The sequence below is a fragment of the Mixophyes fleayi genome, chromosome 4 (assembly GCF_038048845.1).
Source record: "Mixophyes fleayi isolate aMixFle1 chromosome 4, aMixFle1.hap1, whole genome shotgun sequence".
Taxonomy (NCBI): Eukaryota; Metazoa; Chordata; class Amphibia; order Anura; family Limnodynastidae; genus Mixophyes; species Mixophyes fleayi.
The window spans coordinates 192,592,859-192,664,947 of NC_134405.1; the positions used below are offsets into that span (position 1 = coordinate 192,592,859).

Genomic DNA, 72,089 nt, shown 5'->3' on the forward strand with positions numbered 1-72,089 from the left:
TTCCAACATGACTATGCCCCAGTCCACAAAGCAAAGACTTCAAAGACATGGTTTAATGAGTTCAACATGGAGAACTTGACCGGCCCGCACAGATCCCTGACCTCAATATAATCGAACACCTTTGCGATGAACTGAAACAGAGATTGTGAGCCTGACTTCCTCGTCCAACATCAGTGCCTGATCTTATAGATGCTCTACAAAAGAAATGGGCACAAATTCCCACAAAAACACTCCAACATTTTGTGGAAAGCCTTCCAAGAAGAGTGGAAGCTGTTATCGCTGCAAAAGGGGGACTAACTCCATAATAAAGTATATGTATTTGAATACAATGTTAGTACAGTCCCTGTTGGTGCAATGGTCAAACGTGTGTACCTATATATATATATATATATATATATATATATATATATATATATATATATACACACATATATATATGTATATATATTGTATACTCGTGTGTGTATATATATATATATATATGCATACATACATGTATATATACATACAAACATATATATATATATATATATATATACACATATATACATACACATATATATATATATATGTATACACATATATACACACATATATATATGTAACATATTGATATAGATATATATACATATGTAGGTATATATGTATGTATATAAACACATATATATATATATATATATATATATATATATATTACAGATGTATATGACCCCCGTGTTTTGGATGAAGTTTTCCTAAGAAGTCTTGGTGTTTTGTTTTGTTTTTCTTAAAGGTTCTGCCCCAAATTCATGAAAGGTTTTGGTTTTAGGTTTGGTGTTAGATCTGGTTTTAATTAAAAATTCTGTAAAATAGGTAAAATTATATGAGCTTTTGCTCCTATATTACGATTTATAGCATTAACAGTCATTTATAGTCTATTTTCTAATGATTTCTAATGATACATTTTTCACCAATTTTGACCAAAGTATTGCTGCTGACCCTCTCCAATGTATTGTTGCTGACCCTCTGCAAAGTGCCACACATGCTGCCTAACACAGTGAGAAATGTGATTTTGCTAAGCTGATGCCATCTTGTTGCCTTATAGCCATTTTGTTCTGTTATAGCTTAATTACAATTAGATGCACCTGTTTTGTAGGAGTAATTCATTATCTGCAAGGCTAAGCTTATAACCTTGGACATACCAGACAGGAGATAAGCCAGCCCCCCCCCTTCCCGGGGAGTTCTAGTGTGGATAATGAGAGACTGTATTAACATCTGTATAAAGGGAGCATGAGTGGTTAAAACCTTTTGGGGCGTAGTTTTCTGCAATACGTGATTTTTGCTATATAGATAGGGACTTGTAACTAATAAAGCAGAGTTTATTTGTACACTCAAACCATGCAGTGTATTTAATTCTCTCCAGCTGATGAGCTCATAACTGATAATCTGACACTTACAGGTGAACAATCTGATATAGATTCGACAACAGTTACCTACTTGGCATATCTTCTTTTTTTTTTTAAAGAAAATGAAATATTGATGTAGACATTTTTGATGAAGATGATGATGATGAGGATTATAATATTGTCATTTGTCACAATTGAGGAAGATGACCAGTGACCACTGTCATCTAAATGCTATTTATTTATTTGTTAACACACCTATCTATTCTCCAGTACAACAGCCAAAATATTGGCTTTTATGGGTGCCCAAACAAATCAAGCACTTCAGCCCCAAAAGTGGCAGTCCCTGTCGCTGAAGTGCTTGGCTTGATAAATTATGTGCATATTCTTTTCTTCATATGGGTGGGTGATCCCAAGGACAATGGGGTAACTTTGCGGTGCTGATTCTAAATATGACATCAATTTTGCTAGATTGGCTCTAATTTTTCGATAATTGGTACTTACCAGTGTTCCCTCTAAGCTGAGCAATCTGGAAATGATAGAGTTAAACCTGTATCTTACTAGGAAACATCCTGCAGATTGTGAATACAAACCTTTTGGGTGGAGCCCTCATTAGAGTGACGGTTTAACTCTTTCCTTTCCAGATTGCTCAGCTTAGAGGGAACACTGGTACCTACCCACTGAAAAACATACAAATTCAAAAACTTTCATGTCAGACATGGCCAATTTAATTGGCATTGAAATTGTCTCAAATTATACAAAAATGGTGCATGAAATGCATAATGGCATTTTATTCGGTATAATAACAGATAAACATAGACTCTAGAGAGTTTCAGATCAATATTTTCACAGAAATGACATTTTGCCTTGTTTTGAGATCTGAAATTGACACATGAAACCGGATCATGACTCAGTTTCACTTAGAACCCCAAATCTTGGATCTGTTGGAACCGCTTATCTGTTGGAACCTTTTATCTCTAATATAGATAGAGTTACATATTTGTTTAACCAGGGAGAACTTTGGTAATCATTAGAGATACAAATAAATAGGTCTCCATCGCCAATTGGATCACCAGATATGACATTTCTAAATGTCATTATCTATAAAAAAAAGTTGGTGCTGTTTTAATTCATAAATTTGTCTAAACTGACTGACCTTTCTGCTTTGTGTGGGCTTTAAAGTAATTGCTATAAATAATGTAATCTGATACTATTGAATTGGACATGAGCAGATATTGTGAAAAGCCAAATCATTGTTGCATATATGGGGGCATTTTTAAATCTGGAAGAGAACACATTGCACATGGTTGTTCAGCCCAACCAACTGCATTTATGGCCAAATCCCTCAATAAACTAGTCATATGACAGTCATGCAAAATTGACAGATTACAATTCATGTGGGCAAATTCTGTTATTTTAATAAGTTAGTCTTATACTACCTAGACTAAAGACACTAAACAATCAATTAATTGTAGCTCTAGTGTGTATGAGCATTTATTCAAGCAATGCAAACAGCAAAAAATGATAATCTATCGTTAGCCAAACAAAATAATTATTGATCGGTGCCCCTGCACCGATCAATAATGCCGCTGAGCCCCCTGGATGCCCGAGGCCCCTGGGCTGTAGCCCAGTTAGACCTCAGGTTAATCCGGCCCTGGATAAAGAGTGCATATTAAGAAAGCAGCAAGAAAATATGGGGAGGTGGATGTCACTGGGGACAAACAACTTGGCTAATACTGAAGTCATGGCAGTAAAAGAAGAATTTAGAAAGTTAGGGACTGCTCTAAAACAGGTGGCAACCACTGTGACTTTTTAAGCAGTTTAGCCAGTACACAGAGGTGAGGACAGAACTCAGTCCATTAGAAACTTCAACGGGTAACTAAAGAAGTGGAGTTTTGAGGAGAGGTTTGGATTAATAGACCACAGTCATGCCATCTGGCAAGATAGGGCACTATAAAAAAGTGACGGCCTGCACCCATCTTCAAGGGGAACCAGAATACTAAGTGAGCAGTCTCAAAGTTTCATCAGGAACTATTTAAACTAGCAGAGGGGGCAGTGAACTAAACAGTAATAAAACAATCTGCTCCCCCAACCAAGAGGTAACATTTCTGCAGGCAAATAGTACAGGAAACATATCTACAGCAACAGAACGCAATGCAGATCAAAACAAATAAACATAGAGAGAGAGATAAACATAGAAGATATGTATAGAAGATGCACAAACAAAACTCTTAGAGCTATGAGTGCTAATGCTAGAAGCTTGTACTGTATATTTCATGTGAAAAACCAATATCAACAGTTAGAGATTTAGAAATTAATATTTTTACAGAAAAGTCATTTTAACTGAGTTTGCTTTAAAAATCGCCAGATACAACACGCTGCTTAATAGCAGAGTGGTTAGTAAACACATCACTGTTAGACTGTCTTGTCTATAGATCTGGAGGTCCGATATCTGTCAAAAGTTTAAAAATAGATATAAGGTTTTTTTTAAAAAAAGCATGGGGTCCCCCCACCCGACCACTATTAACCCTAGTGCTGCCAGCCTACTGTTGGTTTACATGAAAATTTGCATGGGTCCTCGCAATTTTCACATAACCAGCACTAGGAAAACCTGCCGGGGTGGGTGGCACTATAGCAGGGGGACACGCGGCAGGGGTCCCCCTGCTATAATGACAACCAACCCCAGGCTGTTCAACTTGCCTTTAATAGTAATATGCTCAGTATTCCTCGGTTGTACTGGGCTATTTGACGGACCAGTGTGACATCCCGCCGAGGCTCGACAAAAAAACTCTTACTGCTCCTGGTGGCTGTGGGCCGCAAAGCAATCCTCCAGAAATTGGTTCACGCTGCTCCGCCATTCTTAGACATGGCCATCTCCAGGATATCCTCTTATTTCAAATGTACTGGTTGAAAACTACACACAACAAAGAACTCCTGACGCCTGCCCTCTTTCAGTGTTGGAGGGAATATGTCCACACAACACACTCCCCACACCCACTAAACTTGTACTTGAGAAATGCTTTCATTTTACCTCCTGGTACTCCCTTCAACTTTTGGCAAACTGAGTTATCATTGCTATATGATGCCTGCCCTTTACTTTCTCCCCACATTTTGCCTCTATATGCCTATACACTGGCTTCATACACACCTACCACATACTCCATTAGACATCCAACCACCAGCTCCATGAATGGAAGCTGATCTCTGGACTTAGGTGAGCGTTAGTTAGTTTTTCAATTAGATTTTAATTCTTCGTTAGATTGTAAGTTTGTCTTTAGATTAGGCTTATCTTTCATTCTAGTTCAGTTTACCGACCCTGATGGTTGGCCTTTTCTACCTTTACTAGCCATACCAGCTATGCTGGCTGGTTTCTTTGTCTTGTATTTAATTGAAACTGTGGATGCCTGCTTATTTCCCAGGCATTTCGTTCTTCATGTATTTATCTTAACAAGAGTCATGCTTCGGGAATTCTTGATTTTTGAACATGTTTTTGAATACTACTGCATCTGTTTTTGGTATTGTACTTTGTTGACTTACATATAGTTACCTTCTTTGAAACTTTCAATGCCACAATAAAAATTTTGGGGAAAAATACTGTATGATGTAACAAAATGCACATACCATAAAGGTGACATTATAAATGTATTAGTTTTAATATGATCAATAAACAGAGAAATAAACAATATATCAATAATTATGCATGTTACATTTTGGTGCATTGTACAGTATGTATCCTTCACTTTATTAAATCCTGCTTTTTTTTACCTAGCATTTATAATTGTACTTTGATAAATTGTGGTTACCATATCCATAATAAAAAAGAAAAATATATTGGACAAATGTAAATAGGGTTTAGAACTTTATTGTATATCTATTAATATACAGTGCAATGGCAAATTCTACTTAAAAAAACAGGTCCATCTTTGGAATCTGATTCTTGTTCTCTGGTCATATCACAAGATACTGATACACCAATCTTTGGGTTTTGTTCTATTCATAACTTTCAAAATAATTATTGCTTAGTAACTTTCACGGATTCCATGAGTTGTTTAACAGATATGTACCGAAAGGAGCATAACCTATTATGGTTGACAACATTAAATGTAGGTCTATTTAAGCATATTTTCCAACTACACGTTTCCGATTCTGCCACATGTTAGAACTCTAATGATGTGATTCATTATAATGACCCCTCCACCTCTCCCTTAGTGTGCTCCATTTCACAATTAACTCACGTGAAATGCCAATTACCTCAGCATACAATGCTGGGTCTACATTTTTAGAACTTTTTTTATGAAAACTTTCAAAAACAATACAGCAAAAGAAAAAGAAGAGGGGAAAAAGTGTTAGAATTAAAGGCAGTATAAAAGCTCATACACATAATGTAGAGCAGTGATGGGCAACAGGCGGACCTGGGGCTGCATCCAATCCTCCAGTCTTTCACCTGCAGCCCAAGCTCCTTCCTGCTTTATTGTCAGATCTGTTTGTCATCTCGTTACACTTGTTTAAAAAATCTGCTGCCATGTTATTACAGATAGGTGTCTCTTTCTTGGATTAAGTGTATTGTGTTATTCTATTACTGAAATTAAGGGTAACGTACAGCTCTTTTGAAGGTTAGAGGGCCGCATCGTGCAGTCCCTGAAGTGTTTCAGGTTGCCCATCACAAAAATAATTAGTTTTTCATTTTATCACATTCACAAACCCCAGTCATGAAAGATTTATCTTTTCCTCCATTGATAAGTCCCAATATATTTTATCTGATTGTGGATTATATTAGATTTGTGAGACAGCTCATAAAAAAATAAAGGTTGTTTACCATTAAAATTTATAACCCATCTCATGATCCTAAAATTGCTCTACGTACTAATATAAACACAAAAGTATCAATATCTTCTTATAAGAGAAAATCTGGATTACATTTTACTTTAGATGACCATGTAATAGATGATCTTCAGATTTTACTTTCAATAATTACTTTTTATAATCATAATTTCAATTATTGAGTCCTATGTCCTTTGAAGAATAAGCTATCCTTTTATCCAACAGAGTCCAAGGAGAAATGCATAGAAACCTTTCATCATACCATTGAGAGATAAATTAAAAATGATTGCTCTGAACATTAGTTTAAAAGTAATATTGATATTAATAAATTGCAAGCCCGAGCAGTAAATCACCAAAACCAAAATAATCACAATATACAAATATAGCAAGCATTACAATGACTCCTGGCATGTAAGGATTTTATCACATTGCTTTCTTTATGAGGTAGGATTTCACCTTGTATTACTATTCAATATTTTTTTTTATTGTTTGCATTGTAGTACCAGTGCCGGACACTATCTGGGCACTTACCAGACATTGCGAAAATCTTTCATAAGATTCCATTCCACACTACTCTGTGAGTTCATTAGTTTATCCACTGTACTATGTCTTCACAGGAAATTTGACACATGCTCAAATGCCACAAAGGGTGGCTATTAGTGAATGTATATGAAAAAGGAACCTAAGTTTCATAAATAAAATAAGTATGTGAGTAGTGGGGTTACACACACACACACACACACACACACACACCTTTCGTAGTCGTTGCCATTTATATCATTGTGGCCATTCATTTCCTGTCTTGTTAACTATGCAAAACTGTAGGTTATTCCACAGTAATCTGCTATACTCTCTTTGTTTGTGCTGCACTTTCCCCCTAGTCATTTTCCAACTGTACAGGAAAAGCTGTTGTAATGTGCTACCATTCCACTTCTGCTTGACTGGCAGCATTAAAAAATATTTTACAAGATGCTGTAACAAAAGTATTTTCCGTCATCCCAAACATTTTTGCTGACTGAGGTTGACAAAGAGGTGTATGTTCAAACGAGCCCCTCCAATATGACCCACGTAGGGTGAGGAACTACCTCTGCACCAAACAGGCATCAAGGGCCCACCTATGCACCACAGTAATAACCCAGGAAGCAAGTCTCAGTGTGGAGCCCCCTTGTCATAGTGGAAACCAGCACCTCTCTCCCAGAGACTACTACCACTCAAACTGAAAAGCCCTGGAGCTCTTTCCAGCACCCCTGGATAGCACAAAAAGATATGGACTCCTAGAGTAGCAACTTTGCCATCTCAGTGCTCCCAGTATAAAAGTAGGCAGTGGATATGACCCTTCTCACTATACTAATATAGTACCGATAAGTATATAAACCCATAGGGGGGAATTTAAATGACCGCGTTACTCGTGAGAGTAATGCAGCCTGCTCACTATTACTGTTAGTAAGGTAATTCTAACGCAGATTTCTGCGCACAGCTCTCAGAGCAGTGAGCAAAAAAGAGGGGTGGAAATTACCAAACCAACGGTAATAATGCGCACTATTACCGTAGTAACAGCAATAGTGCGCGGGCCCCGTGACTCGGAGAATTGAAGATTGTAAAATAATGGTTAAATAAAACACTGAGGGGAAATTCAACTAGTATTAGAATTGGCGAAGTGTCTCACGGATATTCCAGAGACAATTTGTTGCGGAAAGATTTCTGTAAAATCTCTGCTAATTTTTCCTTGCACCGAATAGAGCAGAGAGGAAAAATGAGCAGAGAATTTTACTGCAATTACTGGAGATGTGCGCCCCATCGCCAGCTACTGAATTCCCCCCTGAAAGCCATTGTTAACCACTATATCATGAAATAAACACTTCATTCTTTTTTCTTATCCATCATGGTAAGACAACTGGAAATGAAAAAAACAAACCTTGTTGGATGGCATGAACTGCTTACATCATTACAACATGATCCAATTAATTGAAAAATTTACTAAATACAACATACAAGATGCAAAGCTACTCTAGAAATCATTGTATCCTGGCAACATATACCATATCACGCATGTGCATCACAAAGTATAAAAAGGAAAAGCCAAATTGATTTACACACCCAATGCTGTTACTTGTCAAACACTAAACAACCTAGATAAATCATGTAAGTGAAGGTAACAAGATTTAATATTTGAAAACAATGATCAATTTCTCCAGCAGGGCTAACATACAGTATTGTGTACAAAGATGAAAAATACCTTGTCTAATGCGAATTCATTTATTTAAATGAAAATGACAAACCATGACAATATTTGGTGTTTTGGTGGAATAGGCAGAGCTCCCAAATAACCCTAGCACCTCCATATAGAGTTCATGGAACAGAGTTTTCTGCAGACTGTGCATTGCTTTTGCACTCCTTTTGTAAAACATTATTGTAGCGTGATAACACACATTAGTGTGCATTGTCAGTTAATATAAAGTACACCACTAAGTGCACCCATCTTTTGAAGTTGCCATGTGCAACAATGTTCCGTAGCATAAGTAAAGATGCGATTGATACAGGGAGCATCTTTTCAAGTACAGTACAGCATGTCATGTGTGCAGTAAATTAATTTAGATCCTCACCAGTACAAGTAATCATACATACTCAGGGCCAGACTGGCCATCTGGCACTTCTGGCATTTGCCAGAAGGGCCGATGGCTGCATCGGCCGGTCCGGTCCCTGCACTTCCAGTCCCGCAATTCTTTCTCTCTCTTTTTTTTTTTTTTTTTTTCAAACTTCCGCGTGGCCGCGCGATGACGTGACATCGCGCCGACGCAGCCGCCCAGGAGCCTTTGGTAAGTTGGTGCGCTGTTTTTCTTTCTAATCCGTCCAGAGGATAGTGACAGGTACTGCGGAGGGGGGCTGGGGTGGCAATAACTAAAAATTACTGCACGGGAGAAGTGATGTCTGCAGGGGGAAGAAAATGTCTGCATGGGAATAGGGGTTGTGAGTGACAATGTATGCAGGGGAAAGGGGGGGTGAGTGACAATGTATGCATGGGAAAGGGGGGGTGAGTGACAATTATGCATGGGAAAGGGGGGGCTGAGTGACAATGTATGCAGGGGAAAGGGGGGGTGAGTGACAATGTATGCATGGGAAAGGGGGGGAGAGTGACAATGTATGCAGGGAAAGGGGGGGTAAGTGACAATGTATGCATGGGAAAGGGGGGGGTGAGTGACAATGTATGCATGGGAAAGGGGGGGTGAATGACAATGCATGCATGGGAAAGGGGGGTGAGTGACAATGTCTGCAGGGGGAAGGGGGGGTGAGTGACAATGTATGCATGGGAAAGGGGGGATGAGTGACAATGTATGCATGGGAAAGGGGGGGTGAGTGACAATGTATGCAGGGAAAGGGGGGTGAGTGACAATGCATGCATGGGAAAGGGGGGTGAGTGACAATGTCTGCATGGGAAAGGGGGGGTGAGTGACAATGTATGCATGGGAAAGGGGGGGTGAGTGACAATGTATGCAGGGGAAAGGGGGGGTGAGTGACAATGTCTGCAGGGGGAGGGGGGGTGAGTGAAAATGTCTGCAGGAGGAAGGGGGGGTGAAAATGTCTGCAGGGGGCAAAGACTGTAGGAGGGGGACAATAAAAATGGCCAATGTGTGTGGGGGGGACAGTATATGACTGTGTAATGTGTGTGGGGGGACAGTATATGACAGTAATGTGTGTGGGGGGACAGTATATCACTGTAATGTGTGGGGGGGACAGTATATGACTGTAATGTGTGTGGGGGGACAGTATATGACTGTAATGTGTGTGGGGGGACAGTATATGACTGTGTAATGTGTGTGGGGGGACAGTATATGACTGTAATGTGTGTGGGGGGGACAGTATATGACTATAATGTGTGCTATTAAGTGAATGTGGGGCTGCTTGGGGAAAATGAGGTATATTTATTGAATGTGATTATGAATTATTTAATGCCTGAGATGGTTGTGGGAAATGGTTATTTTTATTAAACATAAATTCTATTTAATTTCTTGCTGGGGTTGTTTGGAGGGAGGGAATTAGGTTAACTTATTAAATGGGAATACTATTAATTTAATGTTTGGGGCTGGTTGTAGGGAAATAGGTATATTTATTAAATGTATATACTATTTAGTGTCAGGGCTAGTTGGAGGGAAATAGATGTATTTATCAAATGTGAATATTATTATTTTAATGTTGGGGCTGGAGTGAGGCCTAAATTTAAAACGTGGGTGCTATATTGATTTAACACCGGTGCTGGTTGGAGTTTTCTAAATTTCATGTACACATTTTTTTTTTCCTAATAGGGCCTCCAACATTCCAGGATCCAGACAAGCAGCAACTGATCTAAAGACACCAGCAACCACAAGTGGTGACAATGACAAGACAGGTAGGAGAGACCAGGACAGTCTGCCAACTGTCCTGAATTTGGTGGGTGACTGTCCCGCTTAGTCAGGATTTGGTCTGACTGCAAGGACAGTTGGGAGGTATGTCCTACTTCACATTGTACTGCTTGTGAAGGCAGAACTGTGTGCACCTAACAGTAGTGCTCACAGTATTGCCTGTGTATTTGTTGAAAATGTCTAATAATCATATTACATCATAGGAGCTCCCCTGTCTTAAGTGCCTAGGGCCCCCGAGCCTTAATCCAGCTCTGGTTAGCAGGAGGGAGCGGATAGCTACTCCCAGTCCCTGGATAGGACACAGCCTGCAGAGGAAGCCGAGGAGCTCTAAGTCTCATGAATTTATTAATCTTGTGAGACTAAGTGTTTCCCTGCTCACTCTACAGGACGTTCCCACTCTGATGGATGTCAGCAGCATCAGAAGCATAAATAAGTACATTGGGCTGGGGGTGTTGTAATGTGTTTCTGGGGTGGGGGGGTGGTATGATAGGGAGGGCTGATAAATGTAATGTTTTATTATAATGTATGTATCAATGCCCCATGTTGACCACGCCCCCAACATAATGTGGCCACGCCCCTGACGGCGCCGCTGCAACACAGCGGCACACGATTTTGTCCTGCTCATCAACAGAGATGGGCCTGTATGCTTGAAATGCCAGGGCTGATTTTTACTCCCAGTCCGGCCCTGTACATACTGTATCATTTACTATCCACCCAATATTCTGTACATCTAGATTTTTTCAGCTTGGAAACTAGGGCCTGAGATGTATCATTCGAGGACTCACCTTACTTTTATGAATAGTTACAATTGTAGCTTAAACAGTATGAATAAATGCACAGTACATGGAGTACTATATTCATTATGGACCTTAATTTTTTTGTTCCATCTACAAGTAGTCAGGTGATGTGACAATACTGGACATATTTTTCTGTACACTAACAAAATAAGCAGTGTTTGACCTGTATATGAGGGCCCTAGGGGTAACTGATGTGCCTAGGCCACCAAACATTGCTTATGTTAACTGGAAAAATATTAAGTAGGGGGTGCTTTAGCGGGAGAGTTTGTTCTAGGGTAAGTGAACCATTTGGAGGGTAGATTTAAAAAAAAAACTTCTTAACTTTTTATACTGTTTATTGTTATTAAAAATAACATATAATGCATTAAATGTGATGCTTGTAGAGTATGCTCTACAAAGTACAGTACATCTCCATAAAGTGAGTGTTCTGTACTTTGTAATATTCCAAAAACAATTCCTGTGTTTTAAAAGTTGTTGACATATAGCATGTACATTAAGGGGCTTTGCAAAAGATAAATTAAGAGCAGACATTCTACATAAACAAAGTGTTGTGATCATGATGTGAATACAGAAGCTCTATACTATGAATTATGTTCAATACTTATAATACTGGTAGTATACAATTATAAACAAAATCTATCCTGGAATGTAATTAATTACAAAAACTAAAAATGATTCTTGTTTGTTAAGAAGCTGCAAGCAGTAGATCTTCTCAAGTGTGCATAAAGTCACCAAATAGATTGTGTGAATTTCATCTTTATTCAAGTATTCAAGATATAGTCCTGAATTCTTACTGAATAATAAAACATAATTTTTTAAAGGTACCATAGCAATTCTTTGTTGTGCATATGGTAGACTATATCCTGGTTACAGTTTTTTAATAAAGCAGCATCTTTAGTCTTTGTGATTAATTCCATTCCAGGGTAGATCGCATTTATAATTTTAGGTGTGTTCCCCTCATCACTGTATTTAAAACTCAATGACAACAAATGTTAAGATGCTGCATGCTGCATGGTGAGATATATAGTTTAGCCTGGACTGGTTCACACGATTAACAGGGAGACCATGTGCATAGAGTACCCCTGTAATAGTGAAAAATTAGGGCCAGGCTGGTCAGAGCATGGCTTCTGACTCAGAGTGAAGGGATGGCAATAGGGGAGTGCAAAAAAGTTTTTAAAACCCTGCCAGCCCTGCCCTGAAAAGTGCTGAGGTTCTTCACAGCTCCTATGCCCTGTGAAAGCCAGGGTAATGAAAAAATATGTAATAAAACACACACAATTGTTAAATGACATTTTATAAAATACAATTCTCCCCAAAATCTTGTTCACAAATGAGTATGTTAAAACAAAATTCTGCTTCTTTCTTTTCATCAGATGTAATCCACAACAAAAAATAAATATAAAGGAAAATTCAAGAACATAAAATGCAGCTATGACTGCTCACTACATTAAATGAATGGGCCATTCATTTCAATGGCACATTAATTTCAGGGATGCAACTACAAATAACAAGGCCCCATGACAAAATTGTGATGGGTTCGTTCCTCTATGCACCAATATAAAGTCATAACACCAACGATGTCTGCTTCATCTATAGCCAGTATTCAATAGTACAGAGTACTAATTGTATTAGTAGCAATTTGGGGCATTATCTCAATACAATCATTTTATCCTCATTATTTCCCAAATTATGTTTTAGTCTAAATAATTTCATTATATAACCATATTAATTTTGCACTTTAAAGGAAATGTTTCCCCTGTGACAGACACCTGTGCTCCTGCACCCCATACCCGTGGCTTGATTTCAATGGCCAGCACACAAGCAGATTGTTTGCGTCAATCTGACAACTGGCGGTAGAAACAGGGTAAAGAATTTTAAAAAAGTAATTAAGAGTTACAGGTCTTTTAATGAATACATGAGGATATCGTTGGCTAGAAAATCAGCTATCACCATGAAATTGTGTCAAGTCAGCCAAGCAATACTCTGTCTTGGTACTACTGGCCTGGAGCGGTAAAAGTTAACTTACTGCTTCACTAGTATCTGCACATTCATGACCCTGGTAGCTGTATTACGCATGTACAGTGGAACTGAAGGCCCAAACTTGGGCTTTCAGGTCCATTAAAAAAAAAAAAAATTAAATTGTAAAAAAAAAAAAATCTATAAAAATATTTAAAAATTAAAAAAAAAATACTTCACAATTGAATTTTTATATTGTTTAAATAAAAAGCATTTTTTTACTCATTATCTTCTGCTATAGCCATCATTAGATGGAGATAACAGAAGAAGGATTTTGGCCATGATCCTAGTTAAATAGACTTCCCTATGCTTTGCATGGGGAAGCTATAACTGGTGAGACTTAATATCGGCAAGGTCCCCTTAATACAATTATTAAATAAAAGATTAGAACTTCCCTTCACTTTTGAAAAATTGTTATGGCAAAACCCACTGTATAATGTCTTATTTTATGACTCATACTCTCTATGATTATCTTGGTGTTGTCTTGAAATAAGCACATCATTGCTTTCTAAATAGGTTCAGATTGGGGAAGTATATCTAAGTAGTTGACTTAGATGCTTCATTGTGGTAACTGCATTAGGAAATTATGTGGTAAAATCATGTTGCATAGTCGGCGAATTACAGCAATGAGCTTGTTCTATACAGAAAATGTGAGGAAACATCATGTTGATTATTATTTAATACACTCCTAAGACAGTAAATGCCAAACCCCAGTGTTATTAGAGCAATAATGCATTAAATAAGGAAGGAGGTGCAAGGTTGTGAAGTGCATAGAGCAGACAGGGAAACTGGGTTAAATGCAGAAACTATCTAAAAAGATACATTCCAACAAAGTGGATGCAGAGACCAGGCTGGTACTAGGAAAAAACACCAGAACTTAGGCTGGGAAAAGACAATGGGAGCAGACATTTTTGAATAGACAGAGCACTACGATCAGATGTTAGGCAAAGGTGAATATGGGAAGCGAATAATCAAAAGGCATATAAATTAGGAAGAGGTGCACAAAACAATCAGGGTGCCAGCAAAGCCAAAGACTTCTGCTGGAGGGATGCAGAGAGTAGAAGTCCTGAACCAGCACAATGCCACCAACTGCTGGTTGTAGGCTGCAAGACTCATGACCTGGGAAACTGCTGCCATCTGCTAACAAGAACACATTTGTTTGGAAATAAAAGTGGTAAATGTGGTGTCAGCACAAGAGCAGATCTATAATATTTATTAAGGGGGAGGGGGGCGATTTAGTCCCTGCCCCCTTTTTTAAAGTATGGGCTGCCAGGTGCCGGGCAATGCCCCCACCTAGCAGGGATGTTCTATCTGCAGCCACACACTATGTGAGGTCCGTGTCTGCAGAGACAAGCAGACACTCTGAGTGGCCGGGCAGCATAGCTTGCCTACTTGTCTCTGCAGACACGGACCTCACATAGTGTTCGGCTGCAGACAGAACATCCCTGCTAGGCGAGGGGGAGGGAATGCCCTGATCAACGCCCTCCCCTTCCCCCCCCCCCCCCCCGGATCCGCCAGTGGTCAGCAACAACAAAAGGACATAGCATGCTGTGGCAGCACAAGCCTATTGAACAAAAACATGAATTGTAAAATTGGACTTACTTATTTGTAATATTTATAAAGTGCCAGCAATTTATTTAGCACTGTATGTTTTAGAGGTACCCACACTAAACTAAAACAAGCCCATTCTAAAGGTTGAAGTGGGTACTGTTTGCATTAGCTTACAATCTAATTATTATTATTATTATTATTATTATTATTATTATTATTATTATCAAAGATGAAGAACAACAACCATGTCAAAAGGAACTGGGAACTGTGACTTGGAATGGAGGACTCAGGACTGTGAGACAGCTACAGACTTGCAACCGACACACAGATACACAGAACTGGAAATAAGCATATAAATTTAAAACCACAATTACAGAACCAGTTACAGAACTGGTGATACCAGCGAAACCACCAAGCACTGCAGAATAAGCACTAGATGATGCAAAGTTCATATGAGGTATGAGCACACTTGATGAAATGCAGATTTCTTGCTGTAAGATAAGCGGTTTGGAAAATGCAAGGTATTTTCAGAAAGTTGGGCACTTTGGGAAATGCAGGGTGCTTTATAGAAAGCGGTGCATTTGGAATGCAGAGTAATTGCAAAAAGATGTTTGCTTGGAAATGCAGGGTAATCAGAAATAGTGCTGGAAACAACTGGCACCTGGAGTGCCGCATTATTCTCAGGAGAGAAAGTGTGTTGTTCTGGCAGTGAGAAGATCTGTGCAGCAGGTTTATATAAGGTGGTCATAATAGCAATTGGTTGCACAGATCATGTGATAACAGCTGCTGAATCTGGTTGGGCTGGAAAGATCACCTGACAGATTCCAAGATGGTCCCTTTACAAGGCAGCGCCGCTTTAAATTTAAGCGCTGAAGACGCCGATCTCGCCGGAGTTGAAGAATCCGGACATTGATACATTTACCCCTATGTGTTTGTTTACAATCGAAGAAATGGTGCTCAGAAATGTCGCAGGTAACCAGGAGGGACCGGATAGCTGTGATATGACAGTGGTGAATATGGTAAGTGTGATTAAGACCCCGAATTGTGACACCAAGCTTACACTAATATAGTTTTTCTATTGCAAATCACATATAACATGGAGATTTAGTAAACTGTATCTCACCTATAATCATTACCCTTTTGTATACAGCATCAGCATATTACTCAGCACTGTGAAATGGGAAAATACAGATATGTAAATACAATAAAATAGTAACTAAAGTAATAAGGACAATATTAGATGCAGTGTATTAAGAAAATAATAATGTTAATCCAGCAAGAAAATAAATAAGAAAGAGATAGCTTATGATGTAGAGGGAGTATTATCTTATACAGCAGTTGTATTATGATGAATGATGTATAAGGTGTAATCTGTTGCACAGGTGCATCCAGTATAGAGCTCTCATAATTTTGAAATGAAAAACTGGGACTTCCAGGTTTGCTCAGAAAAAAAGGAAAACCATTATCTGAAAGTATGGCAATTTATCTTGATAATTTAGGGGCACCGAGAGTAAATACATATTTGGTGAGAACGATTTTGGGTGGAAAAAAAGTAGATGCAAATCAGTGTGGTATATTTTACTTTAACGTTTGGTGAAAAAAAAAGTTTAATAATAAAATTGTAGATTAATATTATACCGCAAATATAGTTTCAACATCCATACTTAAAATTCAGTCAAATATGTTCTTGAGTTTTCCCTATTTCATTCTTATTACAATAGGCATACTTAAATGCCCATTTCCATTTGGAATCTAAGTCATTTAGATTACACAGCACTTTAGAGAATATAAAGCTATTAAAAATTGCAATCATTGTTTTCCTTAACCCTGAAATTATTTGAATGCATAAAAAATTGAGGATATCTTAGCATATACACTCATGCTGGGCCCTAAGCGACATGCTTTTTGCAATTGATTTTGTATAGCTATTAAGGTAGACAAACAAGATTGAAAAATCTTCATAAAACAATTAATTTTCTATTATTAATTCAAGACATATCTCACATAGCTTAGGGATTTAAATCTTTATTTTCCCCATTTCCTGGTTGAAATTAGTGGACCAATTTTAATTTTGGATTTAAAACTCATTAATGCAAAGTACATTGAACTACTCTGTTTGAAGATTAAACTGACATTAAAAATAGCTAAATAGCTCTTTGAAGCAAAGGTAAACACTAATCAAAATGTTTTGAAATAATCTTAATAGTAATGGTGCATATTTATGAGATAAGTTATTTCATTTTTAGTCAGTACAGGAAATACCAGCAATGGCATACAGCATGCAGAGACTGAGTACAGTAGAAAAATTACAAATGTATAAAAAATAACACTAGGGAAACCCAGAACAAAGCATTGCCACAAAAGATCATATGCATTAGGATTGTATTGTGTATATAAGTCAAAGGCAATTTTTCTTATGACGTAATAATGTAACACATCGGGTGCATTTATGCCAAGATACATTATAAATTGTAAAAACACTAAGAACACAAACCCATGAATAATATTTAAAGAAAATAATCCTGCCACTACCTTGCATAATGCAAGTACAGGATGTAATTAAAGCTTAATGATCAGCAGAGGAAGCTGATGAGAAACTGTAAGACAATGGAGTCCCAGAACAGGAACCAATGTAAAGCACTGGATTGCTAGGTTGGGAGGTTATGCAGAGGGGGCTTATAACCTATAAAAGTAAATAGATTCAGGGCTAGATTGAGGGCTATATAGGCCTAGGGCTGAAAATTATAAAAGGCCTACTGCGAGAAGTGCCATGCCAGCGGAGGTGTGACCAGCGATGTGTGGGTGTGGCCAGCTGTGTGTGGGTGTGGCCAGCACCATGGAGGGCATAATGTGCTCTTCCCTCCAACCACCTACATCTCCCTTCCATCTTCCCTTATATAAAGTGTGCACCACTAACTGGTTCACACAGCATGTACATAAAGTGAAGAGTGGAAATATGTCCAGCTGTCCCTCATGCCGTGACAAGCTCCTGGCTGATCAGGATAGTCCACGAAAATAAGGACTATCCTGATGGAATCGGGACAGTTGAGAGGTGAAGTTATGTTATTTTATTGACCATTCAAGACAACAAATACAAACAATAGTTGATTATTTTTATTTATAAAGTGTTTTAACAGAAATATGCATGAAAAATGCTAATTTTTCGGTTTTTAACATTGACAAAGTACATGGTGCTGAAGACTTAAGAAAAATAAATAAAAAAATAAAACTTGAATTTATGTGGTACGAGCCGCGGCAGTGTCCATTGCCACCGTGGCTCGCTCTCCTCTGTGCCTGGTATCCCGGCCATCTCCTTGACGACTGGGACGTCACTTCTCCGGCCGACTGCTGCCAAGACAACGGCCAGACGCCGAGCTGTCAAAACGCTGCGTCCTGATGGGGAAATTAGCTGGGCGTGTGCGTATTGGGGAGGAATTTATAATCAGCCTCCTGTGGCTGATTAGTTTAGGCTGGGCTGCTTGGTTCTCATTGTCTGCTCTGGGTATTTAAGGCAGGGAAGACTGGACCTCCCTGCCGGTTATAGCGTTTCCAGTCTTGTGCTGTGCTGACCTGTTGTTGGATTCCTGTCTGCCTGATCTACTGTTGTGACTCTTGCTGCACCTTGGACCTTGCCTGTTTGCCTGTTTCCCTGACCTTTTTGGCTAGTATTCTGGACTTTGCTATTTCACCAGTGACCCTGACCTCTGCTTGGATATTGACTTGCCTGTTTGCTTGGGACCCCTGACCTTGGCCTGCCACTGACCACCTGCTCAAGTCTGGGCTAGCGCCCTCAGTTCCATCTGAGCTACGGCCATCTTCGATGAGCTTTTACTACTCTGAGCTTAAGACCTGGGGGCATCTGAGTATCTGTGAGCACATTAAGCTCTATGGAAAAGGTGGCTGCTAAAGGTGAAGAGCTCTACCCTAACTGTTCTAAAAGCTCATTTTGGTGGTCGTATATATATATATCTTGGTGGATATATTTATATATATATATATATATATATATATATATATATATATATATATATAAATAAATACATTGTCTATTTTATGTATCTATATTGATCCATATACATAACGATTCATCATTCACTTTGTTATGTACACCTGCTAGTTAATGCAGATGTCAGGCGCCATCCCGCGATCTCTCCGGGACGGCCGCCTGTGATTTCCCCCAGCGCGTCCGGTCCGGGCCACCCGAGGTTTACTAATGCGTCCCGTTGCTAGGCGACGGGACACTATGCACTGATCTTCCTGGCGCTATTATGACAGCGCTGCAGCAATGTCTCTCATTGGCCCTTTGCACTGTAAAACACTTCCTGGCCCTCCTACCAGTGTAAGAGTATCAGGTCTTCCTGCCTCCAGTGTTTTACCAGTTTCCTGCATTGTTCCTGACCTTCCTTGTTTTGCCTGTGACCTTTCTGACCCGGACCGTTTGACCACTTCTATTTGGATCTCCCCTTGTACTGCGCTTCCTGAATGATACCAACCCGGCTTGTCTCACCATCCTTCTGGATAGTCTTGTGTACTTCTTTCTTCCAGAACGTTACCGACCCGGCCTGTATGTCACCTCTTGTATCTCGCTATTTGACTCGTGGGAGGACCGCGAACTGCGTGTCCCTGCAGCAGAGTTCATACCTCCTTGAGGGGGTCCCTGGTGAATTTCAGGGGCACGTTAGACTCTGCACCTTCCTCTGAGTTGCGCCAACAATAGCAGGTAAGCAATATAGTTGTGACAGCAGATATCTAATTAGCCAATCATGTGGCAGAAACTCAATGCATAAAAGCATACATACATAGTCAAAAATTTAAATAATTGTTCAGACCAAACAGTATAATAGAAAAGAAATGTGATCTAAGTAACTTTTACTGTGCAATGATTGTTGGTGCCATACGGGTTGATTCAGTACTTCAGGAACTGCTGATCTCTTGGGATTTTAATACACAACAGACTCTAGAGTTTACAAAGAATGGTGCTCAAAACCAAAACCAAAAACGTCCAGTGAGCGACAAACCAGTCTGGTTCTAGCTGATATGGAGGCGACAGTAACTCAATTAACCATGGGTGGTATGCATAAGAGTATCTTTGAATGCACAGCACATCCAACCTTGAAGTGGATGTACTACAGCAGCAGAAGACAACACAGCACCCTTGTGATGCTACACAATACACAGCAACCTTGTGACCATCACACAATACACTGCACCCTTGAGATTGCCATACAATATCCTTGTGACCGACTCACATACACAGCACCCTTGTGACCGCAACACAATACACAGCACCCTTGGGACCGCCATACAATACATATCACCCCTTGTCGCTTTCATACAATACAGATGGCAGCCATAAGACCGCCAGCCGATTCAGAGGGCAAAATATGATTTTTTTCAAGTTTTCCCCTTAAAGACATTGCTGTTTTAAATGTAGCTTTCAAAGTTGCCGAATATCAGCGAGTTGCAGAGCTCACAGGTTAATACATTTACCCCTTAGAGTTATTTAGATCTAGAACAGTTGTCCTCAGCAACAGTAGACTGTAGTATCTGCTGGACTGGCTATGAATCAGGGTAGCTGTTATCTTCAGAGACAGACTCACTGTTTCCATAGGTTCCATGTCATCTCTCCTCTTTATTCACTATCCATTTCCACCCACTCATACAGTAGCTGAGTGTACTACATCAGTCAGTATTGGAATAGTAGTCAGTATGGATTTCGAGTGCAGAACATGACACTTTGTAGCTTGGCATCAGTTGACAAAGGTGATCAGTAGGTAGCACCATGAGAAGTGGCCTCAAAATGCAAAAAGTTTTTGAAAACAAAATCTGTCCATCAAGGGCCCTATAACAAGTGGAGGACAGAGAAAAAAAGTGCCATTGGCACCACCCAAAGAAATTCAACTATCTGTACTAGTAACATCACATGTCATGATGTCATGGATAACAATGAACTACAATCTTTCTACAGAAGTATATGTAAGCATTTCCATTTAATAGATTTTTTTCCAACAGCAGCAATGCCTAGGAAGGACTAGGTGCTTATAGTATATGGAAAACAATTAGGGGTGGGTTGGGCTGGGCAGGAGGAATTGACCACGGGCCAAACCCCTATTGAATGTTTTGGGCCAGCACCTGGCCACCAGATAGTTCTTGATACAACTGTGGGTCGTATTTGCACGGCCTGTGCTTGATGGAGGTGCACAGGAGGCCTATGGCCGCATCAAGCAATACGATCAACATGCATTACAAATATCAAACACTAAAAGCGCAGTATCACTTCCTGTCCTCTGGAGACAACACAAGGTGGGCAATATCCCAGATCGGGACAGGACCTAGGCATATAATGCCAACCTTATCAGGAGGAGTAGGATGAAGGGCCATCTCTTCCTACAGTTATTTATGTATGCTTCTCAAAAAAAAAAAAAAAATGCTTCTACAGAGCCTGCCAGATGGATTTATAGCATTTTGCATTATATGTAAATAGCTGAAGCTGCATTCCTTTATTGACAGCAATAATTATTTTAAATAAGTAATGCCAATCTCAGCCAAGTAGCATATCTAGCATTGTAAACATTTTGTATGTGTACTGTATAGAAGGAAGATAAATGTAATGCAAAATATCCCTAAATGTGTATATTTAATCATGGGGTATAATAAAATGATTTTAATGTTTTGGGAAGATGAAACAACCTAAAATTACTAATTACTACTTAATTAATGACTATAAATGACTATTAATTAAGAGAGCATAAATTTTACATTCCTCTTTAAGTGGAAAATGCAAGATTACAAAATATTATTACAAAGCCCCGTGTGACTACTGCATCTTATAAACGATAAAATTCCAAATTTTTTTAAACTTCCTAATTTTTAATTTTATCCCCAAATTCAGAAGCATAACTAGACTTATAAGATGAAGTAGTCACACGGGGCTTTGTAATAATATTTTGTAATCTTCCAATTTCCACTTAAAGAGGAATGTAAAATGTATGCTCTCTTAATTAATAGTCATTAACTACAGCTTAAGGGGCATGTACACAGAATGTGATGTCAAAGTCTGCCAAGAGGGGTTTTTGCCCCAGAGCAAGGGGAGAAGAAGGAGAAACATGGGGGGAGTGGCAAAGGAGGATATAAGTGCAGCCACTAGTGGGTCACATGTCATTTCCCATGGAGCCACAGAGTCACAGAAACAAGTATCTGTACAGCTGCTGAGGCTGCTGGAGAGAAACAAACATGGCGAGAGCGGGTACTGTGTGCATAAGTGTACTAAGGACAGACAGAGAGTGCATACCACTTAGGGACTGTAAGAGATGAGAAGGGCTGCACATCTCATAGGCAAAGATAGAATTCTCACAGAGCAATCTGCAATATTAACAGAGAGAACTGCAAACATATAGACAAGGCTACCAGTTTAATTACGAAAGATTCCGAACTATCAGGAAAACAGCAAGATTGCTAAGCTAAGTATAAGAGGGAATTGTCAGTCCCAGAAGAGTGCTTGTCCCAGCCAGAGAGTAAGCTGCCATGAGTCCTGTACAAGCTGTCAGAAAAGCAGGGGGGCCCAGATCCAGCCCAAAGAAGCAGAGGGGGGTCCTGTACTAGTAACAGAGTAAGCCCAGTTCCAGCACAGAGAAACAGAGGGAGACTAGATCCAGTCCAGGGATACCGGGAGGTTCATATTCCAACTGACTGTCCTGTCTCATTGCCATTGTTCCAGGTTTGTACTGCTATTAATGCTGCTACCTCACCTAAAGTACCTTATGATGAGTAGAGTCACTGGAGGTAATAACAGTCTATGCATCAAAGTGGGTCTTTTTTATAACATATAACTGATGCACTTATCAAAGTCACTAAGTGGCTCGGGGACCAAAACATCGAAATTTTGGGTCCATGGCCAGGAAACTCCCCAGACCTTAATCCCATTGAGAACTTGTGGTCAATCCTCAAGAGACGGGTGGACAAACAAAAACCCAAAAATTCTGACAAACTCCAAGCATTGATTAGGCAAGAATGGGTCGGCCATCAGTCAGTATGTGGCCCAGAAGTTGATTGATAGCATGCCACGGCGAATTGCAGAGGTCTTCAAAAAGAAGCGTCAACACTGCAAATATTGACTCTTTGCATAAACCTAATGTAATTGTCAATACAAGCCTTTAACACTTATGAAATGCTTGTAATTTTACTTCAGTATACCATAGCAACATCTGACAAAAAGGTTTAAAAACACTGAAGCAGCAAACTTTGTGAAAACCAATATTTATATCATTCTCAAAACTTTTGACCATGACTGTACAGTAGAGCAATTTAAGCATGCTGTGGATAGACATAAGGATATCCTTACAAAGAAACAAGAATCAAATAGGGTTTGAGGTTACCACAGGTTAAAAAATGGGCAGACTAGATGGGCCAAGTGGATCTTATCTGTCTTTAAATTGTATATTTCTATGACTGGAGCAGTACAAATAACTCAAAAGTAAAGGTACCTATATTAGTCACATATTGAAATGAGTAAAAGTCTTGATTTACAAAGTAGTGATGAGCTTTTTCAGAGCACAGACTTATTCAATTTTGTGCTATTCAGTCAAATACAGTAATTTGAAATCAATACTTTAATGGGGTAGGTGGGGAAGGCATAAGAAGAAGCACAGTAGGTAATGCTTAAATAGCACTTTGCACATTTGCACCTAGAGGGTTCATGGGTTACTCAGCAGCAGGACTGCCAATGGTAATTTCGGGCCCAGTATGACCACTTCTTGGTGCCCAAGAAAATGCAGTGCTATACATGTGTCATCTTCCTGGCATTGTAAATGTATTCCTGCTGTCAGTGGAGAGCAGGTCCCTCCTGAGTGGCTCAGCTCCCTGTTTGCCAGTCCACAGCAGGATGCATAGGTTGGCAGTGTGCACAGCCAAACCGAGCAGGGGGCTGACCTGCTCCTCCTCCTTCCGATGTCCAGGCTAGTGCTCTATACAGCTAATGCTGCTACTCAATGTTGTCCATGGTCTGTGCAAAGTTTCTTCCCAACAGCAGGTGGGAGCAGCTATGAAGACCAGAACTACTACTTTTCGCTGGATGCTGCATCAGGTAGAAACCTGTGTGTGGTGGAGGTTTAGGTCCCATGTGACATGGGGAGATTGGTGGTGGAGCATATTTAACAAGGGGAGAATGGGGTATATGTCACATATGTTCTCCCACCATTCTTACATTGTCATATGAGGGTGTACAACTTCCCTCACTGTATCAGTAATTTGGGGTGAGGAAACAGTACAATTGAATGGCTGCAAATTTGATATTGTGAAATACTTTACATGTGAATAGCAGAGAGTACACACTTCACATTGGCTTGGGAATATGAACATCCTGCAACAAACTGAACTGATATCACATGTCCGAGAAACTCATGAATTTCTGGTAATCCTATAGCTTGATGATGTAATTTGTGAATCACTTCATCACATCGCCTGTACTATTTATACCCTTGGTACAAAAGGTAAGCAAGTATGACTTATATAATTGAATCTCTGTATGCGTGCAATGTTTACTATTGTTTGTTTGTTATTTCTTTTCGGTAAATATATCTAATTACCGGGTAAAATAGTCTTCTGTACTGCTACTAAATTGGAATGAATGGTACGTGTGTATATAGACATATACATGTATATGTATATATAGAAGCACACGCGAACAACTTCTTCCTTTTTATGTAGTTTTATTGTCAGGATGGTAAATGTTTTGACACCGTACAGATTTCACAGCATTTCTTGGAGACCCTAAACGCTAGCTAGACATAGCTCAGCTCTCTCAAGACCAGCCAGCTTACCCAGCGTTGATATCTCTGAACAAATGGCACAAACAAGCTTTTATACATATTACTCCTTCCCCAGCCTTAGCTTGATGGAAAGGTGACACACCCACCTTCTCTTTAAAAGAAAATACCCATCAGTGCTCTGTTTGCACAGACACACCCTGTCTGTTTGCTGAGAGGAAATCATGTAAGTTAACAAACTTTAAACTACACATACTTTTTTACCTGGTTTAATCTCAACCTAGGTGCATAACTGTGCCAATGTTTTATTCTGTTTGTATACTTTCTCTGCCTCTTGTCAGAAAAATGCCTCCCTTTGTTACACATACCTCCCCCTAGCGTCTCCAAGTAGGGGGACGCGGACTTCGCGAGGAGCGCATATTTTCGTGACAACGCATCTGCATTCTTGTGCAGAATCCCAGGTCTATGTTCTACTGAGAACTTGAAAGGTTGCAGTGCCAAGAACCAGCGGGTTACCTTGGCATTTACCTCCCGGTTGTTCTGCATCCATCTTAATGGTGCATGGTCTGTTATTAAGGTGAACTCCCTGCCTAGGAGATAATAACGCAGAGCTTCTGTAGCCCATTTTATGGCATGACATTCTTTCTCCACAGTGGCATATTTTTGTTCCCTTGGAAGCAATTTCCGACTTAGGTACAGGATAGGGTTTTCTACTCCATTCTTCTCCTGTGACAAGACTGCACCTAAGCCAACACCAGAAGCATCAGTTTGGAGGAAGAACCTCTGGGTAAAATCTGGTGCTTGTAGAACTGGAGAGGAACAAAGAGCTAACCGAAGATCAGACCAGGCGGTTTCTGAAGAGTCAGACCAGGTTAATCTATCTGGACAACTTTTTTTTAACATAAGTGGAACAGCTCAAGTGGCGAAGTGGCTTACAAACCGCCTGTAGTAACCTACTAAGCCTAAAAAGGTTCTTAACTGAGAATTTTTTTCTGGTCTTGCCCAATTTTTGACTGCCTCCACTTTGTCTAGCTGGGGTTTTACATGCCCTCGACCAACAATGTACCCCAAATATTTGGTTTCTCTCATGGCTATGGCACATTTCTCTGGGTTAGCTGTTAATCCTGCTGACCTTAATGAAGCTAAGACCGCCTCAACTTTGGCTAAATGTGATCCCCAGTCTGGGGTATAAATCACTATATCATCCAGGTAAGCAGCTGCATAAGCTGTGTGAGGTCGTAGCAATTTATTCATGGCCCTTTGGAAGGTGGCAGGTGCCCCATGCAACCCAAAGGGTAGGACTTTATATTGATAGAGACCATCAGGGTTGGCAAATGCAGTCTTTAACTTGGCCATGGAAGTCAGGGGAACTTGCCAATAACCCTTTGTTAGATCAAGGGTTGTTAAATAATTGCTACCAGCAAGATTTTCCACTAGTTCATCCACACGTGGCATCGGATAGGCATCAAACTGCAACATACTGTTTAGGCGCCTAAAGTCATTGCAGAACCTAATTGTCCCATTGGGTTTCGGGACAAGCACAATGGGACTATTCCATTCACTAGTGGACTCTTCAATTACATCTAACTGGAACATCTTCTCGACCTCCTTCCCCACATCCACCCGCCTGGCTTCTGGAATACGATAAGGCTTCTGCTTTACAATGACTCCTGGCGCAGTGACAATGTTGTGTTCGATTAAGGTAGAGCGCCCAGGAATGGAAGAGAAGACATCCCTGTTTCGGCGAATCATTTCTTCAGTCTGTTGTCTCTGCTGAATGGACAAAGCTGGCTCTATGGGCACTTCAGACTTTTCAATGGCAGTACTCACTACCTGAGGAGAGGCTTCCTCATCATGCCGAGGTTTAAGGAGGTTAACATGGTATATTTGCTCCTCCCTTCTCCTACCTAACTGGCAGACTCTGTAATTGACAGGACCGACAGCCTCTAAAACTTCATATGGACCCTGCCAATGGGTGAAAAGTTTGCTTTCCTGGGTTGGAACCAGGACTAGGACCTTGTCCCCAGGCTTGAAAGATCGAACAACAGCACTTTTATCATAACTTTTTCTCTGTCGTTCCTGAGCCTCTTTTAAATGTTGCTGCACAATGGGCCCTATCTTTCCTAGCCTCTCATACATTTATGACACAAATTGTACCAGATTTGGCTCCCTGGGACCTTGCTGCTCCCACCCTTCTTTTAACATATCCAAGATACCCCTGGGCTGTCTCCCAAACAATAACTCAAAGGGACTAAACCCTGTTGAAGCTTGAGGTACCTCACGGATGGCAAACATCAAATAGGGAATAAGAGAGTCCCAATCTTTTTTTTCTTGAGCCGCTGCTTTCCTGAGCATGTGCTTTAATGTGCGGTTAAAGCATTCCACCAAGCCATCTGTTTGTGGATGGTATACATAGGTGTGAAATGCCATAACCCCTAGCAACTGGCACATGTCCTTCATCAGTTTAGACATGAATGGAGTACCCTGATCTGTGAAAATTTCTTTGGGTATTCCAAAGCGTGTAAATATCAATACAAGTTCCTTAGCTATGGTGCTGGACTTTATGTTTCATAGGGGAATTGCCTCTGGATACCTGGTTGCATAGTCAAGCACCACTAGTATATATTGGTGCCCACGTGCAGATTTTTCCAGTGGCCCCACAAGGTCCATAGCTATCCGTTCAAAGGGAACTTGTACTATTGGAATAGGAATGAGAGGTGCCCTGTACATGGGTTTGGGACAGGTTCTCTGACAAATGGGACAGGGCCGGCAATACTTTTTCACTGCCATGTGTACACCGGGCCAGTAAAACCTAAGCAGAACTCGTTCCCGTGTTTTATCCTCCCCTAGGTGTCCCCCACAGACATGTGTATGTGCTGCTTTTAACACTAGGGTTACATGGACCTGAGGAACCATTAATTGTTCTACTTTATCCCCCTGCACAGTAGCAACTCTATACAGAAAATTATTTTTAACAATAAAATATGGCATACCTTCTGCAGGCTGGGCGGCTTTTGCTACCCCATTTACCTCAGTCACACTTATGAAGGCATGTTCCAAAGTGGCATCATTAAGTTGAGCAAAGTCCTGCAAAGGAAACAAAATTGGTATTGCGGACCAGTCCGTATCCACACTGACAGACGGGATGGGCTCATCTCCGACATCACCGACCAATGCTAGTTTGGACTGTCCATGTTTCCCCACAGGTGGATGCTTTTGTGGAACTCCTGCTGTGACTCCCAGGATGGCATTCCGGTTTGGCGGTTCCCAAAGATCGATGCCCAGATGTTGTGGATTCTTAGGCGGTTACTTTAAGACCGGGCTTCCGACCGTTGCATCAGTTACCGGCATGTCCGGCCGGATCCGCTCACCAATGACATCATTAAACAGTGGGATGTCTCGCCCCAAAATGAATAGATATGGGAGTTTAGGTGCTATGGCAGCTACCACCTTAACAGTTTTGTCTTTGATTGTGACTGGTAGTATTGTTCTTTCATACTCCTCTGTCGTGCCATGTACGCAAAGAATCTTCACCTTGGGCAACCGAGAAGTTATGGTTTCGGGTAAGGCAGACCTGGAAACCAATGAGAGTTCACTCCCTGAGTCAACCAAGGCCAGAACAAGGTTTTGGTTGATTAGCACAGTCACCCGGAACAAACAAGGACTTCCTGATGTGGGACTCATGGTAAAACAGCTTGGAAATGCAGGCCCAATATGTGCCATGGAACAGTCCATGGGTTCCTGTAGTTTAGGACACTCTGCCTTAAAGTGGCCTGGCTCACCACATTCAAAACACTTCAGATTAGACAGCTTTGCACCTGGCCCTCTGTCCAAAGCAGTTTTGCCATTGGGCCCTGTGGCAAGGATTGTCAAACCTGGCTTTTGGCGTGGCAGCGGCTTTGGCACAAATGCAGGTTCTTTAGTCATTTGCTGTAGCGCACAAAACCTTTCTACCACGGTGGCAAGCTCCTCATAAGTTTGTGGGTCTGATTGCAGAACCCACCTTTGCAAATCGCGGTTCAGCCCCCGGATGCAGTGATCTATCGCCAGAACTTCAATAATCCGAGAAGGCGATTCCCCTCAGGCTGCAGCCATTTCTTTAAAATTTTAGAAAGCTCAGCCACTTGCGCTCTGACCGGTTTTTCTCTATCATAGCGCCATTGGTGATAGCGCTGGGCTCGGCCTGGCCCAGAAACTCCAATGCGAGCCAATATCTCAGACTTTAGGCACAGATAGTCAGAGGCCCGTTCCTCTTCTAGATCCATATAAGCTAGCTGAGCTTCACCAATCAGATATGGCGCCAGCCTCTCAGCCCAGTCTTTAGGAGGCCATTTTGCCCTTTTTGCAAATCTCTCAAAGGACACCAGATATGCTTCTATGTCATCACCTGGCGACATTTTCTGGAGAACAGGACCAAGTGGTTCATTTCTGTCATGCCTCACCTGGCTTAACTCTTCTCTTAAGAGCCTTGTGTTTTCCACCTGTGCCTCGGCAACTCGTAGCATCTGAGCTTGCTGTTCTTACTGCACAGCGGCCACATTCATGAGGGTTCTCAGTACTTCCTCCATGTTGACGTCTGCGCGGTTGGGTAGCGGAAACTTGGTTCCCGGATCATCCCACTCCTGACACCACTTGTGGCAAAAGCCCGCTACTGCAGAAGCATACGCGAACAACTTCTTCCTTTTTATGTAGTTTTATTGTCAGGATGGTAAATGTTTTGAAACCGTAAAGATTTCACAGCATTTCTTGGAGACCCTAAACGCTAGCTAGACATAGCTCAGCTCTCTCAAGACCAGCCAGCTTACCCAGCATTGATCTCCCTGCACAAATGATACAAACAAGCTTTTATACATGTTACTCCTCCCCCAGCCTTAGCTTGATGGACAGGTGACACAACCACCTTCTCTTTAAAAGAAAATACCCATCAGGGCTCTGTTTGCACAGACACACCCTGTCTGTTTGCTGAGAGGAAATCATGTAAGTTAACAAACTTTAAACTACACATACGTTTTTACCTGGTTTAATCTCAACCTAGGTGCATAACTGTGCCAATGTTTTATTCTGTTTGTATACTTTCTCTGCCTCTTGTCAGAAAAATGCCTCCCTTTGTTACAATATATATATATATATATACTGCTTTCACTAAGTCTAAAGGGATGTGTGAGCTATTTGCACAGCCTTGAGAATGGAAAGATCTCTTGAGATTTTTTTATATTAAACCTGAATAAATGGATTTCAAAATGTTGTGCATGAGCAATGGTAGTAGTGACGAGATGTCAGGTGTAGGGAGATAGATTACAATCAATGATCAAAGGGTATTGAAGCCACATGAATCACAACACTTCACACACAGGAAAAATGCCTTTTTGGTCATAGAAAATCTTTTTACACAATAGTTCCTACTATACAGCATATTATTCCAATATGTAAATATAAATATCAGTTTAAGAAAACATAATGTGGTTCCAGACAATTCAGTAGGCCTCTACTTTTTTTCATCGTTCATTTAGTAATAAAATATCCCCACTGCATGTACAGCATAAACACCAAGGATAATATACATGGAATAACTTTAAATGTCATTATTACAATTATTTTTATTTAAGATTTGTTGCAGACTATATAATATAACAATAAATTATAATTTTGGTATAACAAAGCTCACATTCCCTAGCATATAGAAAATACATAGGGAATTTTTTGGCAAATGTGTTCTCGTTTGCTTCCTTTGACATAATTAGTAGAGTAATGCCATACTGGCATTGACTAGTATTTAGAAGATACCATGATTGTTTAAGATACCGACTTCTATTTAGACAGGCACCTCACAGTGGTAGACCATAACAAGAATATTGAGGCAGTAACCAGGGGCGGGCTGGACTGGGAGGCAAGGGGGCAGCGGGCACACGGGCCGCTCACTCTAACGGCTGTTCGGGCCGGCCGACTCCCCCCATTCCCCCCCCCCCCCCCCCCCCGTGGATGCAATAATTTCTTAATATTACCGGCGTCTTATGACGCGGCCGCATTGCGTGTCATGTGATGCGGCCGCCTGTGCGCCCCCGGCCTGAAACCTGCCAGTCCCAGGGGTGAGGTATTCAAACTGCTTCCAATCATGAAAGGGTTAAATACATTATTAATCATTTCATATATCATGTTTATTTTGTTTCATTTTCATCTTAAAATAGGTTATTTATATTTTAAAAAGTCTTTCTTTCTTTGTTATAAAATTAAGAATTATTTAATTTTTTTTGAAAACTTTACTCTACCAAAGTATGTTTTACTTTGCAGTGAAGCACCAGATGATTATGCATTTTATAAAACATTATTGCCAGTGCTTAATAATTGTGATCGTTCTTGCTTCATATATTTTATTACTATTTCCTTTACAGACTAACATACATGCTTTTCGTAAATTGTTTTACCTAACTTGTTTTAAGTTAAAGCAGCAATTCCAGGAAAAGTAAATGTTTTTTTTTTTAACATAAATCTCTATGACAGACTATAAATATAATGTTGGTATTTACCATTTTGCCCTTCGTTTGTTTCTTCAGGCTGCTGCTAATGATTTTAAATTCTGCACAGTCATGGATTACTATGACAACCATAGTCACATGACACATGATGTAGTGGGCAGAGATGCTTTGAAACACCCTTATGAGCTCGGTCTGCTCAATGTAAGGTAGCTCCCCATCTCCTCCTCTTCTCTCTGCCTTCACATCATATGCTAAGAGCCTGTGTCTGTGTATCTGGCAGCCATATATTATCCCCTCCAGGGAGATTTTGACAAGGAGATAATGATTTGTACAATAGCTAAGATGATTCATACATTTAAGCACGCTTAAAAGGTACTAAATATAAAATATGTGGGACTGCTGCTTTAATTTAGTGTTGAAGAAAAAAACTACTATTTGTCTTTTTATATAATAAATTGTGTCCATAACATATTTGCAAATTTCTTTGTAAACTACGATTAAAACTCAAAGATTTCAACACTTTATGTGTCACATACAGGTGAAATGCCACTGAAGACTGGAGCCTTACAGGAACATTGAGCGTAAATGTGCAACTTATGCACTGTAGAATTGTGTGGGCGTTGTTTTTTCTAGGCGAAGAAAGACATATATTAGGAGTCTTCCCATTATGAGCTCCATTAATAGACTCCTGTCCTCAGACATGGGCGAAATTCCCCTTTTACACATTTATTAAACAGACATTTTTATTTTTTCAGCTACATTTTGCTTTACTAAAGACGATACTACATGTTTTTTCTCCTCCACAACCAAGCCCTTCAAATTTGCAGTCTTGTGCTTTGGTGCTACCAGTCATAGGGGTAAATTTACTAAACTGCAGGTTTGAAAAAGTGGAGATGTTGCCAATAGCAACCAATCAGATTCTAGATATCATTTGTTTAGTGCATTCTACAAAATGACATCTAGAATATGATTCCTTGCTATAGCAATGTCTCCACTTTTTCAAACCCGCAATTTAGTAAATATATCCCATAGACTTCACAGCAGTGCACTGGTCTAACAAATATATAAGTAAATCCAAAAAATGTGATATAAATTATGTGTGACGGCAGTTATTTTGTACCTGAACATCGTAGCTTCTGCAAGAGTAAAAATATATAATTTGCGTCAAAAATAGTTTACTTTCTAACAGTTTAAAAGCAATGGATTTAGCTTGGATACACATGTAATATTTGCACATTTATTATTTTTTATTTTTTATAGATATGTGATAATGAATGTTAAGGTGTAAGAGTTTGTGTGTGCCGGAGTCAGGGTAGGACTGGTCTCCTGGCACTTCTGGCAAATGCCAGAAGGGCCGATGGCTAGATGGGCCGGCCGACACTTCTTGGATTCCTGCACCTCTGCTGTGCGACGGACGGACGGGCTCCTCTGCTCCCTCCTCCTTATCTTGTGCGCTGTGCCTAGCAATGTGGACACAGTTTTTACAGTTGTTGTTTTTTTTTCTGACTAGGGAGGGGATCGCGGGGAGGGGGGGTGCCGCGATTTTCGCGGGAGGGGGGGATGCCGTGATTTTTGCACGGGAGTCATGAGGGTATGCTAATTTTTGCACGGGGATGCGGGGGGGGGGCGCGATTCTCGTGAGGGGCGAGGGGGCAGGGTTTTCACCAGTGTGGGAGAGCCAGGGGGGGAGCAGGTGCTGGAAAAGTGTGAGAACCATGGAGGAAGGGGGTGCTGGAAGAGGGTGAGAGCCATGGAGGAAGGGGGTGCTGGAAGAGGGTAAGAGCCAGGGGGGAAGGAAGAGGGTGAGAGCCAGGGGGGAAGGAAGAGGGTGAGAGCCAGGGAGGAAGGGGGTGCTGGAAGAGGGTGAGAGCCAGGGGGAAGGAGGTACTGGAAGAGGGGTGAGAGAGAGCCAGGGGGGAGGTGGTGCTGGAAGAGGTGTGAGAGCCAGGGGGAAGGGAGTGTTGGAAGAGGGGTGAGAGCCAGGAGGGAAGGGGGTGCTGGAAGAGGGGTGAGAGCCAGGAGGGAAGGGGATGTGGAAGAGGGATGAGAGAGCCAGGGGGGCAGTGGGTGCTGGAAGAGGGGTGAGAGAGAGCCAGGGGGGAGGTGGTGCTGGAAGAGGTGTGAAAGCAAGGGGGAAGGTGGGTGCTGGAAGAGGGGTTCGAGAGAGCCAGGGAGGAGGTGGTGCTGGAAGAGGTGTGAGAGCCAGGGGGGAAGGGAGTGTTGGAAGAGGGGTGAGAGCCAGGAAGGAAGGGGCTGCTGGAAGAGGGATGAGAGAGCCAGGGGGGAAGGGGGTACAGGAAGAGGGGTGAGAGAGCCAGGGGGGAAGTGGGTGCTGGAAGAGGGGTGAGAGAGCCAGGGGGAAGGGCGTGCTGGAAGAGGGGTGCTGGAATAGGAGTGAGAGAGCCAGGGGGAATGGGGTGCAGGGAGTAAAGTGAGAGGGACAAAGGAGAAGATGGTGCAGGGGCATAGGTAAAAGAAAGTGTAAAGGGAGAGACATCTTAAGAATGGGAATGTCAGGCAAGCAGCCATCATAAAACACAAGTAGTAATGAAGAATGGGAATGCACAGAGGGGACAGGTGTTAAAAGAAATTAAAAACTCAAGCCTTCATACTCCATTCACTTATATTTTCCATACCCCCACTTCTAAATTTCCACTTTGACCACTGCCCTCGGTCCCTGCTCCTGACTGGCTGTGTGAGCCGACAGCTGCAGATCGCTCATTGCCCAGCGTGCCCAGTAGGAATACAGAACACAGGATGCCATAATCAGGTAAGTTCATATATTTTCTCATGTGCCATGTGTTTTTAACCATCCTTTGTTGAACAAGGGGCACCTCTGTGTATCCAATGATGTTTAAAACACTATGCATTGCTCATTATTGCGCTGTAATTTTCTTGCATATATATCTGTACAGAGACTTTTAATTAAGAGGAAAAAACACTGCTTGTCATAAATTTTATCTGTGATTGTGTCAATATATCTATTTTTGTTTGCATTGTAAATGGTGTATGTTGCTGCTCCTGGGACTCACACTCTAGTATCTGATATGCTGTACCAATTTTTATTTGTCAATGAGTTTTTTGTCTGGGCACTACTGTATGGCATAATGTTATTTGGGGGCACTACTGTATGGCATAATGTTATTTGGAGGCACTATTGTGGCATAATACTGTATGGTATATGATTTGTGGGCACTACTGCATGGCCAAATATGAATTGAGGGTAATATTATGTGGCATAATATGAACTTCTGCCAAAGGCAAGTCTCTTATTGTTGAATATGACGGGGGCCCAAAGAAGTTTCTGTACTGGGTCCCAAAATTCCTCTTGTCAGCCCTGCCTGTGTGTCAAGGGGGTAGATGTCTCCAGATAAATAATCTAAATGTTTCCTATCTAATCAAACTGATGGATCACATCCAATTATCTCTCACCTACCTCCTCTATCCCCCTTAATTAATATACTGTGTTATTTAAAATGAATAGAAAGGACGCATAACCAGTTACTGTAGTATAAACAAATATTTTTCTCTGACATTTTTCTGTAGATGGAAATACTTTTAATGCGGCCGCTTGGGTTCAAATGATCGTTCAATAGTTATGTTTTTTCTGATATATTTGTTAGTTTTATTTCATGTGGAATGATTCATGAAAATTCTGCCATTACAATTTAATTGAGGGAAAAGGGTACCTGTTACCTATATGTGTGTAAGTACTCTGTTGTTGCTATTTTGTGGGAGATTTGAAAAAAGCAAAACATTGGTTTCCTACAGTGGTGCCTATATAATTGGTGATATTGCTGTAGTATGGGGTGGCATGGTGGGGGCAATGTTGTAGTATGTTTGGGGCTTAGTATTGCTAATAAGTATGATAGGGTATTGCTGTAATGTGAGGATGATGTCGGTTGCTGTAATGTGAGGATGATGTCGGTTGCTTTAATGTGGGGGGTAATGCTGGTTGCTGGAATGTGGGGGTGATGCCGGTTGCTGGAATGTGGGGGGGGGGGGGGGGTAATGTTGGTGGCTATAATGTGGGGGGGAGGGGGGGTGATACCGGTTGCTGGAATGTGGGGGTAATGCTGGTTGCTGTAATGTGGGTGGGTATCGATGTAGTAGGAGTGTGTGTGGGGAGGTTATTTATTGCTGTAATTTGGGTACTAATAATGTATTGTCATGGTATTTATTGATGTAATATGGATGCTAACAATTTAATGTTGAGGGTCATTAGGAGAAATAAATACCCCCACACACACACTCATACGACATCATGTTGTACTGCACCAGCAACGCACACTGCGCCAGCATCAGTGTGCAACAATATAGTGCATAGGGCCCACAACACGTGGGCCTGTGTGCTTTAAATGCCAGGGCTGATTTTTAGTCCCAGTCCGGCCCTGGCCCGAGTATATTGTGTAGATGATGGTTGAATTGCGTTGGCTGGTGTACTGTAGTTATTTTTTTATTGCTAGCTATGATGATAAGCTAGGAAGTTTAATGTAATAAACTGTACTGATCTATGGGTAACATGAGTTAGTTATGTCTAGTGATATTAATGTAGGGGAAATGACCTTAAGGCGGCGGTTCCCAAAGTGTGCGCCGCGGCTCCCAGGTGTGCCGCGGCGCTGTCACTGGGGTGCCGTGGGCCAGCCCTAGAAAAAAGAAAGCAAACAGACTTACCAATTCGCGTGGCGCTAGGACCCTGCAGCCTCCTCTCTCCCGCAGCTGTCACTGAATATCGACGTCAGTGACAGCTGCGCGAGAGAGGAGGCTGCAGGGTCCTAGCGCCACGCGGATTGGTAAGTTTCTGTTTGCTTTCTTTTTTTCTATAGCTGGCGCGGAGCAGAGGAGGGGGTCAGATGGCGGAGGAGGGGGTCAGATGGCGGAGGAGAGGGGCAGATGGCAGAGGAGAGGGGCAGATGGCAGAGGAGAGGGGCAGATGGCAGAGGAGAGGGGCAGATGGCAGAGGAGAGGGGCAGATGGCAGAGGAGAGGGGCAGATGGCAGAGGAGAGGGGCAGATGGCAGAGGAGGGGGGCAGATGGCAGAGGAGGAGGGCAGATGGCAGAGGAGGAGGGCAGATGGCAGAGGAGGGGGACAGAGGGCAGAGGAGGAGGGCAGATGGCAGAGTAGGAGGGCAGATGGCAGAGGAGGGTTACAGATGGCAGAGGAGGGTTACAGATGGCAGAGGAGGGGGTCAGATGGCAGAGGAGGGGGTCAGATGGCAGAGGAGGGGGTCAGATGGCAGAGAAGGAGGACAGAGAGCAGAGGAGGAGGGCAGATGGCAGAGGAGGGTTACAGATGGCAGAGGAGGGTTACAGATGGCAGAGGAGGGTTACAGGTGGCAGAGGAGGGGGTCAGATGGCAGAGGAGGGGGTCAGATGGCAGAGGAGGGGGACAGAGAGCAGAGGAAGAGGGCAGATGGCAGAGGAGGGGGGCAGAGAGCAGAGGAGGGGGACAGATGGCAGAGGAGTGGGACAGAGAGCAGAGGAGGAGGGCAGATGGCAGAGGAGGGGGACAGATGGCAGTGGAGGGGGACAGATGGCAGGGGAGGGGGACAGATGGCAGAGGAGGGGGACAGATGGCAGAGGAGGAGGGCAGATGGCAGAGGAGGGGGACAGGGGGCAGAGGAGGGGGACAGAGGGCAGAGAAGGAGGACAGAGGGCAGAGAAGGAGGACAGAGGGCAGAGGAGGAGGGCAGATGGCAGAGGAGGAGGGCAGATGGCAGAGGAGGGTGACAGCGTGAGAAAGGGCAGAGGATGGTGACAGCGTGAGAGAAGGCAGAGGAGGGTGACAGCGTGAGAGAGGGCAGTGTGCCTGGATGCAGAGGGGGCAGTGTGCCTGGATGCAGAGGGGGCAGTGTGCCTGGATGCAGAGGGGGCAGTGTGCCTGGTTGCAGAGGGGGCAGTGTGCCTGGTTGCAGAGGGGGCAGTGTGCCAGGTTGCAGAGGGGGCAGTGTGCTTGGTTGCAGAGGGGGCGGTGTGCCTGGTTGCAGAGGGGGCGGTGTGCCTGGTTGCAGAGGGGGCGGTGTGCCTGGTTGCAGAGGGGGCGGTGTGCCTGGTTGCAGAGGGGGCGGTGTGCCTGGTTGCAGAGGGGGCGGTGTGCCTGGTTGCAGAGGGGGCGGTGTGCCTGGATGCAGAGGGGGCGGTGTGCCTGGATGCAGAGGGGGCAGTGTGCCTGGATGCAGAGGGGGCAGAGTGTCTGGATGCAGAGGGGGCAGAGTGTCTGGATGCAGAGGGGCATTTTTGCATACAACTAAATAAGTATTTCTGTCATGACCTAAATACTTATTACAATTTTTTGACCCAACTACTTCTAAAACAGGACTGCTCAGTAATTATTTTGGAGGGGTGCCTTGAAAAAATTTGGAGACTCTAAGGGTGCCGCGAACTGCAAAAGTTTGGGAACCACTGCCTTAAGGTATTTCATTTCATTTGGGCGTTAGTTAACATTGTCACATACTGAATCATGGAATGATCATAAAGTATCAGAGTAACTAAAGCATCTTACTTTGTTTTCTTGTTATGGCCTGCACATAAATCCACTACTTTGCCGTACGCATTTATTGCATTTGGCAAGAAAAGTAGCTAGTCATTTTAATTATGTAAAACATATAAAAATATAATGTATAATAATGGATGTCTTTGCTAATTAACATTAAACTGATTTATGCATCACTGTTCACTGACACATTTTATTTCCTATATGTTGGAATAAACTCAAAAGTATATCAGTAATAAAAGTTTTAAGCCTTGTTTCAGTGGATGTAGTTATATTAATAAATAGACAATTTTCTGAAAACAAAGCACAGAAAACTGAAGAGTGTTTAGTCTATATGATAGTAAGTGAAGTGATGGTCCACCTGCACATAAATTACTTATTTTCAAATTATTTCAACCAATTTCTTTCAAGAAAGTATTCTAGTCACTGGAAAGGTTTAAAATTGCAATTGAAATTAAACATAGAAATGGTTACACTCAACATAGCTCTTCTGTCACACACTAAGGGGTATATTTACTAAACGGCGGGTTTGAAAAAGTAAAGATGTTGCCTATAGCAACCAATCAGACTCTAGCATTGTAGAATGCCCTAAATACATAACTCAAATCTGATTGGTTGCTATAGGCAACATCTCCACTTTTTCAAACCCTCAGTTTAGTAAATATACCCCTAAGGCAGTCTTTTGTCACATGTACTAAAGCAGACCTGGACAACCTGTGGCTGTCAAAGTGTTGTGAAACTATCAAGCTTCAACTTGTAGTTTCACCATACCTGGAGAACCATAGCCTGTGCAGGCCTGCTCTAAGGGATGTTTGGCTGTGGACACATAATTTTCTATTGCCCACTAATATGAAATGATTTCATATATGTACAAATGATAACCTTGTGATGCATGGCATCCAAAATAGCAAAGATCTCCCACTGTGGTTTAAGTTTGTATGGCTCTGGGCTATGTTAGCATTGGGTATCAAGACACACAAGTGCAGCATTCAACAGCAATGTTCGTCTGTGGAACTCATATGCAGGAGTATATCCATTCTAATCCATGCTCTTATGATTTGCAGTCCACAAGATGCCATTGCTAGACTAGCCTTCCTTTAATGCTCAGGTAAAGAATAAAATGTCTACAGATCCATTGCCAAAAAGACATAATCATATAATCATATAAAGATGCCCTCCCAGACATAAGTGTAAACAACCATCTGTGCGAACACACAGCATTTGGCCACAGCCAACTCAGAGAGTGTTCTTCCACATTGACAGTCACGACCTCTTGGGCCATCAAATTCTCCAGCCAGGTCTTACTGGCCAGTAATTCACTGTTCTTCTGGGAATTTTTAATTACCCTGAAGGCCTGTGGTACAAGTAATTCCAGCACAGTGGATTATGTCCCCTAACAGTCACTCTGTCACAATCGGTATAGTATGTATTTACATATATTAAACAGTATACATATCAAATCTGTAACCCGGAATGCTTGGGTCTTGGGTTTTCCAGAAAAGGAGTTTTTCCATACTTTGGGCAACATAATTAAAATTTACTGAACTACATTTACAAAGTATTCCTGTTTTTTTTCCCACTGCCTATGGCATTCACCTCATTATTAAATTTTTTAGCCACTAAATATGACATCTATATGTATTGAATATTGGGGGCTCTTTTATCAAAATACAAAGAGAGTGTTGTTATTGTTTTTCACTATACATTTTGAATTCTACTAATTTATTGTAATTTAAGATCACAATTTGTAATCTACATTTCCATAAATTCAGAATTTTACAAACAGGAAACAAGCTTAATGAATACATTTATTTTTAAGTGTTTGCAGTTGATAATGATTTCCAAGCACAAAAAAGTTTTAGGATTAAGATACCCATTGACCAAATGGTTTTAAGCATTTTTAAAAATTGTTTGATAAAACAATTATCAATTTGATCGTTGATAAATTGAAAATATAAGTTAGATTTTGGGTTTTTTTTAGGCGAAAATGCATAGAAGACAATCAAAGATTTAAGGCATCATTTTTCATATAAGATATATGAAACCCTTGGACCTTTGTCATAAGTTGTGTTTACTGTCTATAGAGCATTTATGTTAGTAACAAAGTATGATATAGCTGAAGAACTTTTATAGCGGCAAATACCATGCAATAGTTTTCGTACTGATTATTTTCAAATATATCTTATATCCGTATTGGTGGGTTTATTTAAGTAACATTGATATCATTGCAACATTCAAGTATATCTTCATTAATAACATGAGTATTGTGCCTACAATGAAGCATACTGAAGCAGGAGGGAGTTAATTAACAAGAGGTTACATTTCTTGCTGAAGTAGTAAAGTCTGCTGGAATTAATACTAAGAGCCTGATTAATTAAAGAAAGTTATTAAAAAAATTAGTAAATTTTCTTACTCAAGTTTTCTGGACAAAAACATGCTGCAATGCAAGGGGTGCAAATTAGTTTATTATTTTGCACATAAGGAAATTACTGTCTGTTTTTCATATAGCACACAAGTACTTGATAGCGTATTTGTACACTGAAATTTAAAGTTGATCTGGGACATGCCCTACCCCAAATATAAATCTGTCCCCACATTTTAAATTTACCTACCCCTCCAATGCAACATGGTTTTGCCTTACTTGCTTACTTTTGCTTAACTTTCCTTAATTAATCAGGCCCTAAATGAATGTCTCTGCCTTCTGGGTAGTAGTAATAAGTATAAAGTAATAAACAATGTTTGCGTTTTATAGTTTATAATACAGCATTAAAACTTTTTAAAATTGTTTGTGTAAGGCAGAGTTTCTCAAATCCAGTCCTTATGGAACCCTAGCAGTGCATGTTTTCCATATCTCCTTGCTGGAGCACAGGTGTATTTATTACTGACTACACAGGTAGAACTTATTATTTCATTTGTGATCTAGAAAACATGCACTGTTAGGGATTCTTAAGGACTTGATTTGAGAAACCCTGATGTAAAGGATCGGAACGCACCATCAATGGCAGGTTGGATTAGAGGCAGATTGGTTGACCATCCTGGGCACAGCTCTAGCCTTATTTTGTCATTGAAGTAGCACATATGTCATATGCACCCTCCTGTTAGGCAACGTGGCCAAGCTCACCTTCCCTGAAACAACCACTTGTATGCTTAGCAGCACTGTTGGTGTTTATGGCAGTACAATGGGGCACCTCAACAACAGCCAGTATTGACAAGGTTAAATGGCAGAGTGGGAGGGGTAATTTAACCTACAATGCTGTAAAGTCATGGTGCTGGCTTCTGATCAAAAATCTATAAAGCTGCCCAGCAGCATCACCAACCCAGGTTGGCACAATGAGTATGCATGCCTGTCCATTATAATTATTTATTTCTATTTATTTTTCTATTTTTAATTCCATGGGTATTTATTGTGAACATTATACTAAATAGCCATGGTTCTCTGAAATTTATATAATTGTACAAACAATTTTAACTTTTAATTCATGAAGGGAGCTGGCCAAATTTGTTACTATGCCGAGCTTAGTGATATGTTTCCACTTTTCCAAGATATTTGCTTTTGATTCTCACCAACAAATCAACAATAATTATGCCCACTAGCAGTGTAGCTGTACTGTGAAGTTGCTTAGTGGTGCATGCACCTGTGTATAGATTGATGGAACCATAACATTATTAATTTCTGCACTGTACACAGTGCTTTGACAGCCAAACCACTTTTGTGTGATATGGAAACAGCATCCCCCATTAACATTCATTATATGCTGACTGAGCATATCATCAACTTAGAGCACTGCTATTTTGTGGATAGAAATTCACAGCATTTTAAATTTCCTGTCTGACATCACCCAATATGTTGGTAGTAACGCTAACCATAAAACCCTTAGATGTTGGGTAGACAGCTACAAAACATCTATAAACAATAATTACAAAGGGGGAAGAAAGATGCTGACACACACCTGTATTGCAAAGGGATACAAGGTACACAGCAATTTAAATGCACCATGCTAAGCTGTTATCCTTGCCAGTATTACAGATATTACTGATTCCCAATAGTGCATATTAGTATAAATCTAACAAATTAAAATAGCAGCACACACCAATGTTTTCTTCCCCTTTTGTATTTACTACTTAATGTTGTTTTAGCTATGCAGACAAACTCTAAGGGGCATATTCAATTGTCCGCGGGATCCAGCGCAGAAAAACTAATACCGTTGATACGGTAATCTCTCGCTGGATTTCAGCTCGCAGCTCAGTAAATTACCGTATTAACGTTTTTTCCGCGCAGGATTAGCGTAATAACGGTAATCCTGCGCGGACCGCAGGATTTTCGGCAATCCCGCGGATTATTGAATATGCCCCTAAAGCTTTAGTTTATTATTTGTACCACATTGTAACATTTTGGGTTTTTTAACTCTCAAAATGAAACATGATTTTAATGGCATTTTTGTGCTTTTGAATTGCCTATGAAACATTTGCCTCTCTATAATAAAGATATCTATAGCGGAGTGAACAAATCCAATCAAAATGTCAAGTAAAATCTGCAGGTATTTGGTTTTTATTTTATGCATGCATATATTGAAGTTAACAGAGGAGGACCCCTGTTCATTATTCCTACAAGGTAAACTACATCTAGATGATGTCTCGGTTACTATCACCATGGCGTTATTCACACGCCACCACAGATCAGAGGTGAACTGTAGCCTAAGAGGAAACTTGATGAGGAATACGTGTATATGAATATACTCAGAGCTAGGTCAGGAGCAGAGCAGGATTAGGATTCTGTAATGGCTTATTATGGCACATTTCCATGGACCCCAAAAGTCTCCTTTGACAGATACCATAATCTATCATCTGTTTTGTCTTTGTATTGTAACCTGGCAAGTGTTTATGGTGGCAATTAAACCCATCATAATAATGATGCAAAATTAGTTATTAGCTGAGAAAACTGCAGTTATAAGATTAGCATAAAATAAAATACAGTAAGGTAAACGTTTTTAGGCTCTGCCATATGCACAATGCATAATTGTTAGAAGATATAACTGTAAGGGAAAGTCAAATGAAGTGTGTATAAACAGCATTGAAGCATATTAATTGTATTTGTGTTTAATAAGTCAGAAAGCATAGATTATAATGCAATTGTAAAGTAAGTTAATTGTGAAATTAATTACCTGCCGATTTAGGATACTGTCCATGTAGGCACTTTGCATGTTTCACCAGCAGTCTAGCAACTGAGAAAATATATTATTATAAAGTCTTTATATTACTGATAGCATCCTCCGAAATGTGATATGAACAGCAGGTACTTTTTAGGGTACCATCACTTCTGCTGGAACTGTCATACTAGGCAATTTGTAGACAAAATGGTCAGCACAAGTACTTTTTATCTTTCTTCCACCTCCAAGGTACCTGAGATTAGGTCTCATCATTTAATTGAACACAATTTGCATTTTCCAGTTGCACTTTGACCAACACAATAAAAACAAAGTGACATATGTAATAGGGAGAGTCCCAATATCCCTTAATTCATATGTTTAATATAGGAGATAAATTAGACTAAACCAGGTAGAATTTTAGGAGAAAAACAGGAACATTTTAATGAATGGACACCATGGCGATTGTAGGTTGGATCTTTGAAGTGACAATTTGCAGTTTCCACTATTCGCATTATCAGGTGGATGTGTAAACTCACAGAGCTAAGCCCATACTAATGTTCTTGGGGCTATAAAATGGCCCATGAAGTGGGCCTGCACCCTAAAATGCACTTGGCTGACAAGTAGACAAAAAAGGGCACAAATAAGTGTCTATATTTTGCGGCTTGTAAATGAGTGTTACTGTTTGTATTTCTTGAAATATGACCCAAAAATCACATTAATTATATGAACCCTACTTTTCTGTGATTCAGGGGATTATAATTAGAAGCTCATTTAATGGAGCTCTACCTGAGCTCCATTAAAAATAATGTCTAATGGTGGAATGGTCCTCATATGCTGGTGAGCTTTGAGTAATTACTCTTTATACCTATTTATTATAGCCTGCATAAGACATATATTCTATCATATTAATGCCGCCATACAAATAAAGTTCTTGAATACTGAAATAATCTTTTTAATGCTCTGTTTTATCCAGGTAGTTGTCTGTCTGTCTGTCTGTCTTTAGTAAATGACCTCTATAAATCAAAGGTTATACACCATGGATTTTAATAGCTGAAAAATAAATTATACCAGCATTGCAATATGAACACATTTAGCAAAATTTGGACTAAGAGCATTCCTACCATTAGTTGCAAATATTAAACTGCATCATTAGGTTTCAAGATGATCAATTTCAAATATAAGAACAATTGCTAATATTTGATGTGTGAAGATAAGTCTATTTTTTCTGGAACTGCATTTATTTTTTAAATCATCCCTGTCAAAGACAACGAGGTAAATATTGATTTTTCTCAGGGGTCATACTCAGTATCAATATAATTTAAACTGTTACAGGAAGCCAATAAAAAAGCCTTTCAAAATAAGAAGTGAATTTTTCATTGCATTGCAAAAAAAAATCTTGCACTCAACAATATTGATATGAGGTAGTTAAACTCTGTCTTGCATGTAGTAATTCACTCTCAAATGCTATATGTAAAAGTTCAGATGTAATGACTAATTCATTTTTTTTATTTTACACAGAATGACAGTGAATGGAGAAACTTTGTTGTATTGATCTGCTATACTTTCAATCAATTCTTCTTTACAATCTAAAAACAATTCCTTCAAGATATGTATAAAAGTTACTGTCAATGAGTTTATAGCTCAAACATATAACAGCGGTTTCATTATTTTAAAAATATATTGTAATTACCATTAAAAAGTATTGCATCATTTTAGCCAGTAGCTTAAAGCAAAAGCATATGCTTTGTAACCAGACAGAAATGGACATGGATTTATATGGCTAACTTAGGAAAAACAAATGCAAGTGTTTAGAAAACTGTGAGGTCATTTAAATAAATAGCAGTTGAAACACAACGGATAGGGGTACTACAAACAATTATTACATGGTAAAGAGTAGAGATACTGTAACTAGTTTCATATTGGTTCTCAAAGTAGTTTGTTGAATCTACTCAAAGGGGCATATTCAATTGTGCCGTTCCCGCGGCGTGTAAAAACTACTACCATAATACTACCGTTATTACGGTAGTAGTTAGCTGGATTTCAACTCGCGGCTCAAGGAGCTGCGAGCTGAAATCCAGCGAGAAAATTACGGTATTAACGTTTTTTCTGCGCATTATTACCATAATGACGGTAATAATGCGCGGACTGTGAGATTGTCTGCGTTTTCGCTGACAATTGAATATGCCCCAAAAAGTAAAAAAAATGCAATAAATTCTTTTGCAAGTTTGAAGCAAACTAGAAGCATCTCTAGTGATGATTGGCAAGTAGAAAACTGTTGGAGTTCAGCTATGGGCAGAAATAAATAGTTTTGAGTGGAATAAACATGCCTCTTACTAAAGTGAATAACCCTTTTACCAACCTGAAAGTGGACACCACAATAAAAACAGAGAAAATAAATTAAAAATTTGGCTGGGATGGCACATAGAATAAACAACTACCAACCTAGTGTTATGGGCCAGTCCTCATAATGCATTTGGTATAGGTAGAGGGTGTATCTAGGGTATATCTGTTATTTTTTGTAATTTGTGCCAATGATGCAAATAAAATGATCCCTTCTTCCCCTTTGTGCTGAAGTTAGTGTGTTGTGGGGAAATGTATACTAAAATTATCCATTCCTGTCTGTGGAATTCTTCCCATCCCAGCCATGTGAGACAGGATGTGGAAAAGATGATTAACAGAATAAACCCATTGCTTACGAGGGATGTCTTTCTTCCATAGGTCTGAAATCTTTAACCAAGCAGATGCATGGACAGTGGTGAGAAAAACATTTGAATTCTCTAAACTAGAAACCAACCAATCACAGCTCATAGAAGAATCCATGTATGGTACTTTCTTCTGAGAATTTATTGATGTCTGAATGAATCACAAGAGGATCACAATGCATTGTGTATTATATTTGAGAAAGATTGAGGACCATGGCATTAGTTGACTATGATTTCTAATAGTGTTTTATTATCAAAAATAAACAGCAAAGGGTCTTTGTAATCCTTACATTAGTACCCATCTACGCTAACCTCCAATGACATAGGAGTGCCCGAATAGAGCTCACAGCTCAACTGTGTGTTTACATAATGTATTTATTAATAAGAGCTCACAGCACAAGGCTAGATTATTTATATATGGAACACGGACAGGTTAGACCATGGGAAGCAATTAAACTTGCTATATAATATTGGCAAGCTGCTTACCTCTAGTTAGATTCATTGTGTTGTAGCAATATACATCATTGCACCACAGCTTGTTAAACAAGGTTTTAAGGAGGATTATGGAGTACTATTGCCCATTGTAGGGTGTCACCTTCATATTAGAAGAATCAACATATGACAGTGTTTATAAGAGGCATTTTTGAGAGATTTGTTTTTGTGTGCATTAGAACACATAGAACTACACTCTAGAAAATAATTTTACAATGTAATGCCAGGAATAATTTTTATGTGTGCACAAACTTCAAAACATACCACATGCTGACTTACATGTCAATGAGCTGCTCATTTTTCCAATAATTAATTCATGAGCATGCGTCAACCTCCTGAGCCTGCTCCTTTCAGTAGGATGAAAAACAGAATGTCCCTCTGACAGATCAAAACATTCCATGACCACTAATCCTCACTGTGTTCTTCCCTGAGTGAGCTATTCGGGGCATTGCTTTCCTTTTTTATTCTTATGTTTGAAGTTACTATTCCTTCCAATTTGTATGTATTTATGCTGCATACCTTTTGTGACACCACACAAATAAATCTATTGAAACAGCCACCTGAGGATGTGGGCCCAGCAGCATATTTTCCGCCATTTCATCTCACTTTCCTTGTTTTTGCTGATACCATCACACAGTACTGTCATATTTATAGGCTATCTAATGGGAATCAAACATGTAAATATGAGCCTGGCAAGATGCTTTAATCATAAATGATTTTGTGTACAAATACACCTCCCAATGTACTGTTCAAGTGTTTTGACAGGTGTTTATTTTATTCTCTGCATTGTGGGGGTGGATAGATGTTTCCCTAATTGCAAATTCGTGTGTATATATATACATCTCTCTTCCTCTCTCCCTATCTATCTATCTATCTATCTATGTATGTATGTATGTGTATATATACCGGCGCCCCCCCTTCGAAGTGGGAGTGACATTTGCCAAGTGGGTGTGGCCAACCTAATATGGGGGTGTGGCTAGAACTTTACTGAAAGAATTCTGTTACACATATTTGCAAAGGCATGATATATATATCTATCAGAGCCAGATTTACACCTCATGGGGCCCTAGGCAAGATATTGGTTTGGGCCTCTCCCTTCACACACACAGTGGCCCCTCACATACACATAATACACACACACACACACACACACACACAGTGGCCCCTCACATACAGAGCTGGATTAAGGCTTTGGGGGGCCCGGGGCACTTAAGGCAGGGGGGCTCCTATGATGTAGCATGGTTATCATTTTAGACAAATAAACAGGCAATACTGTGTGCACTACTGTTAGGTGCACACAGTTCTGCCTTCACGAGCTGTACACGGTGAAGCGGGACATACCTCCCAACTGTCCTAAGCGAGACAGTCACCCAAATTCGGGAATGTCCCACCAGATTCAGGACAGTTGGCAGACTGTCCTGCTCTCTCCTACCTGTTCTTGTCACTGTCACCACTTGTGGCTGCTGATGTGTTTAGCTCATTTGCTGGTTGCCTGCATTCTGGAATATTGGAGGCCCTATTTGGGGGGAAAAAAAATGGGTACATAAAATTTAGAAAACTGCAAACAGTCCCAGTGTTAAATTAATAGCACTCACATTTTATAATTAGGCCTCCCTCCAGCCACAACACTAAAATAATAATATTCACATTTGCTAAATAGATCTCTTTCACTCCAACCAACCCTGACATTAGATAGCATTTCCCACAACAATCCCAGGCATTAAATAATTAATAATCACATTTAATAAATAGATCTCATTCTCCCCAAACAGCCCCACAATCAACTAATAGCTCACCACCCAAGCATTAAATTAAAGGTCCAATTACTCCATCTTAAATTCATAGGACCCACTATTAAATTAAATAGCCCCACCATCACCCCACAAATAAAATAGCACCCAATAATTAGCCGCCACGTGCACTTCACAATTAAATTAATAGCCTACCTACATTATATTAAGACCCCCCTCCCTCCCTACATTCATTCACTGCCCCCCCCCCCACACACACACACACAGTGCATTAATTCACTGGCCCCCCCACACACACACAGTGCATTAATTCACTGCCCCCCCCCCCCCCCCACACAGTGCATTAATTCACTGGCTCCCACACAAGCTACATTCATATGCTGACCCCCACACACACACATATATATGCTGACCACACACTCTGCATTGACAAAACATAACATAATCAACTCTTTTCATTCACAGAGCTTCAAAACCTCCCTTTTACACCAATCCGCACAGCTATTTAAGAGAAAAACTGAAAATTTAACAAAGAAGGCAGAACTGACATTTGTATTTTTTTTTAATATGCACAATCCCATGCGTGCCACAACGCCAGAAATGCTCATGCAAACTCATGTGTGCATGGAAAAAGTTCCCAAATGCGTAATTTTGGCATGGATCTTGTTATGTTTACGAATAAATATACATATTTGTGGAAAAGTAGGTATGCTACATATCTTACAAGTAAGTAAATTACCTGTGATGTCCATTATAAAACTTAAACTTAAATTTTTCTTTCTGCTGTTTTTTTATGTACTTAACACTCAATCTATATATAAAAAAGCAACAATCAAACAATGAATTTGATGCAATCAGCAATCAAATGGGACAACTATAGATAGCATCAATCAACTTGTAAAATACTAAACAGCTGTCAACAGAATCATCAATTTTTATTTGGATAAATGTGCACAAATGCGGGAATAAGATGGGATTTACAACTGTACAGATATTTTATCTTTCCCTTTTTTATTAATACACACACACTAACACTCACCTTCCATCCGCGCCGCGTGCTCTCTGCAGCACATGGGTCATATGTCATGTGATGGACGTCAGCCAGCCACCACACTAGCCCCTCCCCTGACTCGCGGCACCCCCCCCCCTCCCTCGACCTCGCGGCACCCCCTTCCCCCACACGAGTCGCGGGGGGGAGTGCCACGAGTCGGGGGAGGGGCCACAATTTTTTTAATTTTTTTTTTAATTTTTTCTTAATTTTATTTTTTACTCTGTGCCAGAAGGGAAGGTAGCGGGCAGCTGCTGCGCCCTCCTCGGGCTTGCGCCCTGGGCGACGGCACCGCCCGCACCACCCTAGTTACGGCTCTGTATATCTATATATATATATATATATATATATATATATATATATATATATATATATATATATATATATGCACAAAACGGAAAAGGGTTAAGCACTGGTGTGTGTTGCTGATGTCACACAGGGCAACAAAACACAATTATTTTGCAGGTATTTTTTTATCTTTAAACACAACAATAATGGATATGTGGGATATGTGTGATTTAACACTGCTCAAGGCAAAAGACAAAGGATTTGCTGGTACCATTTAAAAAAACAACTAATTTATTTTAAAAAATAATCCACATGAAACTCCTATATGCCAAACCCAGAGCTCAAACAAAAATGGTAATGTTAAGCACTAAGTAGTTGTTGTCTAAATAACAATAATGCAGTGGTAACACATAGAGCCTCAGGAATTGATGACTCAATTAGAGGCACAATGAATGGAAGAGTTGTTGCCACATAACTACCAGTCGTCATGATGGCACAATGTTCATTGATGTTGGTAAGTTTTTATCAAGGTACCATGTCTGATGAAGAGGCCTAAAAGTAAATCTATTTAGTTATCCAATAAAGGGTATCATATTAGCCCCACTTTTGTGTTCCTTTAGAAACTCACTGTCACTCACCGGACCGTGAGTGCCTCTGCGCTGGTGCGTGGTTCTCTATCCTTCCTGCCGGCGCCTGTCCTGAGCCGCGGCCGCCCGCCATCTTGATGGACTGCGCATGCGCAGCATCCATGAACTCTTATGACCTTCCTTTTAACCTAATTGGTGGATCAATCACCTCTCTCTATTTAAGGCACCTGTGGCCATGGTATCGGGGCCTGATCTTGAGTCCCATTCCCTGTGAGTCTCATTCCTTGTGAGTCTCATTCCCTGTGAGTCTCATTCCCTGGTAGTCTCATTCCCTGTGAATCTCATTCCCTGTGAGTCTCATTCCCTGTGAGTCTCTGAAGGTGTCTCCTGTGTCCTGCTCGTATCTTCAGTTTCCTGCTGGATTACCTGCTCTGCTCATCGGCGGTTCCCATACCCGCTACTGACTCCTGTGTCCTGCTCGTGTCTTCAGCTGTCTGCTGGATTACCTGCTCTGCTCTCCTGCGGTTCCCATACCCGCTACAGTCTCTCAGCTCTCCTGCTGTGCCTGCATATCCTCATTGGACAAGCTTCTCTACTCAGCAGCGGTATGCATACTTGTTATTGACTATCAGATGTTATCCTGCATATCCGCTTTGGACAAGCTTCTCTACTCAGCAGCGGTATCCATACCCGCTATAGACTATTAGCCGTTACGCTGCATATCTGTTTGAACAAGCTTCTCTACTCAACAGCGATATGCATACTTGTTATTGACTATCAGTTGTTATCCTGCATATCCGCTTTGGACAAGCCTCTCTACTCAGCAGCGGTATACATACCCGCTATAGACTATTAGCTGTGACGCTGCATATCTGTTTGGGACTAGCTCCTCTGCTCTCCAATTGTATTTATACAGTTATAGACTCTTATCACTCCTCCACTTATCCGCACCTGGACAAGTCCTCACCTCATCACAGCAGTGGTACAACTTGCTATACGCAGACCACTGACTCTCCCGCTACCTACCTACACCTGGACAAGTCTTCCCTTCACAGCAGTGGTATAACTTGCTATACGCAGACCACTGACACTCCCGCTACCTACCTGCACCTGGACAAGTCTTCCCTTCACAGCAGTGGTACAACTTGCAATACGCAGACCACTGACTCTCCCGCTACCTACCTGCACCTGGACAAGTCTTCTCATCACAGCAGTGGTACAACTTGCTATACGCAGACCACTGACTCTCCCGCTACCTACCTGCACCTGGACAAGTGTTCCCTTCACAGCAGTGGTACAACTTGCTATCCGCAGACCCCTGACTCTCCCGTTACCTTCCTTCACCTGTTCACGTCCACTCTACTCTCCTACCAGTACAGCTGCAAGTCGCTGACTCTCCTACCAGCATAGCTGCAAGTCACTGACTCTCATCTATTCCATTGGCATTCTCTCTCCATCTGCTGTTATATACGTTCCTACCATTCACCCTACTGCCCAGAGGACCGCTGTGTAAACCCCGCCCCTCTGGTAAGCATTATCAACTGGTGAATCCTGATTAGAACTCCTAGTGCCCGTGACAGTAAGATCAGGCCATGACAGACCCAGGATCGGAAACCAACAGCTAAAGAGATGCTGCAGTACCTGGTTACTCGGATTGAACAACAAGATGTTCGACAGCAACAGTTATTCCAATGTTGTCAGCCTCTAGCCTCCCGAGGAATCCCTGCGCAAAATGTAGCAGCTACTGTTGATCCTCCAGTACCTTCTTCTTCTTCTCCAGTGCCATCCCCGGTGTCTACCGTTTCCACGCTACACCTGCCTACTCCCTCTAAGTATGATGGAGACCCGAAAACCTGTAGGGGTTTTCTTAACCAATGTTCCATTCATTTCGAACTTCAAACTCACAACTTTTCTACTCATCGTTCTAAAGTGGCCTATCTCATCTCTTTGTTTTCCGGAAACGCTCTCGCATGGGCCTCCCCGCTGTGGGAAAGAAATTACCCTTTATTGGAAGATAGTGCCATGTTTATTTCTACGTTTCGAAGAATTTTTGACGAACCTGGTCGTGTTATCTCTGCGTCTTCCAGTATTCTCCGACTATGCCAAGGATCCCGGTCAGTAGCCCAGTACATCATCCAATTTCGGATTCTTGCCTCCGAGCTCCAATGGAACACTGAGGCGCTGATAGCTGCCTTCTGGCAGGGTCTTGCCGACAAGATCAAAGACGCACTGACCTCACAAGAGTTACCCTCCTCCTTGGACGACTTGATTTCTCTATGCCACCGTGTAGACATAAGGTTTCGTGAGAGAGATTCCGAAAGAGTAACTTCTTCCAAAGCGCCTGTTCGCTCAGCATCTCAAGTTCGTCATCTTCCACCTCCAGGAAAACCCATGGAGGTAGGACGTTCTAAACTAACATCTGAAGAGAGGGCGCGACGAGTGAAAAATAGACTCTGTATCAATTGCGCTGACTCTACTCACATGCTGAGATCATGACCTAGAAGGTCGGGAAATGCCAGGCCCTAACCAGTTCTGGAGAGGTAAGGTTAGGGTCCCTGGAGTCCTCTCCATGTTCTATGGATTCTAAAATCTGTGCTTTTGATGTTACCGTTTCCTTTGCTACCAAGTCATTTATGTCTCAAGCGCTTCTAGACTCTGGAGCTGCTGGAAACTTTATCTCTAGTTCTCTAGTGAATCAATGGTCCCTACCAGTGATTCCTTTAAAAGCAGCTATCGCTGTCACCGCTATCGATGGTTCTCGCATAATTAATGGACTCATCACTCAATATACGACTTCATTGTCCCTTCAAATCGGAGCCCTACACCAGGAGAAAATTTCTTTGCTGGTCCTTCCTGTTACCACCAGTCCCATTGTACTTGGTCTTCCATGGCTTCAACTTCATTCTCCTCAGATTGACTGGAACACTCCTCAAGTCACTTCCTGGGGTCCGGATTGTCGTCATAGATGTCTGTCTCAAGTTGTTCCACTCTAAATAAATAAATCTTCTATTACACCCTGTCCGCTGGGTCTTCCTCCACAGTATGCTTCCTTCGCGGATGTGTTCGATAAAATCCAGTCTGAACGCCTTCCGCCCCATCGGGCGTGGGATTGTCCGATTGATTTACAACCTGGCAAGAACCCTCCTGGGGGTCGTGTGTATCCTCTCTCGCTACCAGAGACCCAAGCAACATCTGATTATATCAAGGAGAATCTCCTTCGTGGTTTTATTCGACCTTCCACTTCTCCCGCTGGAGCAGGGTTCTTTTTTGTTAAGAAGAAAGATGGGTCATTATGACCCTGTATAGATTATCGTGGACTTAATGCCATTACCATTAAAAATCGGTACCCTATTACGCTAATTACCGAGCTCTTTGACCGCATTAAGGGAGCCCGCATATTCACCAAACTTGATCTCCGAGGCGCTTATAACTTAATCCGCATCAAGTCTGGAGACAAATGAAAGACAGCTTTTAACACCAGGGATGGACACTATGAATATCTAGTTATGCCCTTCGGGTTGTGTAACGCCCCAGCTGTCTTCCAGGGATTCGTGAATGAGATCTTCCGGGACTTGTTGTATGTTTGTGTCGTCGTCTACCTGGACGACATATTAATTTGCTCTTAGGATCTGCCCACTCATCATCAACATGTGGCAGAGGTCCTTTCCAGACTCCGGAGAACTCATTATTCTGCAAGTTAGAGAAATGTTCCTTTGAGTTATCCCAGATTCCATTCTTGGGATATATTGTGTCCGGAGTAGGTCTAAAGATGGATCCGGAGAAGGTGAACGCTGTACTACGTTGGCCCCAGCCAACTACCCTCAGAGCAATCCAACGCTTTTTAGGATTTGCAAACTACTACAGACGCTTCATTCAAGGTTTTTTCTCCATTGCTTCTCCAATAGTGGCTCTGACCCGTAAGGGCGCTAATACTAAACAATGGCCTCCGAGGCCCTTCAAGCCTTTCATTTCCTCAAGAAGGCGTTCTCTACCGCTCCTGTTCTTCGACAGCCTGACGTGACCCTTCCTTTCTTTCTGGAAGTAGACGCCTCTAATGTTGGTCATGGGGCCATTCTATCTCAAAGATCGGAGCAACAAAAATTCCATCCTGTGCCTTCTACTCTCGAGGTCTTCTACCTGCGGAGAGAAACTATACCATCGGGGACAAGGAGTTGTTGGCCATAAAAGCAGCATTAGAGGAGTGGAGATATCTGCTGGAGGGGGCTCGTCATCCTGTAACTATTTTTACTGACCACAAAAACCTGTTATATCTGCAGTCAGCCCAGTGTTTGAATCCTCGTCAAGCAAGATGGTCACTTTTATTTTCTCGTTTTGAACTTATCATAACCTTCAAACCAGCTTCCAAGAATAGAAAAGCAGACGCCTTATCTCGGGCGTTTGTGGCGTCCTCTGACACTGAGGATAGTCCTAATCATCCCATATTGGATCCCAAATGTGTGACTCTGGCCACTTCTTCCACCAAGGTGCTACCATTTGGGAGAACCCTCGTGCCTCCATCTCTACGTAAAACAATATTATCGTCGTATCATTCTTCCAGTTTTTCTGCACATTCGGGAGAACGCAAGACATTAGAAATCCTTTCTCGAAGCTACTGGTGGCCCTCTATGAAGAGAGATGTCTAAGAATTTGTAGCCGCGTGTGAGGTTTGTTCCCAGTTTAAAACCCCCCACAGAACACCGGCGGGATTACTTCAACCACTACCCATTCCTTCCAAACCATGGACCCATATTAGTATGGACTTTGTCACCGATTTTCCTCCTAGCAAAAGTTGCAATACCATCTGGGTAGTGGTGGATAGATTTTCGAAAATGGCACATTTTGTTCCTTTGACCGGATAACCTTCCTCATCTACTCTGGCTGACCATTTTATCAAGGTGATCTTTCGGATTCATGGATGTCCATCTGAGATTGTTTCAGATAGAGGAGTGCAGTTCGTCTCCAGATTCTGGCGAGCCCTTTGCAAGACCTTGGGTATCCAATTGTCACTATCATCCTCCTACCATCCTCAATCAAATGGACAGACCGAGAGAGTCAACCAAGATCTTGAGACTTTCATAAGGATGTTCTCCTCAGCCAACCAAGACAATTGGGTAGATTTGTTTCCATGGGCTGAAGTCGCCCATAACAATATGTATCACGAGTCATCTTCAAAAACTCCATTCTTTGTGGTATACGGTCACCATCCGTCTCTCCCAGAATTTCCTGCCCTCTATCCCACCCAAGTTCCTGCAGTGGAGAGTTTATGTCAGAGTTTCAAAACTATCTGGTCTCAGGTTAAATCCTCCCAGAAGAAAACATCTGCCAGATACAAGTGTTTTGCTGATAAAAAGAGGCGAGCTATTCCACCACTTAAAGTTGGAGACCGCGTATGGCTTTCTACCAAAAATATTCGCCTAAAGGTTCCGTCCATAAAGTTCGCTCCCCGTTTCATTGGTCCATATAAAATCACTCAGGTGATAAATCCGGTGTGCTTCAAACTACCATTACCTAAGAACCTTCGTATCTCCATCGACATTGAGTCGGCGTTTCGGCTTCTTCCGTTGCACCCGGACTTGTTCCCGTTCATGGGTTTCCGTCTGAGTGATGGTTACTATGTTGACAGATGCCTCCCTATGGGGTGTGCAGTTTCCTGCTCTTTCTTTGAGTGTTTTAGCACTTTTCTACACTGGTGCGTCTGTGCGGGATCCGGTCACCAGGGCGTGGCACATTATCTGGACGACTTCCTTGTAGTGGGCCCAAACCAGGGACCTACCTGCAGGGATGTTTTGTTTTCAGTAAAGGCTCTTTTTCATTCACTTGGTGTTCCGGTCGCGCATGATAAAATTGAGCGTCCTACGACCCGGTTGGCGTACTTAGGCATCGAGATCGATATGGTCTTGGGTCTTTGTAGGCTTCCAATAGAGAAGGTAAGGAAACTGCGGGAGCTTATAGGGGAGGCGCTCGGGTCTGTAGGGATGTCCTTAAAAAGGACTCAGTCTATACTGGGACTTTTTAACTTCGCCTGTCGGGTGATTCCAATGGATCGTGTGTTCTGTCGGAAGTTGGAAAGGGCAACGTCAGGGCGTAAGGGACCTCACTGTCGGATACAGCTATCTGCCGAAATCCGGACGGATTTGGCAGTCTGGGATCTTTTCCTGCAAAATTTTAACGGGGTTAGGTTGTGGCCTTCTCCCCCTGTGTCTAGTCAGGAGCTGGAGCTGCATACTGATGCGGCAGGGGGTGTGGGCTTCGGGGCATATTTCGCGGGTGACTGGTGCGCTGCACGGTGGCCAGAAAAATGGGTGCAGGCCGGCTGGACTGCTAACCTGTTGCTGTTAGAAATCTTCCCGATCATAGTTGCTCTTGAATTGTGGGCCCCCAGATTGGTAGGGAAACAGATAGTCTTCTGGTGCGACAATTTGGGTGTCGTGCAAGTAATCAACCGGCAGAAGGCTACCTCTCAGCCGGTCATCACGCTGTTGAGGAGATTAATAGGTGTTTAGTCGATGACATTAGCTTCAGGGCGCAGCATGTTCCTGGGGTGGATAATGCGCTGGCGGATTCATTATCTAGAGGGAAATGGGAGAAATTTCGAGCCTTGGCACCTCAGGCATCCCTGTCGGGGTCACCTTGTCCCACTTATATCTGGCAGATTGTCAAGCCGGGATAGAGGGTCTAGCTGAATCATCATTAGCACCCGCTACCAGGGAGAAGTATCGTTCGGCTTGGCATGACTGCTGTGCGTTCCGGGACCGAGGGTGCGAGTCCGTGGCCACAGGGCATAAGCTGATGCTAGCATATATTTGGGCTGGTTTCAAGTCCGGTAAGTCCAAAGCGGCAATGTCAGGGGCTTTGGTTGGGGATATCCTTTTTCACCAGGCTTAGGAATGAGGTGGATTATACAAAAAGTTTCATGATAGCCAAAGCATTAAAGGGTTGGGCGAGGGAGCGCCCTGTGCTTCCGGATGGAAGACGGCCCATTGGTGAGGCTTTGCTGGTGGAATTGCTGGGGGCTATCAAGGAAGTAGCACGTGATGCCTTTGAGACTTCTTTATTTTGCGCAGCGTTTGTCATGCTTTATTTTGGAGCGTTTAGAGTAAGTGAAGTAGTGGCCTCTTCAAAGTCTTGTCCTTTGTCAGGAATGTTAGCGCAGCATGTTATAGTTTCCCCTTCCTCAGTCTGTTGTAAAGTCAGGAGATCAAAATCTGACCAGTTAGGTAGAGGACAGTGGGTTACATTGGCCCCAAAGGTGGGTTTCTCAGTTTGCCCTGTTGTTATTATGAATGAATTTGCTGTTATTCGACCAGTGACTGCAATTCCGTGACTGGTGCATGGTGATGGTATCCCCCTCACCCGGTACCAGTTTACGGCAGTGTTTAAACGTACATTGTCTAAGCTGGGCTTGAACATATCCCAGTTCGGCACTCATTCATTCAGAATTGGTGCCGCCACGACTGCAGCTTTGGCTGGGGCATCGGAGCAGGCCATACAGGGTGTTGGTAGGTGGACAACCAAGGTATATAAGCGTTATGTTCGTCCTGCTCTCCTTACCTAAATCTTCTTATCTTTATACCTATCTATCTCCTGCGGTGGTGGCACAGGCTTTAGACTGCTTGGGCCTTTGGAGGTCGGGCGCGAAGGGCTTTGTCCATTTTGTTCCCACTGGGTTTTATGGTTTCACCTTCGTCTGTGCCTCCGCCCAAAACCTTTTTCCTTCTTTGTCTGTGTGTGGTGTGTTCTTGGGTGTTTGTGTCTCTGGTGTGCTGAGCATTTTCTAGTGCTTGTGCTTTCTTTGGTTTTGTCAAGTTCAAATTTTCAGCATCATAGGGGCTCTCTGAGTTCCATTTTTTCTGGATGTATGAACACGCATTGTTGCTTGTGACTAACGTTTGGTTTCTCCACCTTACAGACCATCGGACTCCGCTGCGCATCTGGGTGCTGGGACACTCTTATATTCACTGGGCTGGTTTGCACAGGGCAGCTAGAGATACTTCTCTGTTTATGGGGTCAGTGGTAGTGCAGTAGATAGGTCGTAGAGGTCTTAGATGGTCTGGTTTTCGAGAACTCCTGAGTGGTTATGTTGACGTTCAAGGGGTACCCCGGGTGCTAGTTATACATCTGGGTGGTAATTACATAGGAGGTTGCAAGTCGGTTGAGTTGATTTTGCGTATCCAGGAGGACTTGGCTTGGGTACATGCATCTTGGCCTTCCCTTGTCATTTGCTGGTCGGATATTGTGCCGAGGAGGATTTGGCGTTCATTTCCTGAAGGACGTGTTGCTGACGAAGTGAGGAGGAAAGTTAATTCAGTTGTTACACATTTTATACGTTCCATAAGTGGTTGGCGGATTGAACACCCGCGTATTCGTTATCAGAGCCCCTCGCTATATAGGGGGGACAGAGTGCATTTGAGTGATGAGGGCATGGTTATTTTTGTTCAGGATATTTATGAGTTTTTAGCATCAGAAGGTTTTAGTATGGTGGCGGGCCGCGGCTCCTAGGGATCCGGGCGTGGCCGGAAAAGCAGTACAGTCGACGGCCAGTGGTTTGGGCACACATTTACGGTATTGGGCATGGTGAACCCGCCTCCCTTCGAGTGAATCGGCTATTAGTCTCAGGTTTCAGGCACCGCCCTTGTGGGTTGCCCTGTGGTTGCTTTCCGTATAGCCCAGAGGAGGGGCGGGTTCGGTAGATTCAGGACGTGGTGCCCCGTCCAGGTAGATATGTGCGCCCGGGGTTTGATTGGTTGGTCCCCCACTTGAACCCAGGGGTTTGGTTGTTCCCCAGTGTGTAGTCCTAAGGATATGCTAGGACAGTTGGGTTTTGCCTGGCTCACGTCGGTCTGACTGCTTATTTCACCTCCACCATGTTTATGAATAAATCATTTTATTTGTGCCCTATTTCAAGTCTTGTGTCATTACTTCAGGTTATAGTGATAAGATGAAGACGGTAAAAGAGGTTAAGGTATCAGACTTAAGACTTTTATGATGTTCACTAATTTGATCCGTTAGAGCCCCGGTGGTACATCCTACATAATAATAAATACATTACATAGGCTGTACTATTGTTTATGAATTGTTTTATCTCAATACATTTTTTATTAAGAGGATGAGTAAAATGTTTTATGTGTTGAATAAACATGCAATAGGCACAATAATTACGTGAAAAAATAATTTTTTTTCTGCTTCTTTTTGTGGTACTATCAGTATGCACCAAGATATCCCTCAGATTATTAGCTCTGCGTAGATTATAGTTAAAAAGTTGAGTATTCGTGTGTAAAAATGTGTAAATTGTTTTTTAGAATTTGAAGGATATATTTAGATATAAAGGTGTGCTTCATTATAATGTCTCTAGTTTTTCTTTTACACTTATAAAGTAAATAATTTATCTCTCTGCATATGTAAACCTTCCTGGTAAATAGTGTCAAATATGTTTTTAGGATAATTCCTCACTGTAAATATAATCTTCAAATCAGCTAGCTGTTTCTAATAATTACCTTCCTCAGTGCTCAAACATTTAATCATTGTTATCTAGACCTTAGAAATATTGTTTTTCATGAAGTGTGGCTAATGGGTAGTAATAATAATAATAATAATAATAATAATAATAATAATAATAATAATAATGATAAAACTAAATAATAAACAAAGTTGTTATTAGGAAAGATCCATCTTTTTTAATCATCACATCCAGAAATTAAACTTTTTGAAATGTTAATATAAAAAGAAACCTTCCAAAGTTGTCATTAAGATATTTATAAAAGTATCTGAGTTCCTACTTGCTGAGGATTATTTAAAAAAATAACTGTCGTCATATGCCCCTACATACAAATTATCCACTCAAGTCTAGCAGCCATCATATGCATAGTACTGTATTATTATTATAGCTTGTTTCTGTACAAGATGAATATGTTTTGTAAAATGTAGGAATGTGCTTAAGTGAGGCGTTCTGAGTAGTGTTGTAGCTAGAAATGCTGATAAGAGAAGCAATGTTTCATTTAACAGAGATTTAGACATGTTTCAGTCTGAGAGGTGCATTCTTTGGGTGAAGATGCACACCATTAATAATTATCCTATCAATGCAAATGTGAAGCTTAAGTGCCCCTCTGTGAAGGGTGCGAAGATTATTGCATATATAACTTATGTAAAATGTATAATCTTCGCATTCTGATCTGATTTGATTTGATTTGGTGGTCCATGTGCATGTAAATCAATAAACCGTCACCCTAGACTCCTTCTTTGATAAAATGGCATACTTTATTATTATTATTAATTATTATTATTATTAATAACAATAATACAAAGTTGTTATTAGGGAAGACCCTGCTTTTTTAATCACCTCATCCAGAAATTCAACTTTATGAAATGCTAATGCATAAAAACACCTACCAAAGTTGTCATTAAGATATTTATAAGAAACTCTGTGTTCCTCAGTAGTACTACAAAGCCATTTCAATTTATTATACTTGCTGAGAATTATTGAAGACTGTTTTCATATAACTTAGCATACAAATGATCTAGTCACTAAGTCACAATGGTAATGTCTTTATTTGAATATAGAAGGTCCTAGCAAATATAAGTTATTAAATAATTATTATACAAACTGTTCTCCAGATCTTCAGAATCCTTATCAAAACTAATATTTGATTAAACAAATTTGATTTCACGTAAATTAGCCTGCACCTCATTTCTCACAAAATGTGAACTATAACAACATATACTTTTATAGCCCTTTTAGTGTTCCCCATATCCCAAGAAGCAAGTGCAGTATCCCATTACTTGAGAGTAACTTTACACCATCTTTATCATGTGTTACTATATGTGGTATGCTTTGTAATTATGTATGGTAATGCCATAGCATTGCTATAGTGCTTAAATGTATATATGTTTTTCGTAACAGTGGCCAGATGGGTTCTCGTTCCAGGACTCACTAGAGGGGGCTGTAGCTGCAGGAAGCCCCGATCAACTGAAAGCTCTTTCTGGCTGAAAGCTTGAAAGGGATTAATACTTGGAGTGTCACTTAATTAATCTGCCTTAAACCCTTAATTAACCTGAGTATGTTCCCATTGTCTCAGGTGTGATCAGCTAGACACCTTGGAGTCAAAACCGGTAGTGGGCCAGGGGTTATATTGGTATGAAAGGTTACAGCTCTGTAATAGCCCCTTATGACAGCTGCCAAATCCCTGAGGAATGATTTATGCAAGCCCACTCCTTGGGCTTGTTGCAGGAGCATGGGAAATCTAACTGTGTTTAAAAGGAGGGACCCAGCCCTGGGGCAGTTGGTTCAGAGTAAAGAGAAAAGAACAGAGTGCAGAGTTTGCTGTGTTGGATGGTCCACGCATTAGAGCATTTGGCTTCTGTTGGACTAGTGCCGTTCACATTCCCTCAGCACCTGTTTCCGTGTGTCTGATAGCCTGCTGGAGCTGACGGACTTAGTATTAGATTCCTACCATGCTGGTAGAGTGGAAGAACATTGGTCCAAGTGGCTGGGACTAAAGGAACCAAGAAAAAAGTTGACTGCAGTCCTTTGGGCTAGTGAGTGGTAAAGACAGATTGTGTGTTAAACCTGCCTGGTATTTGTTTAAAGTGTATTTTCATTTTGTTGTATGGTAAAATAATAAAAGGGCCATTGTACTTCATAACTGTTTTGCCTGAGTGATTGGTGAAAGCCTAGAAGGCACTGGGTATACTTCCCTGGTATAGAGGGAAGTGGATATAGGGTTATAGCATGTGTTACATTAAATATTTTATTAAGCTAATGATGTGGGAACTCTTTCTTACATATAATCTTTAAAATATTACTAAAGAATTAAAAACCGTTCTACTTAGTGACCAGATGCAGTACAGAATCAATCACTGGAAAAATTGGTATCCAGGACAGGTGAAAAATATCATTCCTAATGTTAAAATGAAGATAAAATACCTACCTCGAGATATTTCAGACCACTCACCAATATTACTGTCAATTGACCATAAACCGCACTCCAGGAATAAATTCTAGAATCTCAACCTATTTTGGCTTACCCTTATGGGACTAGGTAATGATTTGGTGGCTGATTGGGAGGATTACTTGCATCTAACACAAACACAGTCCAACGCTCCATCTTTTGGGATGCTTCAAGGCATTCATTAGGGCCACCTTGTTAAACAGAATAGTGGGACATAATAAATTCTCCCGGGAAAGCAATTTCAATTGGAGAAAGCATGTTGTAGCTTAGAGATTACATATCTCTTCACTCATTTAATCTCAGACTCTCAGATAAACTACAGTGGTTAAATGCTCAAAAACAATGGGCCAATTTTCTCCAAGCATGCTATGTATGTCCCAGTGGAAAAAACTGGTGGTTTTATGGCCTATCTCACCAAGACAGAATTATACAATAAAACTATTTCTACCATATCTGATAATCAAGGTACCCAATAATTTTGCAATGAACAAATTATTTAAATCAGCTCAAAATTAAATGGGAAGTTGATCTTGGCCCACTTAGTGAGGAGAAGTGGATTTCCATGTTGACTAGTTCCAAAAATTCCACATCCTGTACTAAATACCTTCAAATCCAATTTATTTTGCATATCGTGTACTACACCCCAAAAATACTTTCTTTAATAGGGAGCAGGCAATACAATATGTGATCAATATGTTTACCCTTGCCAAGGTCAGTATTGCACATTGAACATGTATGGCAAGTGACTGCTTTCAAAACTGTATTACCTTGGTAAATGATACGATAGGCCATGAAACATTTATTTTCCATTCTAGAAATGACACCAAGAACTATTGAAAATATGGTCATGATGGATAAAATCCAAATATGCGATAAAATCATTGTCAGACGAGCTTTGTCACCTAAACACCCAAAGCAGTCAACTAGGCCTAACATAATGAGTTTGTTCAATCTCATGTAATGTGTTGTTTGTTGGTGTGTTCCTGGAAGGCTATAGTGATATACACTTATATAATCTATATTGTACATAACTGCTGGTTATTTACACAACTCAACTTATTAACAAAAAAAGAAAAAGGAATCCTGTGCTGGGCTGCACCACACCAAATAAACACAAATCGCAGCTGCAAAGCAGGGCCAATTGCTGTCCCCTAATAAAAAACAACCACAGACCAAAACAAAAAGCAGCGATTATAGGTGTGGCCTTAACAAGAAAAATCAAAGGAAACTATGGAAGGATACATAAAGCCAGAAATAATAGTATATAAAAAAATATATTTTTAATGTCTCAATAAATATAATACATCGGCCTTATAAATTGGTAAATTGGTAATTGAAACCAAACATTTAAAAAACACTGGGACTAAAAGTTGTATAAATGAAATCACAAATGATGTCTATAAACAGACTAAATTGATAAGTATATCCATGTAACTAGTAAATATTTGGTAGTTCAAATAAAGATATAATCACAATAAAAATTACAATATAGTCCCTCCAAGATATCTAGCAAATCGGCCATAAGTTGAAAGATATATAGCAATTAAAGTAATGCTGGTATATTAATGGTATTCCATATCCAGATCCTGATGGAACTCACTGGCAAAGGACTTGCAAAGGAAATAAATTATATAACTCACTTAATTGTCTCAGTGGTTCCAATGCTGCAGCTTCCAGCTTATGACTCCATCCAGGTGCTCTGTACACAACCGTTGGAGAACATTATCCAAAAGCACAGCATTATGTTTCCTTGCCATAAGTGACATTAGTATTAGTAAAGGTGAGTAAGTCTTCACACATAACAAACTGTAGAGATTGATTTCAGCATTGGTAGCAAGTTCCAATTAGATCAATTAGGGCACATAAATGAGTCCAATATCAGATAATTGAAACAACAATCCCATTGTAAAATATCCGACGCGTTTCGTCTGTTGAACCCAGACTTTATCAAAGATAGAATGAATTAAATGTTTGATTTCAAATACAATTTACCAATTTATGAGGCCTATGTATTGAATTTATTGAGACATTACAAATATATATTTTCTATATACTATTATTTCTGGTTTTATGTATTCTGCTATGGTTTCCTTTGATTTTTCTAGTTAAGGCCACACCTTTACATCTCAGCTTATGACTAGATCCAATTTGTAATAGCACTATTTCTTGTTTATGAAAGCTTTCATATATGATTAAACATGTAATTCAAATTTTAATATCCAATTAATGTTGATAAATCTATATATCTGAGACAAATATTTCTAAGTGTAATTATTTTTAATATATTCAGTGACATATGTGCACTCTTACTAACAAGTGGTAAAAACCACTCATCGCTGCAGGCTCCTGGAGTAGTTTATTAAACAGCAATGTACAAGTGCTCAGCAGTGAGTGTAATGCTTGCAGTGAATGATAATTGTCAGTGTTCAAGGATGGCAATCTTCAGCAATGATCGTTGGATGCTGAGGAAAGTAACTGTCCAATTTTCCTAAATTGGGATTATATTTTTTCTTTTGTTAACTCTTTATATGTGAGGTTGGAATTCCCAAGTTTTTTAGGCAGCACTAAGGTACATTAGCACTATGAATGAAATAATGATGTCTTTAATTAAGTAATGTAACTTGTATATACATATTTGGTATCAGAATGAAATTATTTAGAATAGCTTACGTGCAGAAGTGCACAGTTGCAGTATTTGTGATTAAAATGGCAAGTTCTTCTCTAAGCTGAAAGAAGAACTGTAAAACTGAGATAACAGGGTGTCCATACCACAGGCTACAAATCAAAATAAGATGGGGGGTCATGAGTAGATGTTTTGCAGAGTTGTTTAAAGGACATAGTAAAAAAAAAAGTGCTAACTATTACACAATGTAGGCAAACATATAAGTTGAGCATGCAATATTCTTTGTATAAATACTAGTGCTTAAAGCTTCAATAAACAGAGTTGGTTTGACAAGCTCCTGTATGTGACAGATCAATTACCAGTGCTGACCAAATCAGGAGGGATTGTTATAGGTGACAATGTCTGGTTCCGTTAACAGTACTTGGAGGTCCCATGAGAATCTCAAAGCTTTTGCCGAAGACTGTGAAGGGTCCAGAGATACAGAACTAGGAACAGCAAAACCGTGCGTTGAGTCTTATTCTGCTTTAAAAAGGTCATTGTTATTTTTGTATCTCCTAAATCCTGTCAGTCTGTTGAGAAGGCTCAAGAATACTCACCCCTCTGATTTTGGTTAAAAGAAATTAATTGTTTCTATTTGCCTTATTTTGTCATATTGTTGATTGTCCAAATGTTTACTGTTGAAGAAGGTTGTACATTTTTATTAAAACTAACCAATGAGGGATATAGAATAAACAGCATTTGTTCAGGTTGTCATCCAGAGATTAGGGGATCATTTTATGTGCCTGTTGGTTGTACAAAGATCATTGACATATTTCACACAGGGAAATTGTGGAGACAAATAGAATGTGAAGTAATTTAAGGTTACTTAGAAGGGATGATTTAGCTATGAAGGAGACACTAAGTGCTGATAAATATGGAATCCTTGGAAAGTACTTTTTCAGATAAATGACCTCGGGGTGCTATGGACATTATATGAATGATACATGGCGAGATAACTCTGAAGGGTATGAGGAAATTATTTCAAAGGGGCGGTTTGGACCACGGGGGGACATTGGTCCCCGAATAAGTTATGAGAATTAAGGAAAACGCATAATCAGTATATACATGAAAAAGGTCTAGAAAGTCAAATGGAATGTTGAATGAAAACTGCTGAACTATTGGAGTATGAGAGAGAGTGTAATGACATGTATGAAATGATGACTGTTTTGCAAATTGATGATAACCCCTTAAGGCAGAGAAAGAACAAAACAGATCTTAAGGAAACAAATTGGGAATGTTCTATGTGCGAATTTTGTAACCCCCCAAATGTTGAAAAATGTGTGGACCCCAGGTTGTCCCCCTTGTACCAGGGTTCCCCAAGTACGGAGGTCAATTGGCAAATACATAGCCACATTATGTAACAAAAGACCTACTAAATATACCTGGAAATGTGATTCTCCAAATATTTTTCACTGGCAGACTAGAAAATGTTCAGAATGTTAGACCCGTAGATCAGGTAATTTGAAGTCAAGGGAACCCACAGCCCCACCTACATATAGTCATGGTGAAGTGAATGAAGTAGAAGGGGTTTTTCTGGTAATGACTTTGAGAAGGGGGGTAGGTAGTGTGGCATTTAACACAGTATGGTATAAACCTTGGAGTAAAACAGAACTAATGTCTATAGCAAAGGAGATTCCAGATATTAGAAATCAACCAATGGCAGTTTACAGGTATACGCAAATACTATATGCTGTGTATTCAGCAGCCTGGATAGATTTAGATGAGTCCATAAGAGCAGCAGCAGAAGACTCCGTTGCTCATGCTATTTCACAAATCAGACTAGGTGAGGCAGAGCCTCCCGAAGAGGGACAAGATCGGAAAAATGTAGAACCTAGGGAGCCAAGGATTTTTAAGTCTACTTTACTTAATGTCCTAAACTCCAAAATGAAGGAAGAACTGTATAGAAGCAGACCACAAGCCTGTTCAATGCCACCCGCCAACTTGCTTACAATACTCTATAGAACAAAATTACAGAGACAGGACCAAGATAAAGGTAAAGAGCATTCCCAAGCTGGTCTATTTGGCTGACACAAATTTTTGGGGATGCAGACAGGAACGTGAAATTAGACCCAGAACTGGACCCAACCAGTCCAGACCATCCAGTGAAGAAGCATGACAAAAAGGTTTGTGCTTCTTCTGTGTAAGCCTGGACACATTAAACGTAATTTGATGCATTCCAACAGTATCAAAATCAGCCAACACCCATCCACAGTGTAAGAAACCCTGCTAACTCCCTTTAGGAATACAGCCCTGCTGTGTCCACACTCCCCATGCTTGCAAGATATCGATATGGTCTCCAGTCTACCTTGCCCCTTAAAATAAACAATGAAGAAATCTCAAGTTTACTGGACACAGGGACAGCAAGAACTGTAATTAGCGCAGATTGTATATCTAAGGACTTGCTACAATCTACTACAGTGCCTGTAATTGGGTTGAATGCGACACCTATGAAGCTCAAACAGACTAAACCTGTAACTGTAACCACGTCACCAGGTAAATCAGTAATTGCTTAGGTGTTAGTGTCTGAGACTTGTTCTGTCAATTTATTAGCGGCATATTTATTGTCTGCTCTGGAAGTCCCTATAACTTACAGAGATGGACATTTGTTTTTAACCCCAGGTGCTGGACTTCAAGCACAGATAACTTTTGACCTGTTCATGTTCACTCAGACACTTCCACCAGAAGTAAATATTCTGTTTATGGCACCTTTAGAAATATTGGTCGAAATACCAAATGATCTTTGGGCAAAGGGTGAAATGTTGGTTTATTGTCTCTTGACCCGGTAACTATCAAACTGAAACCATGGGTTGTACCCATTTCAATCAAACAGTATCCTCTAAACTCAGGTCAGAAAAAGGCAATTTTCAAATTCAAACATATGTGCAGGCAGGTGTCCTTAGGACCTGTCGATCCCCCTAGAACACTCTGTTGTTTCCTGTAAAGAAAAGACACAAACCTGATGAACCCATCACCTACAGATTAGTACATGACTTGAGAAAAGTCAATAAGAGAATGGTAATTGACAGCTCTACAATCCCCAATCCACACACTTTGCTGAATCAAATTCCTTCTAAGGCACAATGTTTTATAGTCATAGACCTAGTTAATGCATTCTTTTCTGTTCCACTGGACTCTGAAAGACAACTTTTGCTCGCTTTCACATATGATGGGTTCAGTACTGCTGGACACAGCTACCACAGGGAGGGGCCACTTCCCCTTCAGCCTTCTCAGAAGCTATGGCGCTTATTCTAAAAGTTTGGGCCCTTTTAAACTTAATTACTACACTTTTGCAGAATGTATATGATTTGCTATTGTGTTGTGATAGTGAGTTTGAGTGTGTGGAAGATACAATCTCTCTCTCTTAATATTTTCTGCACAAGGTGGTTGCAAGGCCAGCAAAGATAAATTACAGCTAGTACAGACTAAAATACACTTTTTGGGACACTGCATTTCTGAAAGGAAGAAACACTTGACAACAGAAAGGAAAACAGCATAGCTGAAAGTGAATGGCCACAGACCCCACATGAATTCCGTTATTTCTTAGGTTTCATAGCCTACTATCGCAATGCTTAACAAAAATTGCAGGTGTTGTATGACCTATTAAAAGACAACAAAGAACATGATTTACTGCCCTCTACAGCGGAGCATTACAACACCTGGTTAAAATTAAGAGAAGCTATCACATGTGCCCCAGCACTAGCCTTACCTGATTATGAAATCTATTCAACCTCTTTTGCTATGAGGTAAACGGACATGCGCAGGGAGTACTCAAGCAAGAACATGGTAACAGACAAATACCCCTTGGAAATTACTCTCTACACTTAAAATCAGTAATAAGAGGGACACCCTCATGTGTTAGAGCAGTAGCCTTTGCTGCACTGTTCTTAGAAAAAGTTGCAGACATTTTATTGAGACATTTGTTGGTAATACAAGTTCCACATGCAGTCACTGAAATTCAGAGATAGCATGAGATAGCCTTGTTAACACACCCTCAAATGTCACAATCAAAAGATGTACTACTTTGAATCCAGCAACATTATTACCGCTGACTTCAGAAGAGGGGAGAATAGTGACAGGGTGAACATATCATTGGTAGGAAATTGAGACTGAGGTCACAGGAAAAGATTCAGAAAATAACCTCTCTTTTTCTTTTTGTGACAGTCATGATTGCCTTGAATTAATGAATCAAGAGACAGCCAGCACTCCCCACATATGAGATGTTCCGAAACCTGAGGCTGACCTGCACCTGTTTGTGAATTGTTTGTGGTCCTACACAGAAGACACCCCACACACAGGTTATGCAGTTACAACTGAAACAGACATACTGATTCAGGAGCCACTACCTTCAGCCTGTTCAGCCCAAAAAGCTGAGCTGGCGACTCTGACCTCAGCCAGTTTATGCTGAAGGGCAGACGGTCAATATATACACTGACTCACGTTATTCTTTTGGGGTAGCTCATGACTATGGCCCAATATAGAGAAGCAGAGACTTTGTAGGGTCTGCCAGTAAACCCATAAAGAATGCAGGCTACATACGGTCACTCTTCACGCACTACAGCTTTCCAGAAAAGTAGTAGTAGTAAAGGTCAAAGCACACACTAAGGAAGACAACATGCAGACTAGGGGAAATGCCCTGGAGAACAAGCAGCAAAAGAGGCAGCTCTAAAGCCCCTTCCCACCCCAGTTATGACAGTGAACACTGAATCATTTGATTTTGAAACTTTCAAAACCATACAGAGCCAAATGTACCCAAAAGGAACTAGGGGAGTGGAAAGCAGATGGAGCAGTTGAGAACCAAGAGGTATAGTTGACAAGGCATCGATCCTGCCTGCTCTGGTCACTCTATTTCATAATGGCTCCACTCCTGAACGGAAAGGCTGCCATATCAAGTGATGCCATGATTAACATGCTAGAGAAAAACTGGATTGTGCCTGGATTCTCTCAGGAAGCTCAGGCCAATGTGTCAGAATTCATTATATGTGCCCTTCACATGCCCTTCACAACCCAAGTAAAACTGTGCCTGTACCCAAGAGACACACTTTCAAGACTTATTACCCATTCCAAAGATTATTGGTAGATTTTATCCAGCTGCCAATGTCTCAAGGCTATGACTATGTCCTGGTCTGTATAGACCTTTTCTCAGGTTGGCCGGAGGTGTGGCTTTGTAGGGTAGCTAACACAAAAACAGTAGCAAAGAAAATCCTGGCTGAAGTGGTCTGCAGATATGAGATCCCCAAAGTCATTAAAAGTGATAGAGGTACACATTTCACAGGGGAGATTTTAGCCCACATCTTAGCTGATGCGGCCATCACACAGGCCCCTACACACACTGTACCGTTCGCAAAGTAGTGGGAAAGGCTAAATGGGACTATTAAATTGGAATTACAGAAAATGATGGCTGAAACTAACAAAACTTGGCTGGAATGTCTACCATTAGCTTTGTTCTCTGTTAGGAATACTCCAAATACCAAAACAAAACTAGCTCCTTTTGAGATACTCTTTGGTACTCCCACTATTTTCCTCAGCAGTTGCAGCATAAATATGGTGACTTTGATGACTATATGATAAATTTGCAGAAAGAACTAACCAAAATCCACCATCAGGTTTTTGCTTCTATTCCAGATTCTGATCAGATCAGTTCAACTCACAGTCTTGAGCCAGGGGACTGGGTAAGCATAAAGAAACACATCAGCAAAGGACTTGAGCCAAGGTTTGAAGTCCCTTTTGAAGTGTTGCTGACCACACCTACCTCAGTGAAGGTGGAAGGATGAGATTCGTGGACCCATACTTCACACTGCAAGACAATTAACAGGATATGATTAAAAGATAAGTAATAGGTCCAAAATTGTCAAGACAAAAGGAGTCCACTGTTGCTAAAGTAGTGATCTGTACTGAGCTATTGTCTTTTGCAATTGCACTCAGACCATAACATTCACTCCATGCTTCCTCTTATGTCACAAATAAGGTAAAGTGTAAATGTATTCTCTTTATTTGGGTTTAACATGATTTTAAATTATGGGATGATAAATATACCTAGTTAAGAACTTTGTTTTGGATAAAAAGAGAAATGACTAGAAAGCTTCTGTGAGACCCCAGGTCCTATTATTAATTGGCTCAGTCTAGTGACACGGTGCCGTCTGCACTAAAATGTGTTAGTGGTATCACAAAGAGAATGATACAGTCAGAAGCTGTCCTATGGATAATGGAGGCTTCTGTCATAAGTATAGTGCCTCATTATTACATAAGAAATGTATAACTCACAATGCTTTGTTTATGATAACTCCAGCTTCTGATGCATCCAAATTACAATATAAATAAGGAGAGGTTTATATAACTATTTTGCATAATTTATATAACAAATAGTTTATTTCTTTATTTTATTTATTAACAGTTATTTATATAGTATCTACATATGATGCAACACTTCACTGAGACTATTTAACCATTCACATCAGTCCCTGGAATTTACAGTCTGAGCTCCCAACCACACACACCCAAACAAACATGGGATAATTTTGCCATAAACCAGTTAATCTACCATGACTGCATGCCCCAGATATGAATTCACTATGCTACTAGCGATTGGTGCTGGTCCAGAGTTTAATCAGTATCAATAAATCAGTTAGAATAATACACAACTAACATGAAAGACAAGTGGCAGTATGCACTCTCAATTAAGTTCCTAATCTGGCTTGTGCTCCTATAATGATCTGGAAGCAGGTATGGGTGGATTTTATATCTTGGGCTAATTTCTGCTAATTTGAGTGTTCAAGTTCAATCTGATATGTATTGGTGGTAGCACTTCTAGGGGTAAACAGTGAATGGTTTAAAAGCAGCGGAGGGATCTTATTCTCCAATGTGCAATTAATTATGGAATCATCTAGCCACATCCAAATCCATTGGTAGTTGAATTCTATATTATATTTTCTACATGGAAATATATCTAGATTCCATTCCTGAGATTTAGCACCACAAGTTTGCTTTACTTTATTGGTACAACGCTAAATTCTATGATTTTTAAAATAGAGTGAGAACAAAGTGGAAAACAAATTATATTTCTGAACAGGTTAAATGTTGCTGAATATAGACAGAATTAATCTATAAAAATCATCAGAAAAAGTTAAAATATGTTTGTAAAGTCAGCAACAGTCAAAAAGTTGCTGAAGGAGATTGAATCTTTGAAATTACAGCAAAGTGATGGGGTTTATGAATTGAATCTGTAGCCAGAAGTATGACAGAAGAAGTGAGAATTGTATAGAGAAAGATGACTGAATTACATGAGTCTTGTAACTTTTATAGCTGTGTGACAGAACACCAATTTATAGTTTCTCAGCAAAGCTTTTCTCAGACAAAACCCCCTAGCTTAGTTATGAAAAACAGAACTTACAAAACAATTGGCTGGCAGTAAGCAAAAGTATGTAACTCAAAAATAATAAAAATAAAAGAGGACAGGAAAAGCTGCATTTTCAAAAAGACAACATATTGCCCTATATGTCACTTCAGAATTAAATACAAAAAAACAAAGTAAACAGTTCAGAGAAAATATGTTTCCAAACTTTTGCTTATAAAATTGTGAAAAGCAGATTGCCAATTATGAAACTGCTAGAGGTGGGCTAAGTGCATTTTAAGAAACATAAATAATAAAAAGAAGAGTAAACATGCTATGGATATTAATATATTGCATAAGAAAGTCTATTTATTAAGCCTTACTACTGTAGCCTGAGGGATAATTATTCAATTAAAATGTGAATTGAAAACGAGTCATGACTCGGT

The 72,089-nt window shown here is 40.8% G+C and overlaps 1 long non-coding RNA gene across 1 annotated transcript; it reads left to right on the plus strand.

The window, feature by feature from the left end:
* The first annotated feature begins 15,919 nt into the window (after nucleotides 1–15,919).
* LOC142150040 (uncharacterized) lies at nucleotides 15,920–45,720 on the plus strand. Its single transcript, XR_012690985.1, has 2 exons — nucleotides 15,920–15,983; nucleotides 45,560–45,720. It is a non-coding gene; the product is annotated as an uncharacterized LOC142150040 (long non-coding RNA).
* Nucleotides 45,721–72,089: the final 26,369 nt, after the last annotated feature.